This window comes from Tachyglossus aculeatus, chromosome 1 (assembly GCF_015852505.1).
Source record: "Tachyglossus aculeatus isolate mTacAcu1 chromosome 1, mTacAcu1.pri, whole genome shotgun sequence".
Lineage (NCBI taxonomy): Eukaryota > Metazoa > Chordata > Mammalia > Monotremata > Tachyglossidae > Tachyglossus > Tachyglossus aculeatus.
This window is the reverse complement of record NC_052066.1, coordinates 120,395,954-120,456,901: the sequence shown is the minus strand read 5'-3', so window position 1 is coordinate 120,456,901 and position 60,948 is coordinate 120,395,954. Positions and strand designations below refer to the sequence as shown.

The 60,948-nt window shown below is 44.4% G+C and overlaps 1 protein-coding gene and 1 non-coding gene across 2 annotated transcripts; one reads left to right on the top strand and one right to left on the bottom strand.

The window, feature by feature from the left end:
- Positions 1–4,479: 4,479 nt before the first annotated feature.
- Positions 4,480–18,144, bottom strand: ODC1 (ornithine decarboxylase 1). The gene is made up of 12 exons (XM_038746064.1): positions 17,954–18,144; positions 11,724–11,854; positions 11,486–11,619; positions 10,743–10,916; positions 10,225–10,397; positions 9,788–9,922; positions 9,558–9,639; positions 7,322–7,405; positions 5,984–6,146; positions 5,777–5,889; positions 5,475–5,689; positions 4,480–4,967 (listed from the first exon to the last, which is right to left on the bottom strand). Exons 3-12 carry the CDS (start codon positions 11,585–11,587, stop codon positions 4,823–4,825), a joined length of 1,386 nt encoding a protein of 461 aa, XP_038601992.1. The 5' UTR covers positions 11,588–11,619; positions 11,724–11,854; positions 17,954–18,144; the 3' UTR covers positions 4,480–4,822.
- Positions 18,145–43,815: 25,671 nt separating this feature from the next.
- Positions 43,816–43,953, top strand: LOC119938243. Its single transcript, XR_005454381.1, has one exon. It is a non-coding gene; the product is annotated as a small nucleolar RNA SNORA7 (small nucleolar RNA).
- Positions 43,954–60,948: the final 16,995 nt, after the last annotated feature.

Genomic DNA, 60,948 nt, shown 5'->3' with positions numbered 1-60,948 from the left:
TAGTAGATAAGCAAGATTAAACTGGGGGAGGGGGAGGGAGCTGATTGAGTGTCTTCCTTTAACCCTTGTTAGTTTTAGGATGACTACAAGACACCTCCTAAATCCTTGTCAGGACTGAAACCATCTGAAGCAAATATTCTCTCAAAAAATACCCTGATCCCTGAATGGGTTTAAGGTCCTCATCTCCGGGTTTGAGGTTCTTTTTCTAGGAGGGAGGAAGCTGGTAGAAACACACCAATAATAATAATGGTGGCATTTATTAAGCACTTACTATGTGCAAAGCACTGTTTTAAGCGCTGGGGAGGTTACAAGGTGATCAGGTTGTCCCACAGGGGACTCACAGTAGTAATCCCCATTTTACAGTTGAGGTAACTGTGGCACAGAGAAGTTAAGTGACTTGCCCAAATTCAAACAGCTGACAATTAGCGGAGGCAGGATTTGAACCCATGACCTCTGACTCCAAAGCCCGGGCTCTTTCCACTGAGCCACGCTGCTTCTCCAATGACTGCACTAGCATAGCACATCAAGTTTTCCATCTTTGTTCTGCTTTCCTCTACCCCAAAATTTACGCTCTGAAGAAAGCCAAGAGTAAAGATTGAGAAGCACGTTATGCCAGGTGCCCTAAGCAATGAAAGGGGGAAAAATGGAACCGAATGGGAGAGAAAGATAAGCAATTTGTTTCCTCTCCATGGGCTGGCATTAAATCAAATTTGGTCAGGGCAAACTGGGTTTGTATGGCTTCCACAGATCGATATGGGACTACCAACAATTGATAGATGTTATTTATTGAGCACTTACTGTGTAAACAGCACTTGGAAGAGTGCAGTAGGATAGTTGGATAGACACAATCCCTGCCCGTTGTCCAGCACCTTCAATAATTAATTATTGCGTGCTCTATATTGTACCTAACACTGGAGAACAGCCCAGCACCCCCACTTGGCTTCTCTAGCGCCAGCCCTGATCTCATCTGTCTCACCACATGGCCTGGAACACTCTCCCCCCTCTATATGTTGCCAACTTGTACTTCCCGAGCGCTTAGTACAGTGCTCTGCACGCAGTAAGCGCTCAATAAATACGATTGATGATTGATGATGATGATTTATGCTAGACCACCCCTCTTCCCACCTTCAAGGCCTTAAGGACACACCTCCTCCAAAAGGCCTTCCCCTGTTAAACTCTCTGTCCTTCTCCCTGCTGCACCAACTACACACTTATAGCTGTAACCTTTGGGCATGTGATATCCACCCTACCCTCAACCCCACAGCACTAATGTATGGATCTTTTAAATTATATATTACAAATTGTTTAATGTCTGTCTCCCCCTCTAAGCTCGTTATGGACAAGGAACAGGTCTGCCAACTTTGTATTGTACTCTCCCGTGCACTTAGTACAGTGCTCTGCACTATGTATGAATCTTTTAAATTATATATTACAAATTGTTTAATGTCTGTCTCCCCCTCTAAGCTCGTTATGGACAAGGAACGGGTCTGCCAACTTTGTATTGTACTCTCCCGTGCACTGAGTACAGTGCTCTGCATATAGTAAGTGCTCAATATCACTGATGATGAATCCAGTAGTCAGTAGACATGATCCTTGCTTAATTATCATGATCTCCCCCCTCAAGGAATTTACCGTTTCCTACCCCACAGCTCCCATCAATCCTTGTTCCATGTTCATGTACTAATTCAGTGTTTTAAAAATTATAGAAAATGTTTATCCATTAGGTAAAGTTTCTAGGAATTGATCATATGGAACTCAACCTGACCAATTCAACTCAACCTGACCAATTCCCACATATACATATGTTAAATGGGATCAGAATAGCATAGAAGTGAGCCCACTGTTGGGTAGGGACTGTCTCTATATGTTGCCAGCTTGTACTTCCCAAGCGCTTAGTACAGTGCTCTGCACACAGTAAGCGCTCAATAAATACAATTGATTGATCCCTTAGTGCATGAACATCTGAAAAACACTTGTCATCTGACCTTTCTTCTCCTCTAAGTTACTCTGTACAAGTAGTTTTCCAGTAATGCAGTTGTTGCTTCCCAACAGCAGGAGCTCAGGTTAAGAAAACACATTGTAGCATTCACCTATCTCTACTGATGAATGCATGGGAACATGAAGCAGCATGGCCTGCTTGGCATGGCAGCATGGCAACAGCATGGGCTTAGGGGTCAGAGGTCATGAGTTCTAATCTCAGCTCCACCACTTGTCTGCTGTTTGACCTCGGGCAAGTCACTTCACTTCTCTGGGCCTCAGTTACCTCATCTGTAAAATGAGGATTGAGGCTGTGAGCCCATGTGGGACAGGGACTGTGTCCAACTTTATTAGCTTGTATCTACTCCAGCGCTTAGAACAGTGCTTGGCACATAGAGCACTTAAAAATATCGTGATTATTATTTACAACTGTTTTTTCCACCACATTGGGAATTGAAGAAAGAATGCTGCCTCATTCCTTAAGTGTTCTATCCAAACTGCATTATCAAAAAATGCTCTCTGGAAGAACTTTCAGCACAATGCAGGTGTTTATTTGCCTTGCTCACCCACAAATGGGAGGCACCAGTAGGCTAATAATATAGCGGGAAGGAGTTGAGAGAGAATAGAAGGGCCTAGGTAATCAATTCCTGAATGTACAGACATTAGAATTGCCCTGGCAATCAATCACCTATTGCTCAAAACATAACAGAGATGTTATGTTTTGCATGTTTGCACAAACCTGTGCAAAGGCAGCACTCCAGGAAGGAAGTATTCAAAAAATTTCCTGAAGTTTTACGTATGCTTGGCTTTGCTTAGTAAATGCCTTATTCTACAAGTTTCAGAATGTATCTAGCATCCTGCTTAGCCCTACTATTATTATTATTTTGGTATTTATTAAGCACTTACTATGTGCTAAGGATAGTTCTGAGCACTGGGGTAGAAACAGGGTAATTGGGTTGTCCCACGTGGGGCTCACAGCTTTAATCCCCATTTTACAGATGAGGTAACTAAGGCACAGAGAAGTGGCTTGCCCACGGTCACAGCAGACAAGGAGGCAGAATTAGAACCCACATCCTCTGACTCACAAGCCTGTGCTCCTTCTAAGCCACACTGCTCTCAAGAAAACAAACATCTGTGAACCCTAGTGAAGAGTAAATGTTAAAGGCTGAAATTCTGATGCATATCTTTACTTGTGGCTTTTTTTTTTCTTTCCTTACTGTATTTGTTAAGTACTTACTAAGTGCCAGGCACTTATACTAAACGCTGGGGTAGATACAAGCTAATCAGGTTAGATAGTCCCAGTCCCACATGTGGCTTAGTCTTTACCCCCATTTTACAGATAACAGGTTCACAGAAGTGGCTCGCCCAAGGTCACACAGCAGTGGTTGACCGATAGCAAACTACTTAAATACCATAAAAAAGGAAAAAAAAAAGCTTATTTAAATATTGTTCTTAAGATTGAGTGCAAGGGGAAAGGATTAAAACCCAGAGGCTAGGGGAAGATTTTAGCACCTCCTTTTGAGAAAATGGCTAATTTGAGTTTTATAATAATAACAGTAACAATGATGACATTTATTAAGCGCTTACTATGTGCAAAGCACTGTTCTAAGCGCTGGGGAGGTTACAAGGTGATCAGATTGTCCGGGGGAGCGGGGGGGTGCTCACAGTCTTAATCCCCATTTTACAGATGAGGTAACTGAGGCAGAGAGAAGTTAAGTGCCTTGCCCAAACTCACAGAGCTGATATTTGGCGGAGCCAGGATTTGAACCAATGAACTCTGACTCCAAAGCCCGTGCTCTTTCCACTGAGCCACGCTGTAATTGCTCTTTAATTTATTGTCAATGTTTGAGACACATTTATTCCTAATTAGTCTGCAACTATGCATGTAACTTAACCTAGCCTGGCAGTGAGAGGAAGGAAACTGGCAATATGGCAATACTTCAAAATGACCAAGCAATTTATTTTTGCTTTTCGTGTGAAGCTAACTCGTTAACCAAACAGAAATAACCAGTTACCTCACATCTCATCCCTAAGTATGACAACACTCCACAAGTGTTCCTTCCTGCAGGATAGCTGAAACTTTTAAGAATCAAGTCCGATTCAGAGCCCCTCCAGTAACTAACTACGCAATTACAACACCAAGGCCATTGGTCCCCCTAAACAAATGATGGGATTTTTTGGCAAACACATACACAAATTCAGTCTCAATGGTACATTTTTTTTCCAGCTGTTCACATGACCTCATCTTTTGACGAGGGATTAACATTCTCAACTAGCCTCCCCTCCTTTATCACTCAGTTAAGTCCCTAGGTTTTCAACAGTTGAACAGGAAAAACAGCGGACTAACCCTTTCATGTTTTCCGATGGGAGACTGGTAATAAATATACAGATATTCCATTAAGAGTAATTCTGGGTTGAGCACATCAGTTTAAATGAATCTCCGACTGGGAAACCAAACTTCAACCCATCCCCGAATGGACACACTGCAAAGATTTCCCAATATTCAATTATTTCAATATATTTTATTTTAAAACAGGTCACGACACTAAGCTCAGCCCGTTCTGCTGTTATACAAGCTACAAATGCTTGTTCAAACAGTGGAGGGACAATCTTTAGTAGCATAGTTGAAAAGTGAATAAAAATCCATATAAAACAAATATTCAAATAGTTTCCATAGGAACACAGATAAATGTGACCCCATCTTCTAGTCATCCATTTCATCACATTTATGCCAACCCTACTCTTGAACACATTTTTAAAAAAACTAGCAGGAATTAAGTTAATGGTCCCCGAAAATGCCCTAAATTCAAGCTACACTCGCTGGGAAGAGACTACACACAAGTATCTATACATTAATACTAGCCGAAGCACAAGTTGCCGGATGATGTTCCATGCCACTTTCCCAAGCACAAGACAAGGGCAGAGTGTTGGTATCTGGCTCCTCTACTGCTGCTGGCAAATCTTGCTCGTTGATTTGTTGCATTCGTTGCCTAAAGCAGATCAAGGAGGTATATTCAGAAAAATCGTATCCACAATTTCAGAATAATTTTCATTTTAGCAAAGCAATTTCTGGGAGAGCATGCAGTTCCTGACAGATTAGTTAATTCCTACACTTTTCATATTAAGAAAAAAAAGTCAGCATCCTTGCCCGCCACTTGACACGTTGCACTTCCCACATCCCAGCAAAAACAAAACACCAGCAGCCCTATAATCAATTCCTTCACAATCTGTCCTCTCTGTACTGACACTCATCAGGGGTCCAGATGACTAGCACAGTATTTCTAAATAGCTACTTCTATAATATCATATCAATAAGTCGGCAGTCCTCATGACTGTTACCTGGTTTCACTTAACTGATTTATCCTGAATAAATAAGAACTGATGGTAATTTATATGCGTAATCAAATCCAATGTAAACTTCTACTTCTCCACCTAGGCACCTGCTTAACAGTTAGCTCTCTACCGTAACAAATCAGTAACACTGAAATATTACTTACCATGCTGGACCTGACATCACATAATAGATAGTTGGCCTCTGGAATCCATTGAACGTAGAAGCAGCGGCAACAGTGTAAGCACCCATATTTTCAAAAAGCAGCCAATCTCCAACTTGCAATTCCGGCATATCGCAGCGCTCAACGATACGATCGAGCCCATCACATGTTGGACCCCAAATGCTGCAGGAATAGTAACTCTCATCTGGTTTGGGTCTCTGGAGAGAAGAGAAACAAAAATGAGTTTAATTCATTTCACTTAACACCATGTGTAACTTACGTCATAGTAGAAGGCAACTAGTTACCTTTTGTAGAATCGGTTTAACGTGCGCATGATCGTACAAGATGCAATTAAATGATCCATATACTCCATCATTCACATAATACATTATAGTTTTGTCATTAACATCATCTTCATCTAGAAAGGTAGATAAATCCAAATTTAAAACTTATGAAAGACTTGTTTCCTGGTACCTCAATGATAATTGAGCACTTTAGAACTCAGTACATACCATCAGAACCTGTCTGTTCTTTTAATACAACCTTTTTGGCAATGATATTAACAGCGAGCGTGAAAGCTGATGCAACATAGTATCTGCCTGGTTCAGCAATGATTCTCACTCCTGAATCAGAAGGGAAATACTTCTCCAATGCTGGATTGATGACACTTGTGATCTATCAGAAGAGGTAGCAATTAGAATGCAGTTTTCAAACAATTTTCACTCCTGTTAAAGTTCTATTAGCTCAGTCACAATGCAAAAAAAAAAAAAGTCAGCCAGTTAAAAATACAGGATTCACAAACATGACCTCGAAATCTTTTTTAAGACAGAAGGTCTACCACAGGGTTTAACCCAGGGCTTAATACATGGTAAAGTAACTTAATAAATATCACTATTATCACTGAGATCCAATTTTTTAAAAATTGGGCAATTCAGAAAAATCTTTCCACCACCAAGCCACATTTCTTCTTACTTATGAAATTTCAAATGTTTATCCACATTTGGTAAAAAAAAAAACTAGACAACCTAAATTTAGTGAGTATACATATTTTTACTTGATCCCAATTGGACTCTTTTGCATGTTTTACTGTTTTCCTGGAAACAGTAACTAATGAGTGCTTACTCTGTGCCAAGCAGTGTGGTAAGCATTTGGTTAGGTACAATCATATCAGACACGGTCTCTGTCCTACATGGGACAGTCTGAAGGGGAAAAGGAGAAGAGGAATTGAATCCCCATTTTACAAACGAAACTAGGGCACAGAGAAATCAGGTGACTTGCTTAAGGTCACAGAGCAGGCAAGTGCTAGAGTCAATATTAGAATTCACATCTCCTGACTGCCAGTTCTGGGCCCTTTTCACTAGGCCACGCTCCTTCCCAGGCAAAAAAAGAATTTGGGGGTGGAACTAGGCACTCTTCAGTTTCCCATTTTACTCCCTTCAATGTATCTGACCTCCACTCAGGACCACGTCTGAATTTGTCATTAACATCTTCATCTAGACAAAGTGGTATTCAAATCCAAATTCAAAACTCTTATTTGTATTTCCTACACACTCCTGTCTTTTGGACAGTGCTCACCGCATTGTATGTGCTTGGTAAATATCGTTACTGCTCCTAAAAGCCTTTTCTGTAATCACACAAACTAAAGGTTACCCTTCCTAAAACTTCAAACACAAAGCTTATTTCAAATACAAGATGAGGGCATTTTTAAAAAGCAGTTATTCTCACAAGAAGGTAGAGCTTGCTCTTTTTGTTAACTGTAGGGGAATTTTTTCAAAAAATAAAAAATAAAAAAACCACCAAAATGGAATCTTGCTGAATAATTTTCTAAATTTTTCAGAAAAAGAGAATACCTCTTCAAACTTGAGCTTCACATCTTCAGAGCCAGGGAAACCTCCTCCAATGTCCAGCAGACACATATCAAAACCAAGCTCGGCCTAGTGTAAAAAAGATTAAATGATCAGGCTTAAAAGGGAGCTACATAAAGAGGAAGCAGAACTAAAGAAAAATCATGACTGAAATATTCCAAGATCATAAGCTTTTTGAAGGTGCCAAGCTGCTTCCCATCAGAGGAAACTAGACACGGCACAGAGACCTTGCAAACACTGTTAACATATCATCCTGCTGTGCACACGACTGAACTTTTGTCAAGTCTGATGCTCTTTTCTGCCAAATGGGCCCTTGTTCTGCAGTGGAAGCAGCCTGTACATTCTGCCAAAATGTCTGTTGGCTACAATGAGGGTGAGGGAATTATCGAGGAAACACGCATATGGCATCGCAACTGCTCCACAAACTTTCCTCAATGCGAGGTTTCGCAAGAACTCAAAGGCCAGTGTCAGAGAACTGGGTGAGCAGTCAAACACGTGGCAGACAGCTATGAAAAGACACAACCCCGGTAACACACAGCCTGAAGACATATCCCGACTCCCGGGCAATTTGGCTGGTCATTTTGCCAAGTCCTGACCTCCACAAAACTCTGCTCAAAAGAGGGGCTATTTCTACAGAAAGTAGACCAATCTAGGGCTCCTTAAATCCACGAGACTCGGGTTTCGACACCTGCCTCCCACTCTTGGCGCCAGAAGAGGCTGTTTCACATAGGCACAGCTGGACGAGCCAGTGTTAAAATAACGTCACTACCTCAGCTCCTGCATGCTTTCCCCAGTCCAGGACTTTGTGATTCCAGCCTCCAGACACTTTGGACTTGTGCCACAGAACACATCATGGTTGACCCTGTGTCACTTACACTAGTAAGAAGGGCATTTATTGAGTTCTCAACTGGGTGCAGTGCTTGGAGAGTACAAAAAACAAAGAAGTGACCCAATTCCCTACCTGAAAGTTCTCTAATGAGATATACAGGAAAAATACGTACAAATAGAGTAGTCAAAATACGTTAATTGAAAGTTTAAGGGAACACATACAGGAAGTAGTCCCTCGGCACTGTTGGAGAAGTAGATAGAACAAGACCCAGCCTCCTTTTTGTGCAAAAGGACCACACAAAACCTTGTAACGGTGCCAGTTTAAACATACAAGAATGCAACTTGCTTCACTGTGAATCTGTTTGCTTTTTTACTCAATGATTTGCTCCCCATCACCCTCCCGACAGCTCCAAGTCCCAAGAACCATAGGTGGCAGACCCCTGAGTTGGAGAAAGTGAAACCACAGACACCATCTGCACCCAGCTTGGATTTTTCAGGCTCTAAAATGTTTATCCTACACTTCACGGCCAACTGAGCTTTTCCAGGTGGGGAAGGTAGTCAGTCACGGAAGGGGTGGTGTGGATACAAGTAGGCAAAACAAAAATCTACTAATCACTGGGGCCTCACTGGATACCTCAGGGCTGAGGATGCGTAAGAACAAGTTCATAAGTACCAGAGATGGCTGATAAGACTTGTATACAAGAGCTAGAAACTGGGGAAAGGGGGATTTTATAAGGGCTTTGAAAACCGGGAGATAGGTTGGATTTAGGGAGAGTCTGAAGCCTGGGGAACAGCACGAGTGAGCGGGTAGAGTGGGGAGAGTTGAGATTGAGGTATGCTAAATTAGCTTGGAAAAAATGAAGTGCATATCAAGTAAGTGCTAGACCCTTACCTGCCTCATAAGGCACGGGTAACGAGTTCTTCTAAGCCCTCCTCTTCCTAGCTGTCCCACTTCAGCTGCTACTATCCTCCCACCTGGCCCAGAAGCCCAAAATCTGCGTCACCCTCATGACTCTGCACTATCTTTCAACTTGCACGGTCTACTACTGCTTCTCTCTCCCACTCCCCACAACTTTCCACCAGCTTTTCGGTGTTCCTCAGCATCAAATAAAGCTCAAAACTAGCTTCGAGGTGCCACCAACTAGCCCCACCCTACCTTCCTGTTTTTCTTCACTCCTCAACGAGCACTTTGCTTTATGAAATCTCGAGAATGGAGTGTGTGACCTGGATTGGTACTGGGTTGCTACTAGAAGGCACCGAGGGCCACGTGAAAAATGAACTAGAACTCAAGAACGCTTTATTTCACATTGTTGGAAAAAGACACAGTGTCATAATGCCTGGCATCTTTCAAGGCGCAACTGTAGTGCGATATGGAATTTTATTGTATACTTACTCCCATGTCGAAGACACACCGGGCATCGGTCACTGCCTGGACAAAGGTGTCTGGATCAGTACAACCACTCCCAACGTGAAAGCTGAAAGGACAAAGGATTTCATTTTATTCTAAAAGGGGATGCACGTTGAAAATAAAATTCATAAACCATAATTAAATTAGAGCTGGATGTTGCACGAAACATCTAAGATCTCTGCCCGAAAAGCTTCTAGCTTGGAAGCCGAACTTACCTGACTCCAATGACATCAATGTTGAGTTCCTTAGCCCGTTCCAGGAGAAGCCTGCTCGTTTTGAGCGTGGCACCAAATTTAACACTTAGGCGACAGACTGCTTTGGAGTCATCGGTAGCAATCCGCAGGACCAACCTGGAGATAAAGAGAAAAAACTATCTATTCTGAAGCCCTGAAAGCCAACAAAATGTCCGGTGCGTAACTAATGCCCAAACCCTCACACCAGGCTGGATCCCTTTTAACTAGCCACACAGAACTACATATGGCAGGTCATTTGTTTTCACACAGAATATTCTAGCAACTTCCCCCATCCTCCTCCTCCCCATTCTCAGAGTGTTAAGGTAAGGCAGTTCTATAGCAAGAGTCCAGGGGACAGATGCACACTCTGGGGATGTGTTAAACCCAAAGAAATGCTGTAACGCCAAAACACAACTCACTTTGCCTTTGGATGAGCTCTGTTAACTTTCATTAACTCTACTTCACTATCAAAAGTCATCATCTGCACTCCACTGTTGGCAGCATACTTAATTTGGGACACTTGTTTACATGGATTTGCATAAATTATTCTCTCTGGAGGCACGCCGATGCTCTGCACCAACTGAATTTCGGTCTGAAAATTAGAAAGTGAGTTTACTGTTAATAAACTGCATTTTTCAAATTGAAACAACACTGAGCAGGGAGACTGTTGCAATTGATTCTGGTGTCCATTGTTTTAACTGGGTGTGTCAGTTTTAAATTACAGATAAAATCATCAAGAAATACTAGAAATTGAGGGTGTTTCTGTTTTCACCTAAGCGCTTCCTACTGCCTCACTACATGAACAGACGACTATAAGCCCCCTGAGAGTGAGGATCGCATATTTTCCCTCCCAGTTGCTGAGTACGGGGGCCCTACACACAGCAGACACTCAAATACTGTTCATTGATTGCTCAAGTTAAACGTTAATAAAGTTTACCTTGCTGGCACAATCGAATCCAGCCCCTAAAGCAGCAAGCGTCTTCACAATAGCTTTGCTGTCATTGCATTTGACAGCATAAAAAGGAGTGACTCGAGGGAGGGCTTTGTACCATCGCATGTGTTTTTTTAGGACATCCCCAAGGTCGGCAACGTAGAAGGCATCTTTATCATCCTTCAAAAAAAATTATACATATATATATATGCATATAGGCAATAAACGCACACATAATTAAGATTTCTGAAAGTTTTGTTAAAATTAACAGAGTACTCAATCTGAATTTACCATGTACCACTCTCCTCCTTCTCCAGTCTGCTATTCCCACCTGTTTCCACTGCTCCCTTCGAAACAGTGTATGGGCACTTTAAGCCTGCGGCACAGCTCCTGCTTCTCTGCCCTACCCACTACCCTGGAAGCCAAAAGGCTCCTGGCCAGACCCTTCACCTTTCACTCCAGCCCCATCCCCCAGTGCCGGGGGAGGGGTGAAGGAGTGAGAACAAGTGTGGCATTTTCCATCCCTGATCTGTGGATCTGGCTTGGCTCTATCTAAAATTACATGAGCACATCCATGCCCAGGGTTCCTTCTAGCTAAACACAGTTCTATGAAAACTAAATAAAAAGAAAAGTCGACCGATCTTTATTTTTTTTTTAAAGCCCACTGCCTCTTTTCCTTTTGGCCCTGGGAATGTGAATACGGTTTCATTTTCAAGGCATCTTCACCAGGGAAATTGGTTAACACTTACAGAGGAGGAAACTTCATTGATTTTTTGGTCCAGGATATCCTTGGCAGTAAATCCTTCATCAAGGAATGTAAAGTCAAACTCATCATTGCTGAAGTTATTCATGATTCCTTGTTATTCTTCTAAAGTGCAACAATCTTTCGATGTAGAAAAAGAAAACCTGGATCTTAGTTTACAAGTTGATATGTTAAAACACAAAAATATTAAGAGCCAACATATCAAATGCAAGCTTTATACTTACATGGAAAACTGGGAGCCGGAACAGAAAAGCTCTTTCCAGCTAGACACTTAGGGTATTTCTCCAAGAGAGAAAATCCTGGGAAATGTAGGTTATGTTTGTGTCCTTGGTGCAGCTGACGCACTATAGGTTTTCTACAAGAGGCAAAAACAAAACAAACCATTTCTAATCACGCAAATCACACTATACCTAATATAAGAAGTCCCAGAAAACAGTAATGGAAATCAGTGAACAAAGTTTGGCCAGTCAAAATTCCAAAAGAACATAGCTTTACTGTGTGTCCAATACTGCCAATAATGCTTGACAGCACTCAGAAAGGCATCAGACAAATAAACGTTAATAGGTAATCATTTACCACTTCCTAAAAACTCCTAAGGGCCAAATGTTGGCAGACCTATTCTTATCCGATAATATGGCATTTTGAATTGGTGTATACTCTTTATACTTTTGCTAAAAAAAAAGCAGTGCATTTTATTTCTCTGAGACTTTAGGGAAGTTGGAACTAACCTCTCAGCTCAAACAAATTGGTTCACTTAAAGCAACAGTAAATGAAGCCTATCAGATCACTGCTGGTAAAGCAATCTATTTAAAACAGAAGTACTTCCAAATATTAAGGTTTCAAACCTGCTGACCAGAATAAACCTAATTAAAACTCTGAGCAAGAACTCATTTCATGAGCCTAGTTTTAACCTATGTTCTGGTTGGGCCAATATTCTCACATGTAGCAAAAAGAAAAAAAATGCACTCATTTTTGTCCTCTTAATGGTGTCCTTTAGGAGTTTAGCAATTTTGGCTCCAATGGCCATCAAAGGCTCATATCACAGACTCCACGCTCTGTGACTCCCATTGGGTGGCCTGCTCTTTCGCTAACGTTAACTACACACTACAGAGAGCAGACAAGGCCTTCCCGGATAAAGCCCTCTTTTTCCCCCCAATTTCCTCTCCCTGACACATATTTGGCACTCGTGTACGTATCCGTAATGCATTTTAACTCTGCCCTCCCCTTCTAGAGGGTAAGCTCCCGTGGGGAGGGAACATAAGAACTGTTTCACTGTTCTCAGCTCACTGCAGTGCTCTGCACAGGTAAGTGCTCAATAAATACCACCGATTGATTGCCAATCATGACAAATCCACACCTCTGCAATTTCGTTGAGGCACCGGTTTAGGGCTGGGGATTTTTCTGAGGAGGAAACGACCACCGCTTATTCTTTAAAAGATTTTAAAGAGGTGTTAACGGGGCTTTTCATACTGAATGCTGCCGCTCCGGGCTCTGCTACCTGGCTGCTGTGTGACCCTGGGCCCGGGGGGCTCTGATCTGGTCGCACTGAAATCCTGTTCCCGTGCTTACTACACTGCACAGGCGTTTAAGAAATACTTCGGTCACCTTCCCATCACTTCCAAAGTACATCCTGAAAGCTTCAGGTACGGGAACATGCACCAATGTCATCACAAAACAGCAGTTTCCCAGAAACTGCTTCTTCCCGGGTGTGTAAATGTTCTGAAACGTGGGGGTGCCGGTCACTTCCTTTTAACGTTTCAAAAAGGCGTTAAACAGTTTCTGAGGCCCTGAAGCCTCAAGGCCGTCGTCCTTCGAGATAAAAGTTTAAGGGGGAGAGTGGCTCCTTCCTTCTTTCAGTCGTATTTATTGAGCGCTTACTGGGTGCGGGACGCTGTACTAAGTACAAAAATGCAACATGTGGAGACGGTCCCCACCCATCAACGGGCTCACAGTCTAGAAGAGCACTTTTGTGAGCCCATTTCCTGAAACCAAAATCCGACCAAAAAATGGAAAGGGGGGGTGGTGGTGGCAATATATACTGCGCCTAAGAGCGGGTCCCCCCATCTTACCTCCTTCCCTTCCCCACAGCACCTGTATATATGTTTGTACATATTTATTACTCTATTTTACTTGTACATATCTATTCTATTTATTTTATTTTGTTAGTATGTTTGGTTTTGTTCTCTGTCTTCCCCTTTCAGACTGTGAGCCCACTGTTGGGTAGGGACTGGCTCTATATGTTGCCAACTTGTACTTCCCAAGCACTTAGTACAGTGCTCTGCACACAGTAAGCGCTCAATAAATCATCAATTATAAATAAATTACTATAATAAATACGATTGATTGATTGACAGCCGAGTCGCTTGAATGGGCTCCGAGAAGGGGCCTGCGCCCCACAGGCCGGCGGGTTTGCGGGGGTTCACAGCCTTAATCAATCAATCGTATTTATTGAGCGCTTACTATGTGCAGAGCACTGTACTAAGCGCTTGGGAAGTACAAATTGGCAACATATAGAGACAGTCCCTACCCAACAGTGGGCTCACAGTCTAAAAGGGGGAGACAGAGAACAAAACCAAACATACTAACAAAATAAAATAGAATAGATATGTACAAGTAAAATAAATAGAGTAATAAATATGTACATTCATCCACCCAATCGTCCTTATTGAGCGCTTACTGCATGCTGACCACCGTACTGAACGCCACCCCATCGTCCTTACTGGGCACTTACCGTGTGCAGAGCACTGTGCCGAGTGCCCCCCAATCATCAATCAATCAATCAATCGTATTTATGGAGCGCTTACTGTGTGCAGAGCACTGTACTAAGCGCTTGGGGAGTACAATTTGGAAACATATAGGGACAGTCCCTACCCAACAGCGGGCTCACAGTCTAGAAGGGGGAGACGGAGAACAAAACCAAACCTATTAACAAAATAAAATAAATAGAATAGATATGCACAAGTAAAATAGAGTAATAAATATGTACAAACATATATGCACATATAACAGTATATAACATCCTTATTGGGCGCTTACTGTATGCTGACCACCATACTGAGCACCACCCCATGGTCATCATCATCATCAATCGTATTTATGGAGCGCTTACTATGTGCAGAGCACTGTACTAAGCGCTTGGGAAGTACAAATTGGCAACATATAGAGACAGTCCCTACCCAACAGTGGGCTCACAGTCTAAAAGGGGTCCTTGTTGGGTGCTTACTGTGTGTAGAACACTGTACCGAGCGCCCCCTCAATCATCCTTATTGGGCGCTTCCTGTGTGCACTGTACCGAGTGTCACCTAATCGTCCTTATTGGGCGACTACTGTGCGCACTGTACCGAGCGCCACCCCATCGTCCTTACTGGGAGCCTACTGTGTGCACTGTACTGAGCGCCACCCCATCTTCCTTACTGGGCACTTACTGTGTGCAGAGCACTGTACCAAGCGCCCCCCCAATCGTCCTTATTGGGTGCTTACCGTGTGCTCTGTACTGAACGCCACCCCATCGTCCTTACTGGGCACTTACTGTGTGCAGAGCACTGTACCAAGCGCCCCCCAATCGTCCTTATTGGGTGCTTCCTGTTTGCACTGTACCGAGCGCCACCTCATCGTCCTTATTGGGCGCTTCCTGTGTGCTCTGTACCGAGCGCCACCCCGTCGTCCTTTCATTCATTCATTCAATCGTATTTATTGAGCGCTTACTGTGTGCAGAGCACTGTACTAAGCGCCAAGTCGGCAACACAGAGAGACGGTCCCTACCCAACAACGGGCTCACAGTCTAGAAGTTCTTAGTGGGCGCTTACTACATGGAGGGCACTGTACCGAGTGCTCGTCTGCCCGAGCCCCCCAGCGCGCGCACACACACACTCATTCGTATTTATTGAGCGCTTACTGTGTGCAGAGCACTGTACTAAGCGCTTGGGAAGTCCAAGTTGGCAACATATAGAGACGGTCCCTACCCACAGGCGGGTTCACAGTCGAGAAGGGGGAGACGGTCAACAAAACATATTAACAAAATAAAATAGAATAAATATGTACAAGTAAAATAAAAAGAGTAATAAACCTGTACATACTTATATATAGGTGCTGCGGGGAGGGGAAGGAGGTAAAGCGGGGGGGATCGAGAGGAGGGGAAGAAGTCTGGGAAGGCCTCCTGGAGGAGGTGAGCTCTCAGTAATCAATCAATCGTATTTATTGAGCGCTTACGGTGTGCAGAGCACTGGACTAAGCGCTTGGGAAGTACAAGTCGGCAACACATAGAGACTGTCCCTACCCAACAGCGGGCTCACATAATAATGATGGCCTTTATAAGGCGCTTACCATGTGCAAAGCACTGTTCTAAGCGCTGGGGTGGGGTTTACAAGGTGATCAGGTAGGGCTGTTTATTGAGTATTTACTGAGCGCTTACTCTGTGCAGTACAATGATCCGTCCGATCGACCGGATGCGCCTTGTCTAAGGGAAAGGAAAACGCCACTCTTCCCTGCTTGACCCTGGAAAGTTCCAGGTCAGGGCCTGGTTGAGCCATTAAGTTTGCCGCCCCCCCAACACACACACACACACACACACACACACACACACACACACACACACAGAGACACACACAGACACACACACACACACAAGCGCGCCGACCCCATGACCTCTGCCTCCCCAGCCCGGGCTCCTTCCGCCGAGCCACGCCGCTTCTCTAGACTGTGGGCCCGTTGTTGGGGAGGGCCCGGCTCCCTACGTTGCCGGCTTGCACTCCCCAAGCGCTTAGCACAGTGCTCTGCACACAGTCCGCGCTCAATAAGTACGACTGAATGAATGAATACACACACAGATATACACACAGACACACACACAGATGTACACACAGACAAAAAGACATACAGAGACGCACACAGATATACAGACACACACAGATATAGACATACACACATGCACACAAACACACGCACACACACAGATATAGACACAGACACACGCAGATATACACACAGACACACGCAGATATACACACAGACACACACACAGATATACACAGACACACACACAGATATACACACAGACCCGCAGATATACACACAGACACACACACACAGATATACACAGACACACAGATATACACAGACACACACACAGATATACACAGACACACACACACAGATATACAGACACACACAGATATACAGACACACGCACAGATCTACACACAGATCTCACACAGACACACGCAGATATACACACAGACACACGCAGATATACACACAGACACACACACAGATATACACAGACACACACACAGATATACACACAGACCCGCAGATATACACACAGACACACACACACAGATATACACAGACACACAGATATACACAGACACACACACAGATATACACAGACACACACACACAGATATACAGACACACAGATATACAGACACACACAGATATACAGACACACACACAGATATACACAGACACACACAGATATACACAGACACACACACAGATATACAGACACACAGATATACAGACACACGCGCAGATCTACACAGACACATGCACAGATCTCACACAGATATACACACAGACACACGCATATACACACAGACACACGCACACATCTCACACAGATATACACACAGACACACGCAGATCTACACACAGACACACACACAGATATACACACACAGATATACAGACACACACAGATATACAGACACACACAGATATACAGACACACGCACAGATCTACACCCACACACACGCACAGATCTACACACAGACCCACACAGATATCCACAGACCCACACAGGCCCACCCCCACAGATGATATTCACACACCCCCCCCACAGATCTACACAGATACACACAAAGACACACGCAGATAGACACGCAGACACGCACCCAGATATCCACACAGGCGCGCACCCACGGATGATATTCACAAGGGCACACAGACATACACACACACACACACAGATCTACACAGACACACACACAGATCTACACAGACACAGATATACACACACACACAGATATACAGACACACACACACAGATCTACACAGACACACACAGAAATACAGACACACGCACAGATCTACACAGACACACGCACAGATCTACACCCACACACACGCACAGATCTACACACAGACCCACACAGATATCCACAGACCCACACAGGCCCACCCCCACAGATGATATTCACACACACCCCCCCCCCCACAGATCTACACAGACACACAGATACACACAAAGACACACGCAGATAGACACGCACCCAGATATCCACACAGGCGCGCACCCACGGATGATATTCACAAGGGCACACAGACATACACACACACACACACACAGATATACACAGACACACACACACACACACACACAGACGGCCCGTGTCCCCCCCCCCCGGCGTGCCCTCGGCCACGTGCCTGCCCGTCGTCGACGGCTCCTCTCACCTTCAGTGGGCCCGGGCGAGCCCCATAGGGAGCCGCGGCCCGGACGGACGGACGGACGGGCGGACTGATGGACGGACGGACGGACGGACAGACGGCCGGCCCGATTCCCTCCCCGACCCCGCCGGAGTTGCCCCCTGCCCGGGCTGCTGCGGCGGCTCGGACCGGGCCGTCGACGGAAGCAGGGAGGGAGGGAGGCAGGCCGGCCGCGGGGACTGACAAAGCCCGGCGGCGTTGGGGCGCCGCTATTTATAGCGCAGCCGCGTCGTCATGGCGACGCACCAGCTCAAACCAGCCCCGATCGGTTCCGGCCGGGCGGGGAGGGGGGCGGAGGGACCGGCGGGGACGGCCCAGCGTCAGCGCCTTAAGGCCGCACGCCCCGCCCCGCCAGCCGGGAGGGCCGGACGCGCCCGCCCACCCCACCGTTCGGTCGGTCAATCATCATCATCAATCGTCTTGATTGAGCGCTTACTGTGTGCAGAATCGATCCATCGATCGTATTTATCGAGCGCTTACTATGTGCAGAGCACTGGACTAAGCGCTTGGGAAGGACAGATTGGCATCACATAGAGACAGCCCCCACCCAACAGTGGGCTCACAGTCTAAAAGGGGGAGACGGAGGACAAAACCATACTAACAAAATAAAATAAACAGAATGGATAGGTACAAATACATTAAATAAATAAATAAAGAGTAAAAAAATATGTACAAACATATATCCATGTATACAGGTGCTGTGGGGAAGGGAGGGAGGTAAGATGGGGGGATGGAGAGGGGGACGAGGGGGAGAGGAAGGAAGGGGCTCAGGCTGGGAAGGCCTCCTAGATTGATCGTCGTCGTCAACTGTATTGATTGAGCGCTTACTGTGTGCAGAGCACTGGACAGTGCTCTGCACACAGTAAGCGCTCAATCAATACGATTGATTGATTGATTGACTAAGCGCTTGGGATGGACAAGTTGGCAACATAGAGAGGCGGTCCTACTGTGTGCGCGGCGCAGTTGGCCACAGCGTCGCCAGGCCGAAAGCACAGAACGGGGAGACGGACCATAAAGCGAAACAAAGCCCCCCTTCAAACCCCTACTACTACTACTACTAATGATGGCATTTAGTAATCAATCAATCAATCAATCGTACTTATTGAGCACTTACTGCGTGCAGAGCACTGGACTAAGCGCTTGGGAAGTACAAGTTGGCAACATATACAGTCCCTACCCAGCAGTGGGCCTCACAGTCTAAAAGTCTAGTGAGCGCTTACTATGTGCCGAGCACCGTTCTAAGCGCTGGGGAGGATACAAGGTGGTGGTGGGGGGGGGGGGGCTCACGGTCTTAATCCCCATTTTACAGATCGGGGAACTGAGGCACAGAGAATCAATCAATCAATCGTATTGATTGAGCGCTTACTGTGTGCAGAGCCCAGTTGGCCACAATGTCTCCAGGCCGAAAGCACAGAACGGGGAGATCATAAAACTAAACAAAGCCTCCCTTCAAAACCCTACTACTACTACTACTACTACTACTGATGGCATTTATTAAGCGCTTACTATGTGCCGAGCACCGTTCTAAGCTCTGGGGAGGATACGAGGTGGGGCGGGGGAGCTCACGGTCTTAATCCCCATTTTACAGATCAGGGAACTGAGGCACAGAGAATCAATCAATCAATCATATTGATTGAGCGCTTACTGTGTGCAGAGCCCAGTTGGCCACAACGTCTCCAGGCCGAAAGCACAGAACGGGGAGATGGACCATAAAACTACACAAAGCCTCCCTTCAAAACACTACCACTACTACTACTACTACTACTACTACTACTACTGATGGCATTTATTAAGCGCTTACTATGTGCCGAGCACCGTTCTAAGCGCTGGGGAGGATACAAGGTGGGGCTGGGGGTGGGGGGGCTCACGGTCTTAATCCCCATTTTACAGATCGGGGAACTGAGGCACAGAGAATCAATCAATCAATCGTAGTTATTGAGCGCTTACTGTGTACAGAGCACTGTACTAAGCGCTCGGGAAGTACAAGTTGGCAACACATAGAGATGGTCCTTACCCAACAGTGGGCTCAGAGAATCAATCAATCAATCAATCGTATTTATTGAGCGCTTAATGTGTGCAGAGCACTGGACTAAGCGCTTGGGAAGTACAAGTTGGCAACATATAGAGACGGTTCCTACCCAACAGTGGGCTCACACAGATCAGGGAACTCAGGCACAGGGAATCAATCAATCAATCAATCGTATTTATTGAGCGCTTACCGTGTGTAGAGCACTGTACTAAGCACTTGGGAAGTACAAGTTGGCAACATATACAGTCCCTACCCAACAGTGGGCTCACACAGATCAGGGAACTGAGGCACAGATAATCAATCAATCGTATTTATTGAGCCCTTACTGTGTGCAGAGCACTGGACTAAGCGCTTGGGAAGTACAAGTTGGCAACATAGAGAGACAGTCCCTACCCAACAGTGGGCTCAGAGAAGTTAAGTGACTTGCCCAAAGTCACACAGCTGACAGTTAGCAGAGCCGGGGTTTGAACCCGTGACCTCCGACTCCAAAGCCTGGGCTCTTTCCATTGAGCCATGCTGCTTCTACCAACAGCTCGCCTCCTCCAGGAGGCCTTCCCAGACTGAGCCCCCTCCTTCCTCTCCCCATCCCCCTTGCCTTACCTCCTTCCCCTCCCCACAGCACCTGTGTATATGTATATATGTTGGTACGTATTTATTACTGTATTTTACTTGTACATATTTATTCTATTTATTTTATTTGGTTAATATGTTTTGTTTTGTTGTCCGTCTCCCCCTTCTAGACTGTGAGCCCGCTGTTGGGTAGGGACCGTCTCTATATGTTGCCAACTTGGACTTCCCAAGCTCTTAGTACAGTGCTCTGCACACAGTAAGCGCTCAATAAATACGACTGAATGAATGAAAGTGGCACTTGGAACCTATGGAATGGGACGCTTCCGTCCCTGAATCCCCTTTCTGCCCTCAAGTGCCCTTATACTCCCTGTCTCTCTCTCTCTCTCTTTCTCTCTCTGTCCATCTCTGCCTCACTCTCATTCTCACCCTCCACCTCTGTCTCTCTCTGCCTCTTTGTCTCCCACTCTCATTCAATCGCTTTCCCCGTGCTTAGAACAGTGCTTCGCACATAGTAAGCTCTTAACAAATGCCATTATTATTATTATTATTTCCTCTCTGCCTCTCCCTGTCTCTCTTTTTCTTTATCTCTGTCTCTCTCTCCCTCTCTCTACGTTTCTTTTTCTTTCCCGGTCTTGTCTGTGTCCCACTTTCGTTCTCTCTGTCTCTCTCTGCCTTTCTTTTTCTTTCCCTGTCTTGTCTGTGTCCCACTCTCATTCTCTCTGTCTCCGCCTTTCTTTTTCTTTCCCTGTCTGTCTCCCACTCTCATTCTTCCTCTCTCCTTTCTTTGTCTCTCTGTCTCCCACTCTCATTCTCTCTCTGTCTCTTTTTCTTTGTCTCCCACTCTCATTCTCTCTGTCTCTCTTTTTCTTTCTGTCTCTGTTTCCCACTCTCATTCTCTCCCTCCATTTCTCTCTCTCACTGTCTCTCTCCCATTCTGTCACTTTCCATCTCCTCTTTTTGCCTCTCTCTGTCTCCCGCTCTTATTCTCTGTCTCTCTCTGCCTTTCTTTTTCTTTCCGTCTGTCCATCTCCACTCTCATTTTCTGTCTCTCTCTCGCTTTTCTTTTTCTTTCTGTCTTTCTGTCTTTCTTGCTTTTCATCTGTCTGTCTCCCACTCACATTCTCCCTCTCCTTTTCTTTCTTTGTCTCTCTGTCTCCCACTCTCATTCTCTGTCTCTCTCTGCCTTTCATTTTCTTTCCCTGTCTTTCTGTTTCCCACTCTCATTTTCTCTGTCTCTCTTTCTGCTTTATTCTTTCCCTGTCTTTCTGTTTCCCACTCGCATTTTCTCTGTCTCTCTGCTTTATTCTTTCCCTTTCTGTCTGTCTCCCACTCTCATTCTCTCTCTCTCTCTTTTCCCTGTCTCTCTCCTACTCTCATTCTCTCTGTCTCGTTTTCTTTGTCTGTCTCTCTGCCTCTCTCCCACTCTCCTTCTCTCTCTTTTTCTTTCTCTATCTCTCTGCCTCTCTCTCACTCTCATTCTCTCGCTCTCTGTCATTCTTCTCCTCGGGAATAAATTGCACATTGGAAGAGGCGGCAGACTTTGGACCGCTGTTCCTTGCCAGCAGGGTCTGTGTCCCGGGACTTAGTTCTATCTATAAAGTCATAAAAGTACCATGAGAGTACTGAACATTTCGGTAGGATGATAAGGGCATGACTTGTTAGTGATGACTGCATAACTTCAAGAAATTTTTAGAAATTACAATGGAGGGATTACATTTTAATGCTTTTTTTTTAAATACTGACCTTCCGATATATTTCCACGGTTCTACAGAAAAGCTGTATGCTGGGAAGGGACATTGAAGCATGGCACTGGGAAGTTTGGACCAACGAAGCAGAATAAAAATAATGATAACTTTTGTTTTTTTATTAATGAACAATCACCTTAGACAGAGCACAATTAGAGCTCTTTGGACTTGAGGTTGGTCAGAGGTAACTCACCAAAATGTAACCAGCAGCGAGTGCTTTGACACAATCAAAAAGGAAATTCAGAGTGCAGTCTGTCTTGAAATAACTTTGATAATGCCTTGATTATTCATGCATGATCTACACGTCATAAAGGCGTGCCAGAGAGATTACCGTACATTTGACAAAACCACAACCAAGTAGTCAAGGGTTGATAACTTCTAAATGACACTATCCTAAGCAGTGTGGCTTAGCTGAAAGAGCCCGGGCTCGGGAGTCAGAGGACACGGGTTCTAATCCCGGCTCCACCACTTGTCTGCTGTTTTGACCTTGGCCAAGTCACTTAACTTCTCTGTGCGTCAGTTGCCTCATCTGTAAAATGGGGGCTAGAAGTGTGAGCCCCATGTAGGACAACTTGATTATCCCGTATCTACCCCAGCTCTTAGAACAGCGCTTGGCACGTAGTAAGTGCTTAACAGATACCATTATTACTATTATTATTTCTGATCACTTTGGCATTCTTTTTTCACTTTACTGAATTGGTGCCATGAAACCAATATTAGTTCGCAGGAGATGATATTGTATAATTTTGTAGACTTGTAGGACCTGATCATTTTCTTTCCTGCTCTTCTACAAATCATGACTCAAAACCTTTCTCTTCCAGGAAACTTTCCCAGATTGGCCCTACCAGCTCTCCACCCCGCCGAACAATCCATGACCCACTCTTCCCCTTTCACCTCATTCTTTCGAATGGTGTATTATATCTGTACATATTCATTGGGTATATATTTGTCTTCCTCGTCTTTACCGTTAAGTAGTAAGTTCCTTGAGACCCAAAATTTTTCACATTCTCCAAGTCAAGAACTTGTGCTCTTAATAAATACTTGTCACGGTGGTGACAAAAGGACTTCTGAGACACCAAGGTGGGTTTTCGTTTTCCAAACAATATAAGAAAATGTTCTCCCTTTCCTTTTTTATTACTCTCTCCCTCATGCTCACAAAATTATTTTATAGATGTTTCCTAGACAGAGCACAGTCACCTTGGCTTCTTAAATGTATCACTGTATCATGTGTCACTGGAATTTTTGTAACTCGAATTCCCTCACCAGTCTTTTCAGCCAGTCATACGGCTCGGAGTCAGATAATCCTGTACAAAAATTATAATAGTAATAATTAAGGTATTTGTTAAGTGCTTACGATGTATCAAGTGCTGATCTAAGCGCAGGGGTAGATACCAATTAATCAGGCTGGATATCTAAGTAGAAAGGAGAACAGGAAACACATCTCCCTTTCGCAGATGAGAAAACCGAGGCACAGAGAAGTGAAGTGATTTGCCCAAGGTCACACAGCAGACAAACGGCAGGGTCAGGATTAGAACCCAGGTCCTCTGACTTCTAGCCTTGTGTTCATGCTGCTTCTTTAATGGAAACAAGAGCGAGTTGAGAACGATCTTTCAGTTTTTCTTAAAAAAAAAAGGCCTTCGACTTCTTAAAATGATAAACCAAAAATAGCCTAGATAATAAAATAGCCTGTACAATAAAATGGCTTAAGGAGACTAGGGAACTTCTCATGGTTGAGTATTTCAAGAGACCGAATTTAGTTCACTCTAATTTTCCACTTGGCGGCTGTCATCCCCACCACCCCTTTGGACTGTGAACCCCTGTAAGCCAGGGGCTGTGCCTGAATCACTGTTCTGACACCTTTCTCCAAGGCTTAGTACGGCTCATTTATTAAAGGGATTGATCAGGTCATAGAAAGCAGGCTCTAGCATAGGGAAGTGGGAGAAAAAAAAGACCAGCCCTGAGCTAAGTTCCTGAGGTAAAAAGATCCGTGAACTACTTTTAAATGATTCTCCCTCCCTCAGCCTGGTAGCCTCATGGGTAACTTTAGCACAGTGCTACGTGTTTAGCACAGTGCTCTGCACAGAGTAAGGGGTCAGTAAGCGTCACTGATCAATTGAATAAGACCTACTAAAATCATACCTCCTCCAAGAAGCATTCCCGGATTAACCTCTCATTTCCCCACCCCGTTTGCCCTCCCTTCTCCATCATCTATGCCCTTGGGCCTGTACTCCTTAAAACATTTTGATACCCCCACCCAGCCCCTAGAAGGCAGGGATCGGGTCTTCTTCCTCTAGTACATTCTCCCGAGGGCTTGGTATAGTGCGCTGCCTACAGTAAGCGCTCAATAAATACCATTCATCGATCCATTGAACCGTCCCCTGCTGAAGGAATTCTAGTAAAATTGTCACCTCATCCCAGATGTGGGAAAGGAAATAGACTAATCTTGAACATTTTTAAGGTGCTATATGGTCCCTTGGTGCAGATACAAGAGAAGCAGCGTCGCTCAGTGGAAAGAGCCCGGGCTTTGGAGTCAGAGGTCATGGGTTCAAATCCCGGCTCCACCACTTGTCAGCTGTGTGACTCTGGGAAAGTCACTTCACTTCTCTGGGCCTCAGTTACCTCATCTGTAAAATGGGGATGAAGACTGAGAGCCCCCCGTGGGATAGGCTGATCACCTTGTAACCTCCCCAGCGCTTAGAACAGTGCTTTGTGCATAGTAAGCGCTTAATAAATGCCATTATTATTATTATTATACAAGGCACCCTGGATATACCCTGTACCTAATAAGGTACCCTTCCCCAATATCAGTCAACATTCATTTTGGTTTTTTGTGTGTTCGTTTGTTTGGGGGGGGGGGGGGTGTTACAGCACTTGTTAAGTGTCTACTATGTGCCAGGTGCTGTATTAAATGCTGGGGTAGATTCAAGATTCAAGTTGGACACAGTCCCCATTCCACACTGGGCTTACAGTCGAAGTCAGCGGGAAGAGGATTTGATCCCCGTTTTAGAGATAAGGTAACTGAGGCACAGAGAAGTTAATTGACTTGTCCAAGGTCACCCAGGGGACAAGTGGTGGAGCTGGGAACTGGGTTTTTACCCAGTTCCTCTGAATCCCAGGCCGGTGTCCCCTCTGCGGGGTCAAGGTGACCAGATAGCTCAGTTTGGTAGGATTAGCCCTAAAATTGAGCTCTTTTGCCTGAAATATTCAAAAATCCATTGGGATACTACTTCAAGGGCCTTCCTTTTTTTTCCAGTTTGCCAGTTTGCCGTAGATTTCCCCAAGAGGACCGCATTGAGAGATCACACTGAACAAGCACTACCTTTCTCAATCACTCCTAGTCCGACAGAGAAAAACAGGAAAGAGAAATGGGAGTCTAGAACACTCAGCTCTATCTTTCCTACTTGGGGAAAGTAAACAAAACCTGTTATTAGACAAGCACCTGAAATCAGATTAGGCAACTCTGGAGGAAGAGGGCTATAATAAGAGGGAAATTTTCCAAAGATAGCCTTAAACGCTGTGGTGAGGCTGTTAAGTTTGATCGAGAAATGTACGCTGATAAGTAAACACGATTTTTTTTTCAAGGCAATGGTTTCGTTAATTTTTAAAGTGTCGGCGTGATATTTTAACCTCTTCCCCCAAAAAATGATTGCTGGAAAATAGAGAAATGTCAGAGCAGGGTGGAGTAAATCAGTAATGTAATGATTTGATATGGGTAGATTGTTCATTTGTATTTCCTAAAAGACCAGATGAGAAACGGTAGACAGAAGTGCTGCTACCAGAACTGTCCTAACCACCTGGACTAAGTGGGTTTGTTTTCTATGCCACTCATTTTTAAAATGATCACGTTTACTGCCAGGTTTTGGTTTTTTTGTGTTGTTATGCACTTACTATGTGCCAGGCACTTTTCTAAGTGCTGGGGCAGATACAGGGTAGTCAGGTTGGACAAAGTCCATGGCCCACATGGGGCTCTCATTCTTAAGCCCCATTTTACAGATGAGGTGACTGAGGCACAGAGAAATTAAGTGACTTGCCCACGGTCACACACCAGGCAAGTGGCAGAGCCAGGACTAGAACCTGGGTCCTCCCGGCTCCCAGGCCCATGCTCTATCCTCTAGGCCACACCGCTTCTCGTTTCGATGTGCTCTCCGCATACGGAGTCAGAAACTTGTGTTCACCTTCCGTAAGCAGTGTTACTTATCAGAAACATTTCCACATTAGTCAATCAATAAACTCTTTAGGCAGATGGTTGATGAGAGTGGAAAATTTTCTCAGGCCAAATTTCTTCCAGATCAAATTGCACTACCGGCCTCGAAGATCTCAGAGCTTCGACTTCTGGCTCCTGCAATTTGGTAGCGCTTAGGTTTTTCTCTCCCCCAGTCGAATGGCAGAGAGGGTTGCCTCATAGTTTACCACAAGCGGTAGCCCCTGCAGAAAACTTCGTGGACTTTTCTCCCTGACTTTTTAGTGAGTTAAAGGAATCAGGGGAAATGGGAGAACCGATGAAACAAATTAACGGCAGGCAGCTCTATGAGCATTTCAGGCTCACAAAAGGAAAGTGCCCACCGCCTCTCTACCCTGTCTCCCCCCAAAATCGAAAGTCACAGCTCAACTTGTGTGAATTTCCTCTCCAAAATGAGATCCAAATTCAGAGGGATTCCTAACTCACGGTCTCTCACGATGTGATGAGGTCTCCCACGAGGCGGTCTGCAAGTTGATTTATGCAATATAGGATGCCAAAACTCTAGCCATCCTCCAAAATAAACTAACCCGTTTTTCCTTTAAGCTTCTGGAACTACCTCCCTATCTGACAAGTTGTAGCACCTCGTTGGGCTTTACCACTGCCCCACTTTAAATCTGGCCACACCCTGGCACTTGCTCCTGTTGTGGGCCACACCTCTGGGAAGCCCCAGGGTCATGTGAGATTCCTTCTTCTCAAGGAGGTTAATAACTCAGGAGGGTGGAGTTTACACAATCTAGGGCTTCCTGAAGGTGTGCCATGTACTCGGGGGTGGTGGGGGGGAAGCCATAGGGCAGCGCCAAATTTGCCGGAAAGCGGAAATTTGAGCCAGTTGGTAAGCCATGGTACATCACTCCGAAGAGGCCTGCCAAGAATCGTACTGCCACCCTGAAGTCTTTGCTGTTGCCAGAGTCGTGAGAAAAGGGCTCTGTGGCTCCTGAAGAGGGAACTACTAAAAACACAGGAAGCTGAAGGGCCACGTTACATGGCCAAACCAGCCCAAACCCTGTGAAGGGTGACGGGGTGATGTAAGCTCATGACGAAGGTGATTTAAATGATGCTGACCTCTTCACACTGCCACCCCAGAGGGCCTACGCCTGGGAATTTCCATCTGCTCCCTCCCCTCAGCATCCTGCTAGTCACAACAACCAAAAGAGATGCTCCCAGGCTTTGGGGGTTCCACTGTTTCCAAGGTGGGGAGAAAAAAGCCTTCAGATTGTAAAATGCCCCAAGGAGACCCTCCCCGGGGCATATGGGAAAAGAATAGAGTGCCAATTTTTAAAGATTATTATTATTATTAATGGAAGAGGGAGGAGCACCAGGGGGAGAGAAGATACAATTTCAATCCAAGGAAAAAGTCATGGCCTAGAACAGAATGGTTAGGCTGGAAAGTAGGAAATACCCAAGGGGGGGCGTGGAAACAATATCCCATAGGAAGGAAGGGCAGGAAAAATACGAAAAATGGATGGGTAGCACCATCAGGATGGAACTAATTATTCCACACATATCGCTTCACTCCCCGTGAACGGGGTCGAGATCTCTGACCCTGCATCATTACCGCTTTGTTCAGATCAATGCCTAAAATTCAAATTAATGTCCAGTAGACCCTCATTATATTTTTTAGTCTTTCTCTCCTCAACTTCTGAGGAAAATGAGTGCAGGGCTATGACTTGAAGATGGGTTGGCACTCTGCCATTTTGGCTACGCCAGCAGCACAAATTACATCTTACAACCCAAAGCACTTTCTTTTCACAGGGCATTGCTTCTACTATCAACCCCGCCGCTTGTCAGTCCTCCTGCCTCACCTGCATTCATTCATTCATTCAATCGTATTTACTGAGCGTTTACTGTGTGCAGAGCACTGTACTAAACGTTTGGGAAAATACAATGCAACAGTAAACAGTAACATTCCCTGCCCCTCAACAAGCTCACAGTCTGGAGTGGGAGAGACAGACAACAACGTAAATAAATACAATTACAGAATATGTACATAAGTGCTTTGGGGTTAGGGGAGGAAAGAGCAAAGGGATAAATAAAATGACCGATAGGAATGTAAGTGCTTGGGGATGGGATGGGGGAAGAGCAAAGGGAGTGAGGGTGACGCAGAAGGGAGTGGGAGATGAGGACACGTGGGGCTTAGTCTGAGAAGGCCTCTTGGAGGAGATGTGCCTTCTATAAGGCTTCGAAGGCAGGGGAGACTGGTTCTCTGTCGTATTAGAGGAGGGAGAGCATTCCAGGCCAGAGGTAGGACTACCTCACCTCCCTTCTCTCCTTCTACAGCCCATCCCACACCCTCCGCTCCTCTGCCACTAATCTCCTCACCATACCTCGTTCTCGCCTGTCCCGCCATCGACCCCTGGCCCACGTCATCCCCCGGGCCTGGAATGCCCTCCCTCTGCCCATCCGCCAAGCTAGCTCTCTTCCTCCCTTCAAGGCCCTACTGAGAGCTCACCTCCTCCAGGAGGCCTTCCCAGACTGAGCCCCTTCCTTCCTCTCCCCCTCGTCCCCCTCTCCATCTTACCTCCTTCCCTTCCCCACAGCACCTGTATATATGTATATATGTTTGTACATTTTTGTTACTCTATTTATTTATTTATTTATTTATTTTACTTGTACATCTCTATTCTATTTATTTTATTTTGTTAGTATGTTTGGTTTTATTCTCTGTCTCCCCCTTTTAGACTGTGAGCCCACTGTTGGGTAGGGACCGTCTCTATCTGTTGCCAACTTGTACTTCCCAAGTGCTTAGTACAGTGCTCTGCACACAGTAAGCGCTCAATAAATACGATTGAATGAATGAATGAATCGAGGCACAGTGAGAAGTTAGCACTAGAGGAATGAAGTGTGTGGGCTGGGATGTAGGAGAAAAGCGAGGTGAGGTGGGAGCAGGCAAGGTGATGGAGTGAGATAAGCCGGTTATTCTAATGAATCAGCAATGGCTGATTAGGGTTAGGGTTGCAGCACCCAGAACTATGCTTACTCTCGGTGTCACTTTTAAGAGGAAAGGGAAACTGAGGCAAAGCCGTGGCAGTGAAAATGAGATATGAGGACACAGGTCAGATGAGAATGTGTAGTTCAGGATACTATGACACAAGCAATTCACACCAAAGTACCCAGGCATGGATGAATTTTTACCGAGAGCTTTGTGGGAGGGAGGAGAAGGAGAGGATTAGCCCTTCAGAAGTTCGGTTGGAACCTCTCTGGTCTTGTTCCTTCCAGGGTCCTTTCTCCCCTCCCAGGCGGCCCATCCAGAGTATTCATTCATTCATTCAATCGTATTTACTGAGCACTTACTGTGTGTAGAGGACTGTACTAAGCTCTTGGGTGAGTACATTTTAACAATAAACAGACACATTCCCTGCCCACAAGGAGCTTACAGTACAGAGGTGACTTTCTTATTTTCTGTTTATCAGCAACATTCATTCATTCAATCGTATATATTGAGCGCTTACTGTGTACACAGCACTGTACGTAGCGCTTGGGAAGTACAAATGGGCAACATATAGAGAGGGTCCCTACCCAACAATGGGCTCACAGCATTCTAGGTAACATGCAGCATGTACAGACAAATTCATAAAGTTTTCTTTCTTCATGTGAAAATAGATGCCATGAAGCAATGCTGTCCTTTGTATGAATAAAGAACACAGCCCTTCAGGAGGAATTTTTTTTAAGACTTCATGTTCACTATTATAACTTTTTGCCACATCAGAGCCTAGTCTCATACGTGCAAACCATTTTTCCCTTCCACCCTTATTTTGCCCCCTGCACCCTGCCCCATTCTAAAGCCACGTACATGATACTGCGTGTCTGGTAGTGAAAGATGAACAGAAATAGCTGCCGGCTGTGACAGGAAGTCATAGAGAGATCAAGTTAACACCAGAGCTTCTGGGGCAAGTGGAAACTTTTACTTAAGGGTACAATGGCAGTGGGACATGTATTTTCACTTTTAACTCGCCTTTGTAATAAAACACTACTGTTAATGTGCTAAAGTGAATTGTGGTCATTGCTGAATTTCATGAGGCACACAATGCTATAATGTTCATTTAAAACAACATTTTCTTGCTGCTGGACAAAGGTAAATTTCCACTCCCTTCCGTCTCATAAAACAAAAACACTTATAAAGCTAAATTGACTATCATCTACAAGTTTAAGTTTCAGCTCAATTGTTATACAGATCCTGTAATATTTTAATAATGTGAAAAGACGCTGAATTTCAAATTTGAATCTGGACCAGCCTTATTGGTGGAGGGAAAAGAAATGGGTACAGATAGTGATATGACTCATGGGGCAAAATTCTGAATTAATAATAATAATTATGGTATTTGTTAAGCGCTTACTATGTGCAAAGCACTGTTCTAGGAGCTGGGGGGGTACAAGGGGATCAGGTTGTCCCACGTGGGGCTCTACGTCTTCATCCCCATTTTACAGATGAGGCAAATGAGGCACAGAGAAGTTATGTGACTTGCCCAAAGTCACACAGCAGACAAGTGGCAGAGCTGGGATTAGAACCCACGACCTCTGACTCCCAAGCCCATGCTCTTTCCACTAAGCCATGCTGAATTCTAATGCACTGTACTCAACTCAAATCACATTGTACTTCTCCCAAGCGCTCAGATTAGTTAGCTCTGCACATCGCGAGTGTCCAATACATTCCTCCATGTGAAATGTCTCTCTAGTGACACAGAGGGACGGCAGCAGCCCCTGATGCAGCCCTGGCAGCCCAGAACATCTCTGTGAAGAAACAGAAGCAATTGCTGACCCAGGATTCTGGCCACAGATGCCGCAGCCCTTCGACTTCAATTATTCTCAATTTCCGCCTTCTTGATAGAGAACTGCATTTTTCTTGGAAATCACAACCCACCTATTGTGATCCCGGTACAGATCACTTCCAGGCTATTTAGTCGCAGTGTGCAATGGTTGTGATTGTACAGGATCAGCCTATCAGGTAAGGAGGAAATGATGTCTGACTTGTTAACTGGCTAACATTAATTAATTATTATTATTGTGGTATTTGTTATGGTATGTGCCAAGCACTGTTCTAAGTGCTGGGGTAGATACAAGATTATCAATTTGGACACAGTCTCTGTCCCACATGGGGCTCTCTGTCTAGGGAGGAGGGAGGAGGATTTAAGATGATTTATTATTATTAACAGTATTAATAATAATAGTGATATCATTCGGGGATTACTTTGAGCCACACACTGTACTTAGTGCTGGGTTTGATACAATAATAATAATAACTATGGTACTTTAAAAAAATGACATTTATCAAGTGCTTACTATGTGCAAAGCACTGTTCTAAGCGCTGGGGACGTTACAAGGTGATCAGGCTGTCCCACGGGGGGCTCACACTCTTAATCCCCATTTTACAGATGAGGTAACTGAGGCTCAGAGAAGTGAAGTGACTTGCCTAAAGTCCCACAGCTGACAAGTGGCGGAGCTGGGATTTGAACCCATGACCTCTGACTCCAAAGCCTGTGCTCTTTCTACTGAGCCATGCTGCTTCTCTATTGTTAGGCACTTACTTTATTGTTAGGCACTTACTAAGTGCCAAGCACTGTTTTAAGTACTGGGGTAGCTAAAAGTTAATCGGGTTGGACAGAGTCCCTGTCCCACATGGGGCTCACACTCTTAATCCCCCTTTTACAGATGAGGTAACTGAGGCCCAGAGAAATGAAGTGACTTACCCAATATCGCACAGCAGCAATCAATCAATCAATCGTATTTATTGAGTGCTTACTGTGTGCAGAGCACTGTACTAAGCACTTGGGAAGTCCAAGTTGGCAACATATACAGTCCCTACCCAGCAGTGGGCTCACAGTCTAAAAGGGAGAGACAGAGAACAAAACCAAACATACTAACAAAATAAAATAAATAGAATAGATGTGCACAAATAAAATAAATACATAAATAGAGTAATAAATATGTACAAACATATATACATATATACAGGTGCTGTGGGGAAGGGAAGGAGGTAAGATGGGGAGGATGGAGAGGGGGTCGAGGGGGAGAGGAAGGAAGGGGCTCAGTCTGGGAAGGCCTCCTGGAGGAGGTGAGCTCTCAGTAGGGCCTTGAAGGGAGGAAGAGACATGTGGCAGAGCTGGAATTAGAACCCAGAACCTTCTAACTCCCAGGCCCTAGCCACTAGGCAACGCTGCTTCTCTTCCAATACATGCAATTCATGGGGCTCACAGTCTATGAGGGAGGAAGAACAGGCATTTTAACTTAACCCCATTTGACAGAGGACACAGCTGAGGCACCAAGAAATTCAGTGGTTTGTCCAAGGTCGCACAGCAGGCGAGAGGCAGAGCCCAGATCAGAATGCAGGCTCTCTGATTCCCAGGTCTGTGCTTTTTCCAATAGGCCCCTTTGATTCCCCAAATTGGTACGTTTTGTTGGACAAGGAGCCTATTGCACTCTTCCAAGCGCTTAGTACAGTGCCCTAAATCCACTAAGCACTCATTCATTCATTCAATCGTATTTATTGAGCGCTTATTGTGTGCAGAGCACTGTAAGAATAACAATAATAATAATGACTGTTGTTAAGCGCTTACTATGTGCCAAGTCCTGTTCTAAGAGCTGAAAATGATGGTATTTTTTAAGCACTTACTATATGCCAAGCTCTGTTCTAAGCACTGGGGTAGATACAAGCTAATCAGGTCGTCCCACGTGGGGCTCACAGTCTTAAGCAGCGTGGCTCAGTGGGAAAGAGCACCGGCTTTGGAGTCCGAGATCATGGGTTCAAATCCCGGCTCCGCCAATTTGCTGTGTGACTTTGGGCAAGTCACTTCACTTCTCTGGGCCTCAGTTTCCTCATCTGTAAAATGGGGTTGGAGACTGTGAGCCCCACCGTGGGATAACCTGATCATCTTGTAACCTCTCCAGTGCTTAGAACAGTGCTCTGCACATAGTAAGCGCTTAATAAATGCCATTATTATTATTATTATTATTAATCCCCATTTTACAGATGAGGGAACTGAGGTACAGAGAAGTGAAATGACTTGCCCAAAGGCACACAGCTGATAAGTGGCGGAGCAGGGATTAGAACCCATGACCTCTGACTCCCAAGCCCGGGCTCTTTCAACTAAGCCACGCTGCTTCTCATACTAAGTGCTTGGAAAGTACAGTTCAAGACCACTGATTGATTCAGCCCTAAAAGGATTAAAATAGTTGGATTAAATGTTGTGTTTCCAGGAGACTTTAATTTGTCCCTCCCACGAGTCCTCCTGAATGAAAAATTCAGTCAGGGAGGGACAGACCTAAACTGTCATCGTCACTCACTCTCACTGTTGCCGGTGTGCTTGGACACTGAGGGATCTGTCCTTAAAGAAGGCAGTGGAGGGAGAGGGAAAACTCTGAAAGTCAATTTGTCAATCAGATGGGCACTTTGACACCTGGAGTCCCAGAGTCACAGGACTACGGGGCCATGGCTCTTGTGTGCACATGGGCACACGGTTAACTTTGTTCCCTACAGATTTGGACCCCAAATAAGATTTTTCTGCTGCAAAATGATCTTGAAAAAATATTCTTGGCCTGTGTGGATATGACCAATCTGTAGGACTATCAGTAAGAAAAGAAGAACAAATGACCACCCGTGCCCTTGAGAAGCTTACAATCTAATGGAGGAGGAGATAGACAGACACAACTATATCGCTATTAGAAGAAACATAAAGCACAAGTGATCGGGGTATAAAAAGTAGAAACAAGCTTAAACCCACAAAAGACAAATATGTGAACATGATTTTTAAAGAAAGGCAGAAGTCTTAAGGGATTATTGAGCATAAGTACAGTGCCTGGTGCCAAGGTGGGGAATTAAATGGGGATCTTTGAATTTGGTCAGAGGAAATAATTAGTGACCTTTACAAGGTAATTTCAATCAATCAATCAATCAAAAATATAGAGCATCTACTGTGTGCAGAGCACTGTATTAAGCGGTTTGGAGAGAACAATAGAATCAGTAGACATGATCCATGCCCTCAAGAAGCTTAAGATCTAATGGGAGAGACAGTAAAATTAATTACAGAGAAGAGAAAGTAACTTTCATGGAATCATAAGAACCCTCCCTCCCAAGATTTCAGGAAATCAAGTGGAAAGAGAGGAACAAAAATAAAAATAATGCGTACTGACACTATGTTGAAGATGTTTAGCTACGGATGGGAGAAGGGAGATGGCATAGTAGATAAAGCTCGGGCCTGGGATTCGGAAGATCATGGTTTCTAATCCCAGCTTTGCCACTTATGTGCTGTGTGACCTTGGGCAAGTCACTTCAGTTCTCTGTGCCTCAGTTACTAAAATTTGTAAAATGGGGATTGAGATGGTGAGCATGATATGGGACAGGGACTGTGTCCAACTCGATTCTCTTGTAACCGCGCCAGCCCTTAGTACAGTGCCTGGCACATAGTAAGCACTTAACAAATACCACAATTATTATTATTATTATTATTATTATTATTATTACTGTAGCAGGAAGGGGAGATAGGTCAAGTAAGGGTTTCTTAAAAATAAGAGAAACCTGGGATTACTTAAAGGTAGATCCACAGAAAAGAGAGAGGAAATGAAGAAGAAAGAGAAGGTGATAATGTCATAAGTAAGAGGATAAGGGAAAGATGATGATGCCATAGAGCCAGAGGATAAGGGGAAGAGCAAGATCTCAACAGATCATTATGCAGGTCTAGGGTATATCACAGCATATATCAATCAATCGTATTTATTGAGCGCTTACTGTGTGCAGAGCACTGTACTAAGAGCTTGGGAAGTACAAGTCGGCAACATACCTGCATATATGTGCAGGTAGTATAGAAAAGAGCCCCCTTGGAAGTCAGTCAGTCATCATATTTATTGAGTGCTCACTATGTGCAGAGCACTGTACTAAGCACTTGGGGTAATACAATAGAATAGGATAGGGGAGATATGGGTGTGCTTGAAAGCAGTGGACAAAATACCACCAAAGAATCAGCAGTTGTAGATGGTGGTCAACAAGGGAAGAAGAGTTAGCACAAGTGTTTTATAAGATTATACAACTAGACTGTAAGGTCACTGTGGGCAGGGAACAAGTCTACCAACTCTGTTCTATTGTACTCTCCCAACCTGTTTAATACAGGGCTCTGCACACAGTAAGCACTGAATCAAAAACATTGATGATGATGATGTTGATGATGATGATAAGATGATAATCAATCACATTTACTGAGTGCTTACTGTGTGCAGAGCACTATACCGAGTGCTTGGGAGAGTACGACCCATCAGTATAATGAGCTCGGTGTCTGGGGCTCAAGTAGGTGGATTAGAAAGCAGTCAGATTCTTTCATTCATTCTTTCAATAGTATTTATTGAGTGCTTACTGCGTGCAGAGCACTGTACTAAGTGCATGGGAAGTACAAGTTGGCAACATATAGAGACAGTCCCCACTCGACAATAGGCTCACAGTCTAGAAGGGGGGAGACAGACAACAAAACAAAACATGTAGACAGGTTTCAAAATCACCAGAATAGAATTAAAGCTATATGCACATCATTAACAAAATAGATAGAATAGTAAATATGTACAAGTAAAATAAATAGAACAGTGTTCAGTGCTTAGAACAGCACTTTTCACATAGTAAGTGCTTAACAAATACCATTAAAAAAAGTAATAAATCTGTACAAATATATATACAAGTGCTGTGGGGAGGGGAAGGAGGTAGGGTGGGAGGGATGGGGAAGAGGAGAGGAAAAAAGGGGGCTCAGTCTGGGAAGGGCTCCTGGAGGAGGTGAGCTCTCAGTAGGACTTTGAAGGGAGGAAGAGAGCTAGCTTGGCGGATGTGTGGAGGGAGGGCATTCCAGGACAGGGGAAGGATGTGGGCCGGGGTTTGACGGCAGAACAGGTGAGAATGAGGTACAGTGAGGAGGTTAGTGGTGGCAGAGGAGCGGAGGGTGTGGGCTGGGCTGTAGAAGTAGAGAAGGGAGGTGACGTGGGATGGGGCGAGGTGATGGAGAGCCTTGAAGCTGAGAGTGAGGAGATTTTGCTTGATTCGTAGATTGACAGGCAGCCACTGGAGATTTTTGAGGAGGGGAGTAACATGCCTAGAGCGCTTCTGCACAAAGATGATCCAGGCATCAGAGTGAAGTATAGACAGAAGTGGGGAGAGACAGGAAGATGGGAGATCAGAGAGGAGGCTGATGCAGTCATCCAGTCGGGATAGGATGAGAGATTGAACCAGCAAGGTAGCGATTTGGATGGAGAGGAAAGGGCGGATCTTGGCGATGTTGGGGAGGTGAGACTGGTAGGTTTTGGTGACGGATTGGATGTGAAGGGTGAACAAGAGAGCAGAGTCGAGGATGACACCAAGGTTGTGGGCTTGTGAGACAGGAAGGATGGTAGTGCCATCTACAGTGATGGGAAAGTCAGGATTAGGGCAGGGTTTGGGGGGGAAGATAAGGAGTTCAGTCTTGGACATATTGAGTTTTAGATGGCGGGCAGACATCCAGATGGAGATGTCCTGAAGGCAGGAGGAGACATGAGCCTGGAGGGAGGGAGAGAGAGCAGGGGCAGAGATGTAGTTTTGGGTGTCATCAATGTAGAGATGGTAGTTGAAGCCGTGGGAGCGAATGAGTTCACCAAGGGAGTGAATGTAGATAGAGAACAGAAGGGGACCAAGAACTGACCCTTGAGGAACCCCTACAGTAAGGGGATGGGACAGGGAGGAGGAGCCTGAAAAAGAGACTGAGAATGAACGACTGGAGAGATAAGAGGAGAACCAGGAGAGGATGGAGTCTGTGAAGCCAAGGTTGGATAGTGTGTTGAGGAGAAGGGGGTGGTCCACAGTGTTGAAGGCAGCTGAGAGGTTGAGGAGGATTAGGATAGAGTTGAGCCGTTGGATTTGGCAAGAAGGAGGTCATTGGTGACCTTTGAGAGGGCAGTTTCGGGGCAGTATTGGGATCGGAAGCCAGATTGGAGGGGGTCAGGGAGAGAGTTGGCATTGAGGAATTCGAGGTAGCAGGTGTAGATGACTTGTTCTAGGAGTTTGGAAAGGAAGGGTAGGAGGGAGATAGGGCGATAGCTAGAAGGGGGAAGTGGGGTCAAGAGAGTGTTTTTTTTTAGGATGGGGGAAACATGGGCATGTTTGAAGGCAGAGGTGAAGGAACCAGTGGAGAGTGAGTGGTAGAAGATGGAAGTTAAGGAGGGGAGGAGGGACGGAGCGAGAGATTTGTTAAGATGAGAGGGAATGGGGTCTGAAGCACAGGTGGATGGAGTAGCACTTGAGAGAAGGGAGGAGATCTCATCTGAAGATACTGCTGCTGGGAAGGATGGGAGAGTAGCCAAGAGGGTTGAGAGCAGGGGGGTTGGAGAAGGAGGAGGAGTGACTTTGGGGAGCTCAGATCTGATGGAGTTAATTTTACTAATGAAATAGGAGGCCAGATCGTTGGGGGTGAGGGATGGAGGAGGGGGAGGAATAGGGGGCCTGAGAAGGGAGTTAAATGTATGGAAGAGCTGACGGGGATGATTGGCATGGGTGTCAATAAGGGAAGAGAATAGATCTCTTGAGAGATGATCCAGAAGGATAAGAGATTGTGGATTGGGAGGTGGAAGGGCATTGAGGGGGTGAGAAGGAAATGGAGAGGTGAGGGGAAATTTGGGGGAGGTTACACCACATGGTTTCAATTTTATCAACATCACGGTGAGAGGATGGGCGGGGGCGCTGAGAATTCAGGAAGGAATTAAAGGTCTGAAATAGTAGGTGGAAAAATGGAAATGAGAGGAGAAAGAGAGGGCAGAATTCTAGTAGGTGAGGATGAATTTGCAGTGGTTGAAGTCAGCCTGGTGTCTAGATTTTCCCAAACAGGATTCCACGGCACAAGGGCTGAAGTGAAGAAATTGCCCTGTGGAGGTGAATCAGGACTGTGGGTTGGTGTGCGGGATCAACAGAGGGATGGAGGGAAAGAATGTTGAGCTAGTGGAAACAGCGGAATTGAGTAGGTGGATTTGTGAATCAAGAGAGGGGGAGGTTGGGAAGGTATTCCAAATGGGGCCTAGTGACCTTGGATAACTTGGATAACTTTACTCTGGTGGGTACTTCCAGGGAATGTGTTTAAATCACCTTTAGTGCCACTTAGATTCTGACATCTGCTCTCCTTCCTTTGGATTGGTAAGGCTTCCCAAAGAAATTTACTGATGGTTCAAGCCATCAAACATGCTTCCCATCATTCACTCTGCTTTCAGCCTCAAATGACCAGGTCCAGGGACATCTTTGTTTCACAAATCCATTTTAGTTCACATAGTATTTTATGGATAACTGGAGGGGGGGTCAGGGAATAGAGGTATCTGTAGAAGGAGAGGACAGTTTTGCAGACAGAAGGCAGCTTAGGAATTTCTGATCAGAGAGATGGACTCCAGAGTTGGTGTGATTTGGAACGGTACAATAACTAGTGATGATGAGATCCAGCGTGTGTGAAAAGTGGGTGGGTGAGGTGGACAGAAGAAGGAGGTTGGCAGAATTGAGGAGTGTCACCCAATCCTATTGATTAGACCTTCACAACATTGTTAAAATCCACCCTTTCCTCTCCATCCAAACCGCAACTATGCTGATCCAAGCACTTATCCCATTTTCTTATGTCTGACTACACTCACTTAAATTAATACTATCTGATTTAGAATTTGAAGCCTGGAGGGTAGGTACTGTTTTTTTTAACTCTTTATTCTACACATTTAATAATAACTATAATAATAATGATAATAATAATGGTATTTGTTAAGCACTTACTAAATGCCAAACACTGTTCTAAGCGCTGGGGTAAATACAAGGTAATCAGGTTGGACACAGTCCCTGTCCCACTTGGGGCTCAGAGAATTACTCCCCATTTTGCAGATGAGGTAACTGAGGCACAGAGAAGTTAAGTGACTTGCCCAGAGTCACCCAGCAGACAAGTGGCAGAGCTGGGAGTAGAACCAATGACCAACTCCTAGGCCTGTGCTACATCCACTACAACATGCTGCTTCCGCTTAGCATCATGTGTGAGGCAATGTTTTATAAATCTATACCATTTATTGGTGTGGATAATGATCATTTGTGGTGATCATTAGCTACAGTGCTAAAGCATCAGTAGGATATTCGCAGTCTCAGAAGAGAGGTTATCATTATTATTATTATTAGATGATATGTAACAACCTCCTCCGACTGGTCCCTCATTTCTTTCTCTCCCACTCCGTCTGCATTGGAGAAGCAGGGTGGCTCAGTGGAAAGAGCCCGGGCTTTGGAATCAGAGGTCATGGGTTCAAATCCCGGCTCCGCTAATTGTCAGCTGTGTGACTTTGGGCAAGTCACTTCACTTCTCTGGGCCTCAGTTACCTCATCTGTCAAATGGGGATAAAGACTGTGAGCCCCCCGTGGGACAACCTGATAACCTTGTAACCTCCCCAGTGCTTAGAACAGTGCTTTGCACATAGTAAGCGCTTAATAAATGCCATAAAAAAAAGATAGGTGAACTTTGTTACTTAAACTAGTTCCAGAATTTCAGCATTGGCAGGCAAGACTCTCTCTTGAGCCCATCTTTCTTGGGATTCTTGCGTTTTGGGGAGAATGTCTCCTTCACTACCTTCTTTACTCTCATCATCAGAGAGTAATGAGAGATCCAAAAGATGTAAGGAAGAAGTGGCAATATCTGGTACCACATAGTATAGGGCTGGGAGAAAGAGAACAAAACAGAATGCGAAATTGAAGAAGTTTTTAAGTTTATGAGTTTTGTAGATGGAGAGTGCGGCCCATGGTTTCATGAAATAGATTTGTAAGGTAGATGAAAGATGGAAGCAATTCCTCCTTTGCCAGGTTTAACCTTAAGGATGCTGCTGGGCTCCATAAGGTTTTTTGGTTTTTTTTCCTAGCGAAAGAGACAAGCAGGTAAACGATGACTCATAGGTGACCAGGGCCCAGTTCTCAAATTTAAAATATAAAAGAAGACTCCCAAGGAATAATACGGGGATAGGTGGGCAGCCAAGTGGTACTATGGAATCTAAACATCTTCAGGGACTTTCAAGAGGCTGTCCCTAAGGGTATGAAAAAAATCCTTCCAATCACGTGATGGCCCTTGGTAATGACATCACCTGGATAGTAATCTTTTCTGCACACACCTGGTGACCAAGCCAGGATATAAATTCCCACTTGAGTGAATGGGAGTTTTCTACAGGACTGGGCCTTTAGAGATACCGTCTCATCTAAAGCGCAAGGGTTTAAACGCAGAGCAGATACACATCAAGATACAAATGTATCCCTAAGGCAAAACCCATGAGTCAACATAAATAATTCATTGTAATGCTTGTATTAGTATAACGTATATTTAAAAGGGACACTGATTGATTCTCCCAGCTCTTTTCTCCTCCTCGTTAATAGTTTGGGTGGGGGGTTGGGGAGAGATAAGATGAGGGGGGCCTTCGGAGAACTGTAATGTAACTAATAGACTGAATGAAAACCAAAGAGAGGGGAACTTTGTATTGTCTTTAAGCCTTAGCTACTACCTGGCTTCATGGCCCTGGGCAAGTTACTTAACCTCTCAATGTTTCTGTTCCCTTATCTGTAAAATGGGAGTAATACTTCTTACCTACCTCACAGGGTTTTTTGCAAGAATTAATTAAAGTTTACAAAGCACTTTGAGATTCATGGATAAAAGGTGCTGTAGAAGTACAAAGTATTATTATCATGATCCAGGAGGCTATAAAAGATAATTTTGCAGGAAAAGGCAAAATGTAATTTTCATACAAGCAGAAACAAAGGCATGTATAGTCATATGTTAAAAAAACTTTCAATGGTAATTTGTATAATTTTCAAAAAATATAACACCTGTGTTCCCCCCACCGACAATCAATGTGGAGTGATAATTAAAGAGTTCAATTTTATTCTACCTTTAGATTATTGACATACTAATGGTATTCAGTTCTACAGACTTTACAGTGTTTCAGGTATAATTGGGAGATGTAATTTAGGAGATGGGTGAGGAAGGAGCTCCCAAATTCTACTCCAAGTACAAACACTTATTCCTTTTAAAATTTCAGAAAAGCCACGACCTTCTACATTTCCCTAGCTGTAAGCATGTTAAAGGGACTACTTTTAAATATTTTGTGAAGTTCAGTTACCTAAGTTTTATAAAATGCTCTTAAGATGAAAAGCACTGTAGACACATTGTTACATTATTAGCAACTTACATCTGAGTATCTTAAAGCACTTTACAAACATTTAATTAAAATCACACAAGCAACCCCCCCACCAGGTAAGTATGCATGTGAATAAGAAACCACAACTTTCCAGACACATCTCTCTAAATTTCTCTCTCTCAATACATTTATATATAGAAAAGCAAATTTTAGTGGTAGGGGAATAAAAACTTGAAGCCATTTTTCATTTGCATAAAACTGAAAGGGAAAAATGAATTGAGGTAGAACAAAAGGAAAAATTGGTTCCCAATATATATTCAAGGGCAAAATAGCTGCATTTGTGATCCATGTTGTTATTTTATTGGCAATGTTGAATTCAGGCTCAAACTTCAGCTGACGCAGCACGGGAAATGCATTGAGTTTTGATCTCGACAAAGTAACCTACTGAAGCAAGGAATGGAAAGGGATTATTCTATGTAAGGCTCCCCTTTGTGTTGTTAAAGCAGATCAGACAGAACATTTAGTAGCTTTTCTCTTTTCTCTTCCCTATGTCTTTCAAATTAGAACTGTTCTGTCTCATTTATCTCTTCAGAAATTTTAGAAAAATATTTTTAGTGAAAAAAAAATGAAAAGAAAAGGGAAACTCTCCTGGAAGTAATTGACTAGGTCTTGCAAAGTTAAACAGAACATCTGACAACTGTAAAATCAGTCTTCCTGGCTTTAATGAAGATGGGACTGTGACTCTATCAGGCCTTTTATTTCTTTGGTAACCTTGTTATCTCTGTTCATCAGAAAGGGGGAACAGTAGCTGCTCAAAAATCTGTTGGCAGCCAACAGCAGAAGAGTAAGCGGAGAAGCAGTGTGTCCTAGAGGAAAGTGTATGGGCCTGAAAGTCAGAGGACCTGGATTCTAATCCCAGCTCCACCACGTACCTGTTGTGTGACCTTGGGTAAGTCACTTAACTTTTTTGTGCCTCAGTTCCCTCATCTGCAAAATGGGGATTCAATACCTGTTCTCCCTCCTACTTAGAATGTGGGCCCCATGTAGGACCTGATTATCTTGTATCTACCCCAGAGCTTAATGCAATGTTTAGCACATAGTAGGTGCTTAACAAATAGTATTAGTAAAATTGTGACTGGGGAAAGATAAGTGATAGAAGAATGTTTTCTTTTTTTTTCTTTTCAACACTCCAGATATCACCTAACAGCCTGAACCCCGGTCTCTGCCACCAACACTATAGGCAAATTAATTCATTCAATCATATTTATTAGGTGCTTACTGTGTGCAGAGCACTGTACTAAGTGCTTGGGAAGTACAAGTTGGCAACATATAGAGACAGTCCCTACCCAACAATGGGCTCACAGTCTAGAAGGGGGAGACAGAGAACAAAACAAAATATATTAACAGAACAAAATAAATAGAATAGCAAATATTTACAAGTAAAATAAATAGAGTAATAAATCTGTACAAACACATATACAGGTGCTGTGGGGAGGGGAAGGGGGAGAGAAAGGAGGAGGCTCAGTCTGGGAAGGCCTCCTGGAGGAGGTGAGCTCTCAGTAGGGCTTTGAAGGGAGGAAGAGAGCTAGTTTGGCAGATGTGTGGAGGGAGGGCATTCCAGGCCAGGGGGAGGACGTGGGCCGGGGGTCGACGGCTGGACAGGTGAGAATGAGGCACAGTGAGGAGGTTAGCAGCAGAGGAGCGGAGGGTGTGGGCTGGGCTGGAGAAGGAAAGAAGGGAGGTGAGGTAGGAGGGGGCGAGGTGATGGACAGCCTTGAAGCCGAGAGTGAGGAGTTTTGCAAATCACACCTCCCACACATGTACAACTACATTTTTTTTTTTTTTTTGCCAAACTCAGGGACAAGGTTTTTCATTGACTCATGAGAGATTTAAATGGCATAGACTATACACTTCATGAAGACAGGGATCTCATCAATCAGTTCTATTGTATTATTTTTTCCCAAGTGCTCTCTGTACCTTGCTCTGCACAAAGTAAATCCATCAATCAATCATATGTATTGAGTGCTTACTCTATACAACACAGCAATATAACAGACACATTCCCTTCCCACAGGGAACTTACAGTCAAGATGACTGTACTCAATACTCAGTGAATACCACAGATTGTCCCATCTCAGGGTCGCACCTGGAGAGTTTTCAGTACTCTACCAGTCTCAACTACGGGAGGGAGAGTCAAGCAGAGGCCTACCCATTCCATTCCTTGCTTGGGCTGTGGCTAGTGGATGGAAGGCAATCTGCTACAAGTCAAAATTCACCTGTCCTGGTCAGCAGCGGCATGGGAAAGAGTCCAGGGCAGAGGATCAAGTTTACTGCATGGAAAGAGGTAATGGTAAACCACTTCTGTTCATTATTACCAAGAAAACGCTATGGATCCACTACCAGAATGATTGCAGGTGGAGTAGGGACATTCTGGGACAGATGTGTCCATGGCATCATTATGGGTCAGAAACGACTCAACAGCATAAGACAAGAAAAGACCACTGATTGATCTAATGAGTCATTAAAGGAAAGGGATGTTAAATTTTCACATCAATAAAGAATTCAGAGTGTGTAGAGATTCATCTACAAATGAGATTTTCCTGGTCTTTGCCTTCATGAACTGAAACAGGAAAACCAAACACTGGCAAACACTCCCCCTCCTCCCCCTCCCCATCCCCTCACCTCCTTCCCCTCCCTACAGCACCTGTATATATGTTTGTATGTATTTATTACTCTATTTATTTTATTTGTACATATTTATTCTATTTATTTTATTTTGTTAATACGTTTTGTTTGTTCTCTGTCTCCCCCTTCTAGACTGTGAGCCCATGTTGGATAGGAACCGTCTCTATATGTTGCCAACTTGTACTTCCCAAGTGCTTAGTACAGTGCTCTGCACACAGTAAGCGCTCAATAAATATGATTGAATGAATGAATGAATAGTTGATGAAACAAAAATAATTCCAGTCTCTCATTTAAGCAGTCAGAAACATGAACTTTGAAAACCTGCACTTTCATGAGCCCAGTACTCACCAAGGTCTCTGAATCTGAGCCTACAGGTGAAGTAGGAAAAGGTCCAGGACCTGGGGCAATTGTGTAAAATCTTACACTAAGAACAGCCCTCTTTTAATACCCCCAGTGTCTACCGTGGTGATGCGCACTTATGCACAGCTTCTTTTCTTTCTGACATTATGGTGCTTTGCATCCAAACAGGCTCATGCTACTGGAGAATATTCTTTAATTTCCTAAGCTTTCTAGTCAAAGCAAGGAGCAAAGTCATGCTTTAAGCCAGAATTCAGTGAACACTCCTTCTAAGATTTCTACGTGGCTTTCATGCTTCATGCATCACACACAATGTTATTCCTGTCTCGTGTTCGACCATTTCACTTTTCACACAGAGTTAGGAGGAATATATAACTTTGGCATTTCTGAGTGGTGAAGAAGGTTGGTTTTCTTAATTTTCAAAATCAATTAAGTAGTCAGCCCACACTGATCCTATAGGCCACCCTAACCCAACAATGTGGCCAGCCCCTTAACTCTGCTTGGGAAATCTTTACCTATAAATATTTTAGTCTTGATATGAACAGCTAAAATGCAGATTCAGACCCGTCCTGCATTTGGTTTCTTGGAAAAAGGGCCCAGGAAATTCCAGATGCCAGAGGTGATTTGGTTTGAATGTTGCTTTTTATGGTATTTGTTAAGTAATAATAATAATAATAATAATAATGGTATTAAGTGCTTACTGTGTGCAAAGCACTGTTCTAAGCACTGGGGAGGTTACAAGGTGATCAGGTTGTCCCTCAGCAGAGGGCTCACAGTCTTAATCCCCATTTTACAGATGAGGGAACTGAGGCACAGAGAAGTTAAGTGACTTGTCCAAAGTCACACAGCTGACGGTAGTACTTACTATGTGCCAGGCACTGTATTAAGCACCAGGGTACATACAAGATAGTTGGACTGGATACAGTCCCTGTCCTACATAGGGTTCACAATCTTAATCCCCACTGTACAGATGAAGTAACTGAGGCACAGAGAAGTAAAGTGACACACAGATCCCACAGCAGACAACTGGCAGAGCTGGAATTAGAACCCAGGTCCTCTGATTCCCAGGCCAATGCTCTTTCCAGGCCAATGCTTCTTTCAGAGAAGCAGCGTGGTTTAGTGGAAAGATCACGGGCTTGGAAGTCAGAGGTCATGAGTTCTAATCCTGGCTCTGCCACTTCTCAGCTGTGTGACTTGGGGCAAGTCATTTAACTTCTCTGTGCCACACTTACGTCATCTGTGAAATGGGGATTAAGACCGTGAGTCCCACACGGGACAACCTGATTATCTTGTATTTAGAACAGTGCTTGGCACTTCGTAAGCGCTTAACAAATACCATCATAGTTATTATTATTTCCACTCAGCCATTCTGCCTCTCATAAGAAATTCTAGGGGCTGTAGGTTGGCAACCAACCAGGATGTTTCTTTCATTCAAACTACCCACATTTTCTACTCTCTTCTTCCATTCTCGCTTCCTCCAGACATTTTCAAATTCGACTGTATCCTTTACATTCCTCTACTCCTTTTATTTACATTGCACAGCCCCTTAGAACACAAGAGATGGCAATCACCCCTGTTTTGCATAGTGCTAAGTAGAGTTCTGACCAACTAACATTCGCTCTGATGACCTTCTGTGCTAAATAATAATAATAATAATAATAATAATAATAATGGTATTTGTTAAGCGCTTGCTATGTGCAAAGCACCGTTCTAAGTGCTGGGGAGGTTACAAGGTGATCAGGTTGTCCCACAGGGGGCTCACAGTTTTAATCCCCATTTGACAGATGAGGTCACTGAGGCACAGAGAAGTTAAGTGACTTGTCCAAAGTCACCCAGCTGACAGTTGGTGGAGCCGGGATTTGAACCCATGACCTCTGACTCCAAAGCCCGGGCTCTTTCCACTGAGCCACACTGCTTCTCCAATAGTTATCTTCACTTCTAGGTTAGGCCCTTACTTTTTTCTAAATCCCTTACTAATATGAAATCCCAACATCTTATGGGTTTTGCATGATGAAAAAGGGAAAGTATACTACTGATACTCCTTGAAAGACCCAAATTTTGAGGTGAAATTAAATCTGGCCTGAAGGTGTTAAATTTGGATCAGAGCAAGGGAGCTGGGTACATACACCCTACACCATATGGAGATCATGACTCCGTCGTGGAATGTGGGTCATATGAATTCTTATTTTGTATTCATTCCAGCCCTGGGTACAGTGCTCGACACAAAGACGACACTCAATAAGAACCATTATTATCTACCACTTTCCCATTTCTCCGCTACAGTAAGACGCAAGTGTGCTTTCCTCAACCATCTGAAGCATCTCGATTTTGTTCCTCCTAGCTGAGCTTTGAAACAGTCTAACATAACGCTTCAGTTTTCAAGGGAAAGGTCGCCCAGCACTCCTGTGCTTCAAAGTACCAAAATGAGTGTTTCTTTTGGCCCTTTGTGCCAAATCAGTTATAGGAAAAGTTTCTCTTTCATCTCTCTAGGAGGGTTGGGTGTTTGGAGACAATGTTTTGAAATACCATGTGACACCCAATTATTCAAATAGGCTTCTCGTCTGAGAATCCACTTTCCCCTGAACTTCAAACATCTTGACCAATACAGTAATTTAACAGCTTATGGTCTTTAAGAAGATTACATCTGCCGGGCCCAATTACTTTAACTCAGGGAAAGTTTACCAAACATCCCGCTTTGATCAAACAATGCTTCTTCTCAGCAAATTCTGCATTAATATACAGACACTGGTCTGTCATTCTCGTGACATTTTGTATCAGTCTCTTTTGGGTTGGATTCATATACTAACATGTCAAATAGAAGTATATCGCTATTTCTACTATAGCCTTGACCAAACTGACATTTTGGACTCTCCAGTCTCCTTGTTCTTAGGTAGATTTTCAAAAATGATAGTTCAAAAGTTCTCTTTCTGTGGTTTGGGACATTCCTTCCACGAGGACCCCTTCTGCGTATCCTCATTTTATTCCCATCCATTCTATTCTACTCTGTCCATTCTGGACCACCTCCTTCTCCTCGAAACATTGCTAATCTTGGCTTCACTGTCACTGCTCTCTCCTGGTTCTCCTATCATTTTGACCTCTCCTTCTCAGTCTTTTTTACAGGCTCCTCCTCTGTCTTCCACCCTCTAACTGGGGGAGTCCTGCAAGGCTCACCTCTGGGTCCCCCTCTATTCTCCATCTTCACCCACTTCCTTGGAAAACTCATTTGCTGCCATGGCTTCAGCTCCCATCCCTACACAGATGATTCCCAAATCTCTCTCTCCAGCCCTGATATCTTTCCTTCTCTGCAGTTTGCAATTCCTCCTGCCTTCAGCACATCTCTACTTGGATGTCCTACTGACATCTCAAACTTAGCATGTCCAAAACAGACCTCATCATTTTCCCACTCAAACCCTGCCCTCCTCAATGTCTTGCTCATTCCTGTAAACCACACTACTATCCTCACTGTCTCGTGAGCCTGTAACCCTGACATTTTCCTCATCTGCCTTATCCAAACTACATATTCGATCTGTCACCAAATCCTGTTGGTTCTACCTTCATAACTTCACAACATCTTCTGCCTTTTCCTCTCCTTCCAAATGGCTACTATGCAGATCCAAGCACTTATCTTATCCCACCTTGACTCCTACATCAACTTCCTCACTGGCCACCCTGCCTCCTGTTTCTCTCCAAGCCAGAGAAACTCTGCTGCCCAGATCATTTTTCTACAAAACCATTCAGTCCACAACTCCTCACTCCTCAAGAACCTCTATGGGTTACCCATCCATCTCTGCATCCAACAGAAATTCTCACCATTGGCTTTAAAGCACTCAATCACCTTGTCCCTCCTACCTTACATCGCTGATTTCCTGCTACAACCCAGCCCACACTCTTCCCTCTTTTAACCTTTTCTCCATACCTCAGTCTCATCTATCTCACTGTCCACCCCTTGCCCATGTCCTCCTTCTGCCCTGGAACTCCCTCCTCTTCATATGTAGCAGACCCCAGTACTTAGTAGAATACCTGACATTTAAAAAATACCATAAAAAGAAAGGAGAACTACCACTTTCCTCACTTCAAAGTCTTATTAAAATCATATATTCTCCTAGAAGCCCTCCCCAACTAAGCCCTCATTTCCCCTCTCCCTCTCCTCCCTGCATCACCTATACACTTGGATCTGTACCCTGTATCTGTACCCTACAATTACTTGATATTTCCCCCACATTCAGCCCCACAGCACTTATGTATATATCCAGAATTTATTTCAATACCTGTTTCTCCCTCTAGACTAAGCTGCTTTTGGGCAGGGAATGTTTCTACCAACACTGGTACCTTCCAGATCACTTAGTACAGTGCTCTGTAGACAGTAAGCACTCAATACTTATCACTGATTATTTCTCTTTAGTACAGAAACTGGTGGAAAGCCCAGGTGCTGCTCTGACATCATAGGCAAAAAGAGGAAAAGAGAAGCAAAATCTAATATCTCAGCCCCTAGCTAAAGAAAAAAAGAGGTCTTTGTTCATTCATTCATTCAATCATATTTATTGAGCACTTACTGTGTGCAGAGCACTGCCACGCTCATCATCATGCCCATTATATTTTAATGTGATAAGCACCAAGTGCAGACTTCAAAGAATAAATCTGGTCGCTACCCTCAAAGAATGTAAATGTAGTAAGGTGGCAAGACAGAATGATATAGAATCAATAGAGATAAGTATTCACACAGAGTATATTTCAAAATTAGTTGTGCGGAAGAAGTAGGCCTTCCTAGAGACCTTCAGGAGGCCTTCCCAGACTGAGCCCCCTCCTTCCTCTCCCCCTCCTGCCCCTCTCCATCCCCCCCACATTACCTCCTTCCCCTCCCCACAGCACCTGTATATATGTATATATGTTTGCACGTATTTATTACTCTATTTTATTTATACATATTTATTCTATTTCTTTTATTTTGTTAATATGTTTTGTTTTGTTCTCTGTCTCCCCCTTCTAGACTGTGAGCCCACTGTTGGGTAGGGACTGTCTCTATATGTTGCCAACTTGTACTTCCCAAGCGCTTAGTACAGTGCTCTGCACACAGTAAGCGCTCAATAAATACGATTGAATGAATGAATGAATGAAAGTAGGTTCCTTGAGAAGCCGTAGTAGTTATTAAGCACTTAATATAGTGTTCTGAATACAGTAAGTTCTGGGAAAGTATACAGAAGTGGGACACAGTCCCTGGGCCTTAAGGAGCTCCTGATTTAACAATATGAGGTGAGAAAGAGGACTGATGACAGACATATGAAGAGGGATGAAATGATAACACCCTAAAATAACATGCAAGACAAGGACAAATCCACTGGGGCTAGAGGAGAAGAATGTCAGTCTTCTCGTGTCTCAGAGCCCAAGGTGCACCCAAGGCCACAGCAACCACTGCTGCAGCTGCCAGCCTTCCTGAGGTTTAGTTTCACCAGAAAGTTAAGAGAATGGTAGAGATTAATCAGAAAAAGGTTTCTGAACTGGGGCAGATCTTAAGCTCTGTTTAGCAAATGGGAGAAAGAAGCGGGAAAAGCAAAGTTTGGCAGTGGAGAGAAAAGAAGAAGGCATCTTTTGGAGATGTGAAGAAGTGCTGCAGGACATATTCACAAGCCCGCAACCTTGGTGTCATCCTCGACTCCGCTCTCTCATTCACCCCTCACATCCAAGCCGTCACCAAAACCTGCCGGTCTCAGCTCCGCAACATTGCCAAGATCCGCCCTTTCCTCTCCATCCAAACCGCTACCCTGCTAATTCAAGCTCTCATCCTATCCCGTCTGGACTACTGCACTAGCCTTCTCTCTGATCTCCCATCCTCGTGTCTCTCTCCACTTCAATCCATACTTCATGCTGCGGCCCGGATTATCTTTGTCCAGAAACGCTCTGGACATATTACTCCCCTCCTCAAAAACCTCCAATGGCTACCGATCAATCTGCGCATCAAGCAGAAACTCCTCACCCTGGGCTTCAAGGCTGTCCATCACCTCGCCCCCTCCTACCTCACCTCCCTTCTCTCCTTCTACTGCCCAGCCCGCACCCTCCGCTCCTCCACCACTAATCTCCTCACTGTACCTCGCTCTCGCCTGTCCCGCCATCGACCCCCGGCCCACGTCATCCCCCGGGCCTGGAATGCCCTCCCTCTGCCCATCCGCCAAGCTAGCTCTCTTCCTCCCTTCAAGGCCCTGCTGAGAGCTCACCTCCTCCAGGAGGCCTTCCCAGACTGAGCCCCTTCTTTCCTCTCCCCTCGTCCCCCTCTCCATCCCCCCGTCTTACCTCCTTCCCTTCCCCACAGCACCTGTATATATGTATATATGGTTGTACATATTTATTACTCTATTTATTTATTTATTTATTTACTTTACTTGTACATTTCTATCCTACTTATTTTATTTTGTTGGTATGTTTGGTTCTGTTCTCTGTCTCCCCCTTTTAGACTGTGAGCCCACTGTTGGGTAGGGACTGTCTCTATGTGATGCCAATTTGTACTTCCCAAGCGCTTAGTACAGTGCTCTGCACATAGTAAGCGCTCAATAAATATGATTGATTGATTGATTGATATTGAGTGCAAAATGGAAGCAGAACATCTAATTAAAAATGACTCTCTCCCAAGCACTTAGAACAGTGCTCTGCACACAGTAAATTCTTAATAAATGCAATTTACTGGCTGACTGACTAAGAGCCGAAGATCAAGAACTGGATGGAGGGAGAGAGGATTAGAGAGAGAGAGATCAGAAGACACTCATTTTCTGTCTAAAGGAGAGCTCTGAGAACATGAGTTCCCTGAGCGAATTAGAGCAGAGGGAAAAAGAGCATGGAGAGGAGGACTAAGTCTTGGGAAATGTCCACAGTAATAGGTGGGAATAGAAAGAGAAGTCAGCAAAGGGGATGTTAAAGGAGTAAATTGATGATCCAGGATAAAGGATTTGTAGATTAATACTGATGGCAAATTAAGGGAAGAGGTGTAAGCTCCTTTTGGGCAGGGAATGTGTCTACCAACTCTGTTATCCTGTATTCTCCCAAGTGCTTAATAAAGTGCTCTGCACACAGTAAGTGCTCAGTAAATACGAAGATTGTTTAGCTTTCAGTTGATCTTAGTTTGGGGAATTGTCCAGCAATCAATCAATAATACACTAATTGAGGGTCTACTCTTTGCAGAGCACTGTACTAAGCACCTGGAGAGTACAATAGAGTAAATAGTCATGATCTCTGTCCTTGAGAAATTTACAGTCAAGTGGAGGTAAACAAACGGGAGGAAGTAGGCAAAGGGGATATTTGCCTCAGTTCTCAAATAACACCGGACTGGGAGTCAGAAGGACCTGGGTTCTAATCCCGGTTCTGCCACTTGTCTGCTGTGTGACCTTGGGCAAGTCACTTCACTTCTCTGTGCCTCAGGTACCTCGTCTGTAAAATAGGGATTAAGACTGTGAGCCTCATGTGGGACACAGACTCTGTCCAAACTGGTTAGTTTGTATCTACCCCAGCGCTTAGTACAGTGCCTGACACAGAGTAAGCGCTTAACAAATAGCATTAAAAACGTAACAAGTATGTAAGACAGGTACCTAAGTGCTATGGGAATTTGCGAGTACCTCGTTAAGTGGCAGCTGACCATGGAGGGAAGGAATAATTTATGGAGATTAGAGATTAATTGAGAAAGTCTTATAGGAGGGGTTCTGTGAAGGAAGTGTGTCTTTATGGATGGCAATCCTGCTATTTGGAGAATTCTTCCAAGATCATCCGATTAGATGTCAGAGAGAATTGCCAACTCAACCACTGTCAAAGTCCTTTAAACTTTGGAGTCACAATGCTAGTGAAGAAGGGGCGGGGCAGAGGAAGAGGCAGGGTTGAACTTCTGCTCACCTCCATCAATTCACTCGCGCTGCCCTGCAGCTGGGCAGGGGACCGAGGCGGGGCCCATGGGCGCTTCCCTTTCCGAGGGGCCGGGCCACTCCCGGCACTTTCACAACCACCCTCCATCCTCACCCAGGGATGGACAGCAGGTTGGATACCGTTCCTGTCCCAATGGGGCTCATGGCCTTCATCTCCATTTTACAGATGAGGGAACTGAGGCCCAGAGAAGTGAAGTGACTTGCCCAGGGTCACACAGCAGACAAGTGGTGGAGCTGGGATTAGAACACAGGAATTGCTTATTCCTTAAATCCGCCAGGCAATTACTCTCCCCCCTTCAAAGCCTTATTGAAGGCACAAGGTCACAAATCAGACAAGGGGTGGAGCTAGGATTAGAACCCAGGTCCTCTGAGTCCCAGGCCATTATTTTTTTCTGCTGCTGCACTCCAAGTCCCAAGTCCCCTCCCCATCCCCCCCACCCTACCTCTTTCCCCTCCCCACAGCACCTGTATATATGTTTGTACAGATTTATTACTCTATTTTACTTGTACATATTTACTATTCTATTTATTTTATTTTGTTAATATGTTTTGTTCTGCTGTCTGTCTCCCCCTTCTAGACTGTGAGCCCGCTGTTGGGTAGGGACCGTCTCTGTATGTTGCCAACTTGTACTTCCCAAGCGCTTAGTACAGTGCTCTGCACACAGTAAGCACTCAATAAATACGATTGAATGAATGAATGAATGAATCGATGGCCAGCCAGACAGCCAGCCCTTTCTTCCAGGTGCAGGTGGGTCTGAGCCCCAAGCCTCAACTTCCACCCTTGCTGAGGTCCCAAGAGCCTCAAGATAAAGTTGATGGAGGGGAATCGTGGAGTCAAGAGGTACCAGGAGTCGGGCACGGTGGTAGCGACAGTAGCAGCAGGTCTGGACGTTGGAGATTGTACACTCCTTCCTGTAAACTATAAATTCCTTGGGGAAGAGATCATGTCTACCAACTCTGTTGTATTTAATCAAGCAATCAGTAACATTTATTGACCACTTACTGTGCATGCAGATCACTGAACTAAGTGTTCGGGAGAGTACACTATAACAGAGTTGGTAGACACACTCCTTGCTCACAGAGCTGCTTAGTACAGTGCTCTGCACATAGTAAGTGCTCAATAAATACCATTGACTGATTGGTTGGAGCTGCCCCAACTCCTCTGTCTGCACCTGGCCAGGTGGAAGGTCAGAGTCTGGAGTCTCTTGGTGGGAGGAAATTAATATGACAGAGAGATGGGCTCCATTAAGCAGGATTTTTCAGTCAGTGTGGTACCAAGCACAAAACTCTCAGGTCCACTCTCCACATCCAGCTAGGGGAGATGAGTGTGGTCTATATGTTGCTGACTTGTACTTCCCAAGTGCTTATTACAGTGCTCTGCACACAGTAAGCGCTCAATAAATATGATTGAATGAATGAATGAATGAATGGTGAGGCAATGAGGCTGGGAATGAGGAAGGCTACCAATTTTGATTTTTCAAAAACATTCTCTCTGCCTCTTTCTCAGTCTCTGTGTATTCAGTTTTCAGAGAAATGGGGGCCCAGAATGCTGAGTCCCAAACTGTGCCAGGTATAGAAAGCACAAGGAGTTTCATGGCAGGGAAAGCAAACTGGTTGAAGAAAACATAGCTTACCGCTGCAGGAACCATTGTGGCATCCATGGCAATATTTACATACCTGTACACACACACACACACACACATCTGAGATTTGCATTTGAACAGGTAAATTGGCAGATGGGTGTCACCCAGTCAGAGAAAGCAGCCAGTGGGTGATCCAAAATGAATGCTTTTAAAGAATGGAATCTGATCAAAAAGATTGCCTAGAAGCTTAGGTTTATTCATTCATTCATTCATTCAATCATATTTATTGAGCGCTTACTGTGTGCAGAGCACTGTATTAAGCGCTTGGGAAGTACAATTTGGCAACATATAGAGACGGTCCCTACCCAACAGTGGGCTCACAGTCTAGAAGGGGGAGACAGAGAACAAAATAAAACATGCTAACAGAATAAAATAAATAGAATAAATGTGTACAAGTAAAATAAATAGAGTAATAAATACGTACAAACATATATACATATATACAGATGCTGTGGGGAAGGGAAGGAGGTAAGGCGGGGGGATTGGAGAGGGGGAGGAGGGGGAGAGGAAGGAGGGGGCTCAGTCTGGGAAGGCCTCCTGGAGGAGGTGAGCTCTCAGTAGGGCCTTGAAGGGAGAAAGAGAGCTAGCTTGGCGGATGTGGGGAGGGAGGGCATTCCAGGGCAGGGGGATGGGGGGATGACGTGGGCTGGGGGTCGACGGCGGGACAGGTGAGAACGAGGCACGGTGAGGAGATTAGCGGCAGAGGAGTGGAGGGTGTGGGCTGGGCTGTAGAAGGAGAGAAAGGAGGCGAGGTAGGAGGGGGCGAGGTGATGGACAGCCTTGAAGCCGAGGGTGAGGAGTTTCTGCCTGAGGTTTAGCAATTTATAGTTTATTGGATTTGCATACTTGTCATGTACTCCTCTTGTTCCCCTCGAGAGGAATTAAGAGTGGGGGCTGGGGTGGAGGAGAGAACATATAGTACATACCCTCCTCTGATCCTCCTCTGCTTGCCACCCTCTGACAGTGGGAGTCCCTGAAGGTTTAGTTTTGGGTGTCCTTCTATTCTCCCTCTACACCCACTCCCTTGGAGAACCATTTTCTCCCATGGCTTCAATTACCATTTCTATGTGGATTATTCCCAAATCTATATCTCTAGCTCTCTGCAGTCTCCCATTTCCTCCTACCTCAGGACATCTCTTCCTGGAAGTTCCACAGACATTTCAAACTAAACAGGTCCCAAACAGAACTCCTCATCTTCCCACACAAATCCTGTCCTCCCCTCGTCTTTCCCTTCACCGTAGACAGTACCATTATCCTTTCTATCTCACAGGCCTGTAACTTTAGCGTTCTCCTTGACTTATCTCTCTTCTATAACCCACATATTTAATCTGTCACCTAATCCTTTCAGTTCTACCTTCATAACGTCACTAAAATCCAACATTTTCTCTCCATCCAAACTGTACTATGCTGATCCAAGCTCTAATCCTATCCCACCTCGATTACTGCATCTGCCTCCTCACTGACCTCCCAGCCTCCACGGCACTCATCATCATCATTGGTGGTATTTATTATTTACTGTGTGCAACGCACTGTACTAAGGACTTGGGAGAGTGTGATAAAACAGAGTTAGTAGATACGATCCCTACTCACAATAACCTTGCAGTCCATACTTCACTCTGCTGCCCAGATCATTTTTCTAAAAAACTGTTCAGTCCACGTTGCCCCACTCCCCAGGAACCTCCATGATTTCCCATCCATCTCTGCATCAAACCAAAACTCCTTACCATTGGCTTTAAAGGGCTTAATAGGCTTGCCCCCTCCTACCTTACCTCTCTGATCTCCTATAGCAGCCCAGCCTGCACTCTTCGCTCCTCTAGCACTAGCTTATTCACTGTGTCCAGATCTCGTCTATCTCACCACTGACTCCTTTCCCACATCATCCTTCTGGTCTGGAACTCCCTCCCACTCCAAATACTCTAGACCACCACTTTCCCCACCTTCAAAGCCTCATTAAGATCACATCTCCTCCGAGAGGCCCTCCCTGATTAAGTCCCTTTTCCCTGTCTCCCTCTCCCTTCTGCGTCATCTATGCACTTGGGTCTGTATTCATTCATTCAATTGTATCTATTGAGCACTTACTGTGTGCAGAGCACTGTACTAAGCACTTGGAAAGTACAATTCAGCAATAGATAGAGACAATCCCTGCCCACAACAGGCTCACAGGCTAGAACCGTTCGGGCATTTGGTGTTCACCCCACTCTCAGTCCCACAGAAATTAAATACATATCTGTAACATTTACTTATATTAATGTCTGTCTCCCCCTCTAGAATGTAAACTCTCTGTGGGCAAGGAATGTATCTACCAACTCTGTTGTACTGTACTCAAGTGCTTAGTAAAGTGGAGGAAGTCTCAACAAATACCTTGTATACCCTACTATTTACTTTTAAATATTATTTTTCTCAAGGGGTAGGTAAAAAAAAAACCTAAAATCCATTTTTTAAATGAAATTCAGTCTTCCCACCCCATCCCAAAATACTGTAAAGAAGGATCTCCTTATCCTGTTATTCCCATGTGCTGCCACTCCCTGTTCAAAAGAGTTGTAGCTGTTAGCAGAGTTCCTTTTGATGGGATTGATTACTTAGATTGTGAGCCCCCTGAGGGACAGGGATTGTATCCAACCTAATTAACTTATATCTACTCCAGCGCTTAGAACAGTGTTTGATGCATAGTTAAGCACTTAACAAATACCATTAAAAAAAGATTAAGCTTGCCTTACACTTCATTTGGACAACCCTTTTATAGTTAAGGCTTTTATTTTAGGAAAACAGAAAAAGTGCTACTCTTAGTTAAAAATATTAATAAATTTAATTCATTTAATATGAATTGAGCCCCCTCAGGCGGCACGACTTTGCTTAGAGCTAAGGAATAGAGCAGTAGAATGTGGAGCAAACATATTCCCCTTAGGGACCTAACAAATTGAGAAAATCCAAACAGCCAAGATGTTGAAATATACATAAGTTTGGGTAATACAGGAAGCTTGCTAATTGGCGGGGGTGGAAAAGAGAAGGTTCACTTATTATAAAGCTCTTTGCATAGTCATCATTGAGATGGTAAATGGCAACTATCTCCTCTCACCTGCCACCTGTTGCTCATGCTGTTCCCCAGCCCAGAACTCCTTTCTCCTCAAATCAGCCAGACCTCAGCCTTCCCTAACTTCACACGACCTAGTTCTGGGCCAAGATTCACCACTTGCCTGCTGTGTGACCTTGGGAAAGTCATTTAACTTCTCTGTGCCTCCATTTCCTCGTCTGTAAAATGGAGATAAAATACCAATTCTCCCTTCCTTTTAGGCCTTGAGGCCCATGTGGGACAGGGAGAGTGCCTGTGCTGAGTATCTTCTATGTACCCCAGCACTTCCCACAGGGCTTAGCACATAGTATGGGCTTAATAAATACTGTCATTATTATTCAACGCCCTCCAAATCCCCTCATCCTAATTACTTCTCATGTAAAAATAAATTATGGCTAAAGTCACTGTACCTCAACAGCTACTGGGGCTTCAGTGTCAGACCCCAACCTCCTTTTTGGTTGTGATTTAGCTGAAGAGTAGGCAAAAATAATCACGCCACCAATACCAGCCACAGATTGGTATAGTTTCACTTACACAACCTGTATTTTTCAGACGCCCAAATTTAAATACTCCTGCCTGTCAGGCAACCTTGTTAATGACTCAAATATCCTGGATCCATTCTGAGCTCAGAGAACGGCAATCATTTCCTCCTCCCATTTAGAGAAGCAGCGTGGCTCGTGGAAAGAGCATGGGCTTGGGAGTCAGTGGTTGTGGGTTCTAATCCCGCCTCTGTCATTTATCAGTTTTTGGGCAAGTCACTTAACTTCTCTGTGCCACCTCCGTTACCTCATCTGGAAAATGGGGATTAAGACTGTGAGCCCCATGTGGGACAACCTGATTACCTTGTATCTCCCCCAGCGCTTAGAACAGTGCTTGGCACATAGTAAGCACTTACCAAATACCAAAATTATTATTATTATTATTATTTTAAAAAATCTCACCTCCCCAACCCACCCAGACATACACACAGACACACGCACACCAAAACGTAACAGAAAGCCCTCAGGATATTATTGTTGCCAACACCCTAAGCAGAAAGGAAAGATGAATGGTAGAACTGCTGTTCAACCCACAACTATTCACATAGCTTTGACATCCAGATTAATGAGTTTAAATGTAGAGCTTTGGGGATTAACCATGACATCATTAAGCCATCCTATCAGCCTTCCTTTCGATTAAAATTGACTCAGAGGGAAATTCTTCCATCCTTCAATCTGAGGTCCTTCAGAGGCTAGCTATGTGGAAATAGATTCCACCATGTCTTCATACTCTATTGCACTCTGCCAAGTGCTTAGAAGAGCATCCTGCCCTCAATAAATATAAGCCAGGACTCCCTTAAACAGAAGGCTAAAATGAACTATGGTTTTCTCAATCATCTAAACAAGTTAATCATTTTTATTATATAAACAGCATAAAGGACCGTTTACGTACCTGGCTGGAACAGCTACTGGTGAATTACTGTTCTTTCGGTGCTGCGGATTTAACGGAACATAGAATGGTCACGGGCCTGGGGTCAGAAGGTTATAGGTTCTAATTCTGACTCCACCACTTGCCCGCTGTGTGACCTTGGGCAAGTCACTTCACTCTCTGTGCCTCAGTTACCTCATCTGTAAAATGGGGATTGAGGATGGGAGCCCTATGTGGAACAAAGACTGTGTCCAACCTGATTATCTTGTGTCTACTCCAGTGCTTAGTACAATGTCTGGCATATAGTAAACACCTAACAAATACCACAATTATTATTGTTACTATTACTTGTGGAATTTGGGCTTGGGAATTTGGATTCAGGTTGCATCCAAGAAGGTAAACTGGAGTCCAGGATGTTGCAAGATCTTCTGGCCTGTGAGTCAAGTCTTGAGTTGGGAGGCTAGACCAGATCTATGTGTGGGAAGCTACAGAACTTTCTTCTTGAACCCTCCGTAATTTGACCATTTCATATTTCCTTATGGATCTGTCAATAACCCTTGACCCTCTACTCTTACACTGTGAAGACTTGGGCCCAGGGACTGTGTCTAATCCTTACCTGACTATTTTTTCCCAACATTTAGCACACAGTAAGAGTTTGATTACTTCTACTGATACTGCAATGACAAAGCATTTTCTCCAATCAAGAGTTTATAAAGCACAAATTGAAAAATCTTTCCTAAATTGAAAAGTTTCTTATATCATAACAGGAAAAGAAACATAGCTCAATTGGCAAACCATGATAACAAAAACACCTATTCTTGTTCTATAACTTCATTTCTGTTGAGTCTTTTTCAGCAAATACGATTTATGACAAAGGAGAAATGTGTTGGTGTCTATACACTTTGGGGTCTTTATTTGTATCTGTGGTATATATGCAGTGTTTTGGCATATCTGTAGGGGAGAATCTTAAAGCACTGAAGAGGACCCGAAATCATCAGTCAGGCAGATGTCCTTCTGAACTCCCCAGGAAGGTCCCATTACTGGGTCTCACTCCTGATCTGAAATAGCACATTTTTTTTTCTCCTGGGGAAAATCTCCTTAATCTGGAGACTATAAAAGCTATTACCACGGCACTTAGCTCCTAAATGATGCTTTTGCCATAGGAAGAAGAAAAAAGACAAGAGAGAGCTCTCCCTGAGTCTGTTCATTTAGGGGACTAGCAGGTAGGTTTACACCAAAGGTTCCGAACAACAGGTCTACCTGCTCTGCCTCTGACTTTGGAGCCAACACAGTGCTCTTGTATTTCACGGGTGACGTGCATGAAAGTCCTTAACATTCCCCTTGGAAAACAATCTGATTTAGTAAGGATTTCATTTCCCCAGACTGCTTCAACAGCTCCACTTGCAGGTCATTACCACGTTGTCTGATTGTAGAAACAATCTTACTGCAAATTTAAGTTTTACTTCCCTTTCTTCTCTTCCTTCCGCACACTGTGCCACCCCCAGCTAATAGCTCATCACAGCTGGGGAGGGATTCTCCCAGGGGTTGTAGAAGGCAGAAAACTGCTTCCTTCACCCCAGTTCTGCCAACGTTCTTTTCATTTTAAAATGAAGGCATGTAGAAGGGACCTTGAATTGAGTAAAAATTGAACTGTGAGCCATGGGAATGTCATTTTGGTTTCCTTTTTGAGTTCCCTCTGTCTCTAGAGGACTGGTGGATTTATTTCGCCTGTTCAGCAAAGAAGAAATGTGTTAAAAAGCCTTTTCACCTGGTACCAGTTTAGAAAAGATGAATTAAAGCTAAGTTTGTGCCTTCTGTTCTAATGAGGGGAGACCTATCCGGAATAAGTAAAAAACATGGCTACCTACAATTGTTCTCAACCCGTCCTAGCTTGTGAAACTTAACATCTCATTGGCAACTTTTCTGTGCCGATGATTTTTAAGACAGTCATTCAAGTGTTCAGTGAGGCAAATCACTGGCAACTTTTGTGTTGATGATTTTTTATACAGTCACTCGTGTGTGTTGAGAGGCAAGTCTCTTGCAACTTTTCTGTGCTGATGACTTTTTATGCAGTCACTTGTGTGTTCAGAGAGGCAAATTAGAACCCCGCCTGCCCTCCTCACACACACCTAAAGATAGGCCACTAAACCTAAAATAAAGTCAGACTGGGGATGAGAATAATGCATAATACAAATTATACA

What these genes read in the sequence shown, in the direction of transcription:
- ODC1 (XM_038746064.1), bottom strand. Translation starts at nt 11,587, where the DNA reads ATGAATAACTTCAGCAATGATGAGTTTGACTTTACATTCCTTGATGAA. An exon ending in ATTGATGTCATTGGAGTCAG is followed by an intron (nt 9,640 to 9,787) that starts GTAAGTTCGGCT and finishes TTGTCCTTTCAG; the next exon opens with CTTTCACGTTGGGAGTGGTT. An exon ending in TTAAACCGATTCTACAAAAG is followed by an intron (nt 5,690 to 5,776) that starts GTAACTAGTTGC and finishes TCTTCTCTCCAG; the next exon opens with AGACCCAAACCAGATGAGAG.